Raw genomic sequence first — 72089 nt, 5'->3', positions numbered from 1 at the left:
TTTACCAAATTGTCGCATATAGTTAGCTTTTTTTACCAAATTGTCGCCGGAATAAGTTTTTTTTATCAATTTATCGTTAAGGGTCTTTTTTATTTACCAACCTGGTCAATTGGCCCATAAAGAACAATAAAAAGATGAGGAGATACATGATGCTAGTGATTTGAGTTTTCTAAGACTAGATAGAATGTTACAATTAAATTCTAACTATTATTTGTAACACAAACTTTACAAAAAGTCCGGTTTACAGTAAATTATTGAATGGCTAGAGACTTACTACTTGTTGTTCTTTTTCCTTCCTCTTTGAAGATCCATCTTCCTCTTCAAGTATATAGCAGCCAACAGAAAAACTGATACTTGACGACATCGACCATCTTCTTCTACTAAAAAAAATCACTCCTTTGCACTACTCTGAAATCTTCTCTTTCTCAAATTTTAATGAAAATTTCATAATTCTTTCCACTTTCTCTCTCATCCCAATCGATTCCCAATATACATCAATCTATATAACTCAAAATCAATTTAATTGTTTTTCCCTTTAATTCTATATCAATTGTGAGAAATGATAGATACTACAATAACTAGGTTTTGTTTTTTCACTACTTTTCTGGGTTGATTTGGAGTTACGACCTACGAGATGAATTGATAAAGTTCATTATATCAATGACCATGTCAGAACTCTTGATTAATTTTATTTATTACTATTTTATTTTTTTTGTTGTTATGTGATGTCGATCTTTATTAGTTTGATTTGTTTGAGTGATTGCACTTTTTTTCATGACTATTGTTAATTTTGTGTTTATTTTTGTTGATTTTGATACTTTGTTTTAAAAAATGTAGCTTAATTACTTTTGTGAAAAAGGGTCACTTTTGTGAAGAAAAAAAAAAGTTCACTTTTGTGAAAAAAAGGGGCACTTTTGTGAAAAAAAAAGGCACTCTTGTGAAAATAAAGGATCACTTTTGTGAAAAAAAAAAGGTCACTTTTGTACAAAAAAAGGGTCACTTTTGTAAAAAAAAAAAAAAAAAAAGGTAACTTTTGTAAGAAAAAAGGGTCACTTTTCGTAAAAATGTTCGATGTACAATAAAATTATTATAAACCGGGGGCATGCAAAAGTTTTTGTATTTGTTAATCATTAAGTTCAGCAACTAAGTTTATCAAATTACTTTAAGACCTACATCTATATGATAACATCTATATCTATATATATACTACGGAGTACTATAATAGAGTATACCCGTGAAAATAATACACAAAGGTGGAAAGTATTATCAAAAAGTTTTAGTGAGAGAAAGTTTTAGCTCCTCTGTTTCGTAGTTCAGATCCATTTCTCTTCCCCTCCAATGGAGGGGAATCATCCATTGCCAAATGTTTCTGTTCCACATAATAATCCTCAGGTTAACAATATTGATAGTAATAGTTCTAGTCCGGTTTTAAGTTTTAGAGAGGTAGTTGCTAATTCCTCTGAATGGTTTGAGCAAGCTCGCAAAATTGTTTTCACAGCAAAGGAATGGGATGATTCTGAGGATATAGCTCCTGATGGAAATCTTTCAGTGCAATTTAGCAAGGAAACTCTGGCTAAATTGCGACTACCGTGGTCCATGACTCTTATGGGTAAGGTGGTTGGAATTCAAGTTAGGCAAGAATTTATGGCAAAAAGGGCTCAAATCATGTGGAAAATCAAGGGGAATTTAGAAACAATTGATTTGGGTAAAGGCATCTTCTTGTTTAGATTTTCCATTCAAGATGATTACGAGCGTGCTCTTTTTGGTGGCCCATGGTTTATTTTTTATCATTACTTGATGATTACCCAATGGCGACCAAACTTTCGTCCCAATCAATCTCAATTTGAAACAATGGCTGTTTGGATCCGTTTCCCTGAGCTGCCGGTGGAATATTATGAGAAATCGGCGTTGTTTGAGATATCCCATGTGGTGGGGAAACCTATCAGAGTTGATTATTCTACAGATCGTCTTATAAGAGGGAGATATGCTCGTGTTTGCGTTGAGATTGATCTTAATTTACCTCTAATCACCAAGGTTTGGGTTGGTAGCGCGTGGCAGCAGGTAATCTATGAAAACTTATCTTCCTTGTGTTTTTCTTGTGGCAGGGTCGGTCATGGAGCGGCAGAATGTAATTCAGGAGGTGGCAACAAAGGAAAGCAACATAAATCATCTTCTCACATGGTGGAATTAACACCTAATCCAGTTTTAAAGGTACATGATTATAATGGGAGGTTTGGTCCATTATCAGATGTTTCAGAATTGGGTCAGAGTTCTAAAGGTTCAGAAATTGATGATTCCACTTTTGGGCCGGCCCAAGGTACTAACTTTGATATGGATTCTAATTCAGAGGATATTTATGGGTCGTGGACTATTGTGTCGAATAAAAGAAAACCAAGAAAAAACATGGCTCCTTCCAATGCCACTTCATCTAAGGTTATTCCCCCTAAAACGACTCGTATGGAACAAAAAGGCAACCAATCAAATTCTAAGTGGCAAAAAAAAACCTTATGGAGGTTTTGTACAAAATAAACTTTTGATTTCCCCCTCGATTTCCATGCAAAAAGAAAAGGATTCCTCTGTTAATTTGATTTTGCAAGACAAAAATCCTTTAACTTCTCAAATCCTCAATTGTCAACATGCAAAAGAGAGTGATCACCATGTGTCATCTATGGTTTGTGATGACTCCTCTACTTCTTCTATGCTTTTGCATGATTCTCATTTACCTCTTATACATATACCTTCTAATTGTTCAGAAGAAGTTCAAGTCATTGTCACAAAATTCCCTCTTCTCCTTTGCATGCTACAGAGGATCAGCATGGATCAAAACAACAACAAAGCCAACCCCCCAAAGAGCCACAAACACCACTCACCTCCTTCCCCACCTCCGACTCTCAAGCCGTGGGAAGTGAGGAATGTTTTACCTCTCAGAAATTATCAGAAATGGAAATCACCACCACCGATCTCAACTCCAATGAGGACAGTGACCTTAGGTCTTCCCAATTTCGGTGCCATAGAGCCGGAATTAATGAATTACGCGAGACAACACTCTCAGGGTCCCAAACACCTCTTGAATCTTTTTTCGGAGACAAGGGTGATGGAATCTCTTCCCCCTCCACCATCTGTCCGCCGCTACCCATCTCCCCCGACGAAGATGGAAGGAGCATTGAGGCTAATGGATTCTCTTCGGAGGAGGGAGGAAAGGATGCTCAGAACTCCACCTCGCTTTCTAATGCACGGGGGATTGCCATTACCAAAAAGAATGGAGGTCGTGCCCTTGGTGTTCGTCACTTGAGGGCACAACATCGAGGTTCCAAGTCGCTGTATAGCCATGTTCGTAACCAAGGAGGAGGTAGTCGGGGTGCAAATCCAAGTGAGCTATTTCCCTCGTCCAAACGGTTGCCCGGAAATTCCCCTGCTAATGACTCCGATCAAATTGGAGGATGTGGGCCCCATGCAAGCATTAGAGAACTGGCAGGATTGGGAGAGCTACTTTCATCCACTCCCAGTTCGAGCTCACCCGGGTGACTCGTCTTACACCACCCTGCAATGTTCTGTTCCAGCGTTAAACATGAAAATCATAGTTTGGAATGTTCGGGGTGCAAACAACGAGGAGTTTGTTCCTCATGCAAAGGATATAGTTGACTCGCATCACCCTAATGTTTTCGTCTTTTTGGAAACAAAAGCTAAGTCTCAGCGCGCAAGGCAAGTTATCGTACTATTGGGTTTTAATGATTTTAAAGTTATATAACCTAATGGTAGAAGGGAAGGGGTTTAGATTTTTTGGAAAAATGGAGTGGATTTGCTGAAATTCTCTGATCAAGGAAACCTCTTACATGGTTTGTTCCATTTTAGTAACAACGCCCCTGAAATTATGCTCATTGGAATGCGTGCTTCGAGTGTGCCTAAAGAGAGACACTTGGATTGGCAGCGTCTCAAGAACTCTATTCCTCCTAATGAGATGCCTTGGTTGATTCTTGGGGATCTTAATGAAGTTACAAAGCAATCGGAGAAATCGAGAGGTCGACCTTTTAAGGATAGTCAATGTAAGGATTTCAAGGAGTTCACTGATAAAGCAGGGGTTGTTGATTTGGGGTTTCATGGAGCTCCTTTCACATGGAATAACACAAGAAAGGATGGTGCTCTAATTCGACAGCGATTGGATAGGGCTCTTTCCAACATTTCGTGGCTTGATTGGTTCCCTCACACCAAGGTTTTGCATCTTACTCATACTAATTATTCAGACCACTGTCCTTCATTAATTTATATGACTAATCCTACAGTTAAAGGTCCCTTTCCCTTAGATGCAAAGAAGTTTGGATTGAGCATCCGGATTTTGCTAATTTTTTTGTTAATAATTGGGCTAATTCGAATGATGATTTCTTAGTAGGTTTAGATAATTTTAATAAGAATATAAAATTCTGGGATTCGAATATCTTTGGTAATTTAAAAAAAACAATAAAAGAAAATTTTGGCAAGATTAGATGGTATTCAATTATATTTATCTTATAATAACTCGAATTTTCTAACTAATCTTGAACAAAATCTGTTAAGGGAGCTTGAAGATATTCACAAAAGGGAAAGAATTATATGGGCTCAGAAGGCAGGAATCAATCGGCGCAAGTATAGTGATCATAATACAAAATACTTCCATATTTTAGCTAAGGTTAAAAAAAGTCAAGGAAAGATTTTAGCTCTTAAAGATAATGATGATATTTGGGTTAAAGATTGTGATAAATTAAAATTTCTAGAAACTGAGTATTTCATAAATATCTTTAAATCCAAGTTGAATTCGAATTTATCTTCATATAATATTTGTGCTCCAAATTTTATCTTGACTAATCAAAATAGGAGTGCTATGTCTCGTATTCCTTGTCTTGATGAGGTTAAAGAGTGCCTTTTCAAAATGAATCCAATGAAGTGTCCTGGCCCTGATGGAATTCAGCCCCGTTTTTTGCAACACTTCTGGTCTGATCTTGGTCCATCTATTTATAATTTTGTGCATAATTGCTTCCATTCTTGTGAGGTTCCTACTAGTGTTAATAATTCCTACATTGCCCTAGTTCCGAAGGTTGAAAATCCTTCCAAGATCTCGGAATTTAGACCCATAGGATTATGTAACACTACTTATAAATTGATCGCCAAGTTGATTTCTAATAGAATAAAGCCTTTTCTCACTAAAATCATTAATCCGCTTCAATCAAGTTTTATTCCTGGTAGAGGCATTGAGGATAACATTATAGTTGTTAAGGAAATTTCTCATGTTTTCAAGAAGGCAAAAAAAGGAAAAAATATCTGCGTTTAAAGCTTGACCTTACCAAAGCTTATGGTAGCTTGGAGTGGTCTTTTATAGAGGATACTCTGACCTTTTTTGGCTTCCTTGTTAACTTAAGCAAACTGATTCTAAATTGCATTTGTTCTCCTAGTATCTCAGTGTTGTGGAATGGGGAAATTTGTGATTCTTTCTCTCCTTCTCGTGGCATAAGACAGGGCGATCCTCTTTCTTCTTATATTTTCGTTTTGTGCTTAGAGAGATTATCTATAATGATTGAGCAGCATGTTAGCAAGGGTTTGTGGAAACCTATTAGACTCACTTCTTCCATTCACATGTATCATATCTTTTATGCGGATGATGTGTTCCTTTTTGGAAATTCATCTAGTGTCAATATTAGTGAGATGTTGCATGTTTTGAATTTGTTTGGTGATATGTCTGGTCTAAGATTGAATCAATCTAAATCCTCCATGATCTTTCCCCCAAAAATGAACCACTTAATCAGGACTAATACTGCTAATTTGTTTGGTTTTAAGTGTGCAATTTCTTTTGGAAAGTATTTAGGGATTGAGATTAGTCATAATAGGCTAAAACCTTCTCATTACTTTGGCCTTCTCGATAAGACAATGGATAGAATCAGGGGATGGCAGGCAAAACTTTTGAACCTTGCTGGAAGGTGCACATTGATCAAGTCAGTCTTGAATTCTTATCCAGTTTATCATATGCAAACCAATTTAATCCCTTTCATAGTGCTTGATAAATTAGAGCAAAGGTGTAGGAAATTTTTGTGGAATAAGGTAGATAAAGTCCATTACAGCCCTAGGATTGCTTGGAAATATGTTACTATGCCTTTAGCTGCTGGTGGATTAGGTATTAGGAGATTAAGAGAATGGAATGTGTGTTTTATGGCCAAATTAGGCTGGACTCTCTTAAATAATCCTTCGAAACTTTGGGTGAGAATTTTCAATGAGAAATATTTAAAAAATTCAGCTCTCTTTGATTGTGTTCCAAAGCCCTCTCACTCACCAATTTGGAGAGATCTTCTTAAAGGTAGGCATTTACTAGCTTCGGGTTTGAAGGTGGGTATAGGAAATGGTACCACCGCTTCTCTTTGGTATCACCATTGGGTGGGCAAGGCTCCTATTTATCTCCTTATTCCTCATGGCATCCCTCCTCTTATGGCTCATTGGTTTGTAAGTGATATCATTAAGGATGGGGTTTGGAACTTAAATGATATTAAGCATTTGTTACCTGTTGACAGGGTAAAGTCGTATCCCCTAATCAAAAGTAAATACCTAAGTCCTCTAACTAAAGTAAATAGGGAAGTAGGGCCGAACTCTGCAGGGAAACAAGTCTTTTTACTCCTAATTAATTATTATGATCTAAATTATCTAAGTAACCAATATTTTTGGGAATAAATTCTATACTACGAAGAATAAGTTTAGGGAGAAAAGAAACAATAATAAGAAAGCCTAGGGTCACAGGTTCACCAATAATTAATATTCCGGGAAAACATAATAACTAATAATTAACATTGCACAAATAACATGATCAACAGGTTCTCGCAATTTATTAATCAACATAGATCTAACAGGCTCTCGCAATTTACTAGATCTAAGTTCCTATTAAAAATAGCCTTTAATATTAAATTAACATCTGCTCGATTCATCAATTCAATATTGCTAAACATTCACAATCAAATTACATCTGCTCGATTCATAATCTAATTGCAAAGAATTAAAACAATTCAATGAGAAATTATCATGCAATACCAATAATCAATAATAACAAATTATCCCTTCATATTAATTATGGATCCCCATAAACCCTAGAATGAAACTACTCAGACATAATTATAACTAAACTAATTAAATAAATAAAACAAAACATAATCAAATAAGTAAATGAAATAGCTAGAATTAAAGGAGAAGAAATTGTTACCAAAGGAAATATGAATTAATGGAAGTAATTAAGAACAAGAGTTGAGAGAGAATTTAAGAGAGAGAAATATCCTAAGTAGAGAGAGAAAATCTAAAAAAGAAGGTCATCCAAAATTACGTACATAATTCGTACTTAAACATTCCACAAAACAAAAAAAAAAATTAAAACAAATCTAATCATGTCTGAGAAAAACACGCGCCCTATCGGGCTAGAGGCCGCTCGATCGGGCGCGCCTTTTTCCTTGCGCCTGTTCTCAACAGCGACGCCCGATCGAGCTAGATGCTCGCACGATCGGGCGTGCCTTAGGCCACGCACCAGCACCAAATGCATGCCGCGCCCGATCGTACTAGAGGCCGCCCGATCGGGCCCTTGCTTCTCTTCGAGGCTTGGACTTCGATTGGGCTTGATTCCTCGGCCCAATCCGGATTTCCTCTTCGGGTCTTGAATACTCGGTCCAAATACCTCGGTATCCCGATTACCGAGCCCTTAATCACCGGCTCGATGACTCTAACCGACCTTGGGCTTCAAAGATGGTCGTGCTCTTCTAATTTCCGTAGTCGCTCCATGAAAAACACGAGAAAACGCTCCAAAGGTGCAATTTCCTGCAAAACTCAACAAAGACTATGAAAACACTAGAAAACACCAATTAACAATAAAAGTGGCTCGAAAGAGCCAAAAACACTACTAATTATGACCAAGGGACGGGCGTAAATTACTATATAAAATGGACATATCACCTGTCCATTTGATTTATGAGATTTTAGCTACTCCTATTTCTATAGTTTCTAATTTTGATGACTTCATTCATTGGTCATTATCCAAAACAGGTGAGTTTACTATCAAATCGGCATACCAGGCTCTAATATCTCCTTCTTATCATCCTTTTATGTACTTCTCCTCCTAGAAGTCTCTTTGGAAAATAATTGTGCCTTCAAAATATAAAATGCTCTTATGGAATGTGGTTCACTCTATTCTTCCAGTGGCTGAAAAATCGTCAACTTTTATGCCCTTTATTTCCCCTGCTTGTGCTAGATGCAGCATGTCTAATGAATCACATCTACATCTTTTTCGAGATTGTATTTCATCTACTATATTATGGCAGGATATTTTTGCAAAAATACATCTGCCTTCTAATTTCAGCTTCCATGATTTCTTTGCTTTGGATTGGTATGAATGGATTAATTTTAATCTAGCTTTTGATAGTCACTGGAAAATGACTTTCACAATTGCTATTTGGCATATTTGGAAGCATCGAAATATTGCTATCTTTGATTTTAAAATGTTCAATTCTCGAATTGTTTTTAGTAGATTCATTTTAGATTATCAGTGTACTAAACATATCATGCAGGGCAAGGCACAGGTTACTGCTAGTTCCAGTAGTTCTCTCATCCAGAATTCGTGGAGCCCTCCTCCCAAGGGTTGGGTTAAACTTAATACAGATGGAGCGTGGACTACTATCAATGTGGCTGCTGGAGGAGGTGTCATGAGAAGGGATGATGGTGCTTTGTTGAAGCATAAAGGTTTTGATGATGGGGAACTTAAACTAAAAGCAAACTCATCTAATAAAGATTCTCTAGTGTGTGATTAGTCAAGGTGCAGAATAATCTTGGTGATTAAAGAACCATCTGAATCTAAGAAGACATGAAGAAGATCTTTATTGAAGAAGTTAAACAAATCAGAGGAAGAGTTCTCTAACAAGAACTAAGTTCCCTAACAGGAACTTGAAGACTAGCAGTTAAGTTCTTTAGTGGAACTTGATATGCTTGGAGCCCAAGTAATTCATCTGGTCAGAGTGCGGCGCAGCAGTAATTGTTAAAGTTTATTCTTAGAAATTATTGTTAATATGGTAAGTAGGTCAGTGCACGAGATTTATTAGAAACGTGATAAGTTTGCTTGGTAAATAAAATAAATATGGAAAATAATAAAAGATAGATTTTAGGAAAAGATTTTCTAACAAAAAGATTATTTTTCTCTAAAGTCGGTTTATTAAGAAAGATAAGTTTTCTTAATAAATATCTTTTATACTTATTTTCGGAAAAGATTTTATTCCACTTGATTTACTAAAATCGTGTTTAATAAAGACAAGCCAAGTTAACATATTTATTTTTTTAGAAAACCTACTTTCTATACAAGTGTTACTTGTATAAATAGTAGAGATAAAAAATGATTTAGGTTTTTGTGAGTTTATGCGTGGAGAAATCACAGTGCTTTAAACGAGTAAGTTTACCAAGCTTTTAACTTATCATATTAGTTTCGGATTTCGTGCATTGCTTACCTATCATAATAGGCGTCTTGTATTTGTATTGGTTGGGTTATTTGGGTGATTTATAGCTTGAGTTATATACAGTTTTTTGTAAGCTTCTTGGTGAGGCTGAGAATTTTTGTACTGGGGTGGTACGAGTGTTTTGTACTTTGGTAGTACTTGTAGTACTTTGGTGGTATGAGTGAATCTAAGTGTGGTGCTTAGATTGGGTAGGATAGGGTCCTATCAAGTCACAAGTCCAGTGAGGAACTTGTGAAATAAAGGTCTGTGTCTAATAGGTTGTAACTTGGTGTTTGCCCTATTATAGTGAAGTGTTTTGTATTTGAAATCCCTAAGGTAGGGTCGAGGTTTTACTTCCAGTTGGGCCCTGGAAGGTTTCCTCGTAAAATCTGTGTGTTTGCTTAAGTTCCTATACGCATTGTTTATTTATCTGCAAAAAGTAGTCATTAGGAACTCTATACAATTCACCCTCTCTCTTGTATTCATCGTCTCAACTAATAATTGGTATCAGAGCAAGGTACTCTCGTATAAGCGAATAACTTTGTTGAGTAAGTTCCTAGAGTGATGAATTACAAAGAGAAACTTGAAGAAGGGTACTCTACCCAACGTCCACCCATATTCAATGGTAAGTTCTACACCTACTGGAAGAACAGGATGGAGATATTTATTAAGGCAGAAAATTACCAGGTTTGGCGTGTTATTGAAGCTGGTGATTTTGAAATAACCATAACCAATAAGAAGAAAGAGGTAGTTCCTAAACCTATTTCTGATTATGATAAAGAAGACTATCAGAAACTTGAATTGAATGCTTTAGCCATAAAGTATTTGCATTGTGGACTTGGACCTCATGAACATAATCGTATCATGGGATGCAAGTCTGCTAAACAGATTTGGGATTTACTAGAAGTAACTCATGAAGGTACTAATGAGGTAAAACGTTCTAAAATTTATTTGTTGATGTCTAGATATGAAAGGTTTGAAATGAAATAAAAGGAAACCATAGAGGAAATGTTTACTAGGTTCAATGATATTATTAATGAATTGAATTCCCTTGGCAGACACATTCCGATTGATGAACATGCTAGGAAGATCTTGAGGAGTCTACCACAAGATGAACGATGGAGGTCAAAGGTCACTGCTATGCAGGAAGCTAAGGACTTCACAAAGTTCAACATGGAACAACTAGCTGGATCATTGATGACTCATGAACTACATCTGAGTTCCAACTCTGAAAGTTCCAAAAACAAGAGTCTGGCTCTTAAGGCTCAAGACTCAGAGGAATTAGAAGCCGATGAAGAAGAGATGGAAATGCTAGTAAGAAAGTTCAAAAGGATGATGAACTACAAGAAGTTCGATAGGAACAAGAAATATGGAAGTTCCAGAAACACAACATGTTTCAAGTGCGGCTCAAAAGATCATTTCATTAAAGATTGTCCATTACCAGACGGTGAGAAAGGAAAGACTAAGGGCAAGGAGCAATCCAAAGAGTCAAGGGTATACAAACCTTATTTCACCAAGGACAATGTAAAGAAAGCCATGTTAGCTGCTTGGGGAAATTCAGATTCTGAGGAAGAGGAAGAACAACAACCAGAGGAAACGGCCTATCTATGTTTGATGGCCAAAATAGATGAAAAGGCAAAGCTGAAGGAACTAGAGTCTGAGGTATGGTTTTCTCGAAAAGAACTTAGACATTTCTCTAAAGAAAACTTAATATCAGCTGTCTTGGAGATTCAAGAAGATCTTATAGATTTGCATAAAGCTAAACATAAAAGTGATGAAGCTTTGGTTACTTTTAAAGAAAACAGTCAGTGGGTTGATAATCTGAAATTTGATATTCAATATAGATTCTTTAGTCTGTTTGATGATAATAATTATTTAAAAGACACTATAGATAGGTTAAAACATGAAAACATAATGTTGAATGTGGAACTATCCTTGATGAAACTCTGTCTTAATGCTCCTGATTCTGAAGTTCCTCCACTTGCTCAGTATCCGAATTTTGAAAAACTAAAATCTGATTTGGAAATTATAAAAGCGGATAAAGCAAGACTTGAGGGGGAACTTGAGAAATCCAGGAAAGGCAAACAACCTGTAGAATACAGAGTTCCTGACTGGATCACCAAAGCTCAAACCAAAAGAACAGAAGGTTTGGGTTTCAAAAAGAAGTTCCAAAAGGAAAAGAAGTATGTTGACCTGCCTAGTAGTATAGTATGCTATTTCTGTGGGAATACTGGACACAAACAAGTTAAGTGTCTTAAGAAAGAAAAGAGTTCACAGAAAAATAAAAAGCATGTAGAACAGATGTGGATCAAAAAGAATAAACCTACTGTTGTTACACAGGAACCCAAGGAAACCTGGGTTCCTGAACCTAATGTTTGATTTCTCATACAGGTTCCAGTGAGAGGGAACAACACTTGGTACCTCGACAGTGGTTGTTCTAAGCACATGACTGAAGATAAATCTAGATTTCTCTCACTGGATGCCTACTACGGGAGAACTGTGACCTTTGGTGATAACATAACTGGAGATATAGTTGTCATTGGCAAAGTAAGAAGGTCAAGTTCCCATGCAATTGATAATGTACTTTTGGTCGAGGGGCTCAAACACAACTTGTTAAGTATTTCACAATTTTGTGACAAAGGTAACTCTGTAAGCTTTACTTCTAATAAGTGCAGAATCATTCATAATGACACTGGGAACATCATCTTAGAAGGAATTCGTAAAGGAAACACATATGTTGTTGATCTTAACGAAGTTCCTAATAGTAGTTTAACATGTCTTAGTGTCATTGAGAATGATCCTTTATTATGGCACAAAAGATTTGGACATGCAAGCTTTACTCTACTTGATAAATTGAGATCTAAGGAACTAGTGGAAGGTCTTCCATGTATTAAGTTCCTGTATGACAAAGTGTGTGATGCTTGTGTTAGAGGAAAACAGACTCGAGTTTCTTTCAAGTCCAAGAAAATGGTAAGTACCAAAAGACCTTTGGAACTTGTTCATATGGATCTATATGGTCCTATGAGAATCTAAAGTAGAAGTGGTAAGAGATATGTTATGGTTATTGTTGATGACTTTTCAAGGTTTACTTGGGTTTTCTTTCTTATGAGTAAAGATGAAACTTTTGATGAATTTGTAGCTTTTATAAAGAAAGAACAGAGAAGAACAGGTAATCCATTAATTCACCTCAGATCAGATCATGGCACAGAATTCGAAAACTCAAAATTTGATGAATTATGTACTGAACATGGAATGGATCACAACTTCTTTGCCCCTAGGACCCCTCAACAAAATGGGGTGGTGGAACGCAAGAACGGAAGCCTTGAAGACATGTCCAGGACAATGCTGATCTCAAGTGGTCTGCCTAGGAACTTCTGGGCTAAAGCAGTGAATACAACATGCTATATTCTTAATAGAGTATCAGTTAGAGCCATTACAAACAAAACTCCTTATGAGCTGATCAAAGGGAGAAAACCTAATATTTCTTACTTTAGATCTTTTGGTTGTAAATGTTTTGTTCATAACAATGGTAAAAGGAACTTGGGAAAGTTTGATGAATGTAGTGATGAGGCTGTGTTCTTAGGATATGCCTCTAATAGTAAAGCATATAGAGTTTATAATAAAAGGACAATGTGTGTTGAGGAATCTGTACATATTATATTTGATGAAATTGAACAGTCTTTAAATGATGTACAGGAATGTGATAATGATTTTGAAATTGGACTTGTCCGCAATATAGATCCAGATGAAAAATCAACATCATTGCAGAAGCAGCAAGTGGAAATTGGTGAGCAAACAAATCTAGAAGCTAATGAAGTACCAGAAATGGAGAATGCTCCAAGAACTCCTGTTCAAGAACAAGATCGGAATCAGAATGAGGATAATCCTGTCGAAGTTCCAACTGAGGCTCAAGAACAAGTTCCTACAGAAGAACCAGTCAACAATGATCCGGAAAGATTGTATCTAGTGAAGGACTTTACTCCTAAACGTTGGAAACATCAGAAATCACATCCTGTTGATGCAATCATGAGTGATATTACAAAAGGAACTCAGACTAGATCCCAGCTTAGGAACTTCTGTGCATTTTATGCATTCCTATCTTCTATGGAACCTAAGAATTATGTTGAAGCCTTAACTGACGCAGATTGGATTAATGCTATGCAAGCTGAACTAAATGAATTTGAAAGAAATAAAGTATGGCATCTGGAACCTAGACCCAAAGATAAGAAGACAATAGGTCTAAAGTGGGTGTTTAGGAATAAGCTAGATGAGCATGGTATTATTGTCAGAAACAAAGCAAGACTGGTTGTACAAGGTTTCAATCAACAAGAAGGAATAGACTATGAAGAAACATTTTCTCCAGTAGCCAGGTTAGAGGCTATTCGTTTACTTATTGCTTTTGCTGCTTATATGGGATTCACGTTGTTCCAGATGGATGTAAAATGTGCTTTTCTAAATGAATTTTTAAATGAAGAAGTCTATGTGGAACAACCTCTGGGATTTGAAAATCCAGAGTTCCCAAACCATGTCTACAAGCTTGACAAAGCCCTCTATGGGCTGAAGCAAGCTCCTAGAGCATGGTATGAAAGATTGTCAAAGTTCCTATTACAAAATGGTTTTAAACGTGGCAAAATAGATAAAACTCTGTTTTTAAAATCAAATGGAACTGACATATTAGTTTTACAAATTTATGTTGATGATATTCTGTTTGGTGCAACTAATGAATCTTTGTGCAAGTATTTTGCTGACTTGATGAGTGGAGAATTTGAAATGAGCATGATGGGAGAATTAAATTTCTTTCTTGGACTGCAAATAAAGCAATCTGAGAAAGGAATCATGATCCATCAACAAAAGTATATCAAGGAACTGATCAAGAAAAACAAACTTGAAAATGCTAAGACAAATGATACTCCAATGGGTATTGCAACCAGATTGGATGATGATCCATCTGGAACTTGTGTTGATCAACCAATGTACAGAGGTATGATAGGATCTTTACTTTAATAAACAGCTAGTAGACCTGACAAATCTTTCAGTGTAGGTTTATGTGCCGGGTTCCAAGCAAACCCAAATGAGTCACACCTGAAAGCAGTAAAGAGAATCCTTAGATACTTGAAAGGAACTGATGACTTGTGTCTCTTCTATCCTAGAAGTGACTCATTTGATTTGCATGGCTTTACTGATGCTGACTATGCAGGTGATTTGGTGAATAGAAAAAGCACTTCAGGTATGGTACAATTCTTAGGACCTTGTTTAGTTTCTTGGGGTTCCAAGAAGCAAAACACAGTTGCTTTATCTACAGCTGAAGTTGAATACGTGTCAGCAGTAGCATGTTAATTGCTCACAAGTACTCTGGATAAAACAACAGGTTAGAGATTTTGGTCTTATTTTTGAATGTGTACCTATCTACTGTGATAACACAAGTGCTATTTGTATTTCTAAAGATCCAGTTCAACACTCTAAAGTAAAACACATCCACATAAGGCATCACTTTCTAAAAGATAATGTGGAGCAAAGGAACATTAAATTGGAATTTTGTAGTACGGAATATCAACTTGCAGATATTTTGACCAAACCCTTGAACAGAGAAAGATTTGAGAAATTGAGACTGGAACTTGGAATGATCAAGCTGAATTGATTGCTTCTGAAGTTCCTAGATATGGCAAAGTAAAAATAATGGAAATAGAGCGAAAAGAGCTTCTACCATAATTTTGGTGTGATAAACATAGCTGAAGTGTCACCGTTGTTAACTACCAAAGGTAAGTTCATTAAATTGCTTAACTCTATAAGTTATTAAATATGTACATTGCACATATGTAAAAAGCGTGTTCCAATTGTGTTTTATAGAAACTTCTTCTAAGTCAATTAAATTTGGAAAGTTAAGTTTTTGAAAGATTCATCTAGTAATTTAAAATTTGAAAAATTAATTGAATTTGTTCAATTAATGACTGAACAGTGAAACTTCCTAAATTCCCTCACACCGCTTCATTAATTATAAAAGCTGATTTCACCCACTTCTTTCACCTCACTGTCAAATCAATTAAACCCTTCTTAGTAAAAACTTTTTCAACCTTTAAAACCTTTCCTAAAGCATCAATGGTGATCATTGCTGAATTCGTCTCCTCAGAAGAATCACAACACTCCGAAAATACAATTCAAGAAGAAACATCTCCCTTAGCCATGGTAAACTACAAATCATCCTCTGCCTCAAACAAAACTCCCGAAAACCCTAGAAAATCTCCTCTGAAACCAAAATAAGTCAAAATTAAGAGCGATCAAGAGGAATCCTCTGTCTCAAGCATTCTTCAACGACTAAAAGAGTGGAAAGAGAAGAAACAAAGTGAAAAGTCTCTTAAAGAGCAAATCGAGGAAGTTGACGATTTTGCTCAAGGGAAAAACTCAGAAGAGACAAAAGAGGAGAACAAAGAAGAAGAAGAGATGAGTGAGGGAGAAGAAGAAGATAAAGAAGAGGAGAACAATTCAGAAAAAGAAGAATCTGAAAAAGAAGATGAAGAAGAGGAAGTGACTGATCAAGCGGAACTTGAGTCACAGGCAGGAAGGTATGTAGTAGGACATCGCATTGATGTAGTTTGGTGTAGGAAAGCAAGATTTTTAGAATTTCTTGATTTAATTAAGTTTCAAGGTTGGGAATTTCTGTTGTCAAGAGTTTCAGCAAACTATCTGTACCCTGTAGCTATGACTGAATTTTGTCAAAATTTTCAAGCAAAATTAGGGATAATTTTAAGTGTTGTTAATGGGGTAAAAATCGAATTGAACATTGAAACCCTAGGTAAAATTCTGAAAACACCTACTGAGGGGTATGATACTTATATTAAAGGAAAGGGAAGTGTCATTGTAGGTAACTATTTGACTGGTGATATTGTTGAGACCTTAGGTGGTCAAAGAGGGAAGAAGGTCATGAGTCATAATGATCTTAGTCCCTTAAACAAGTTGTTGTTTAAACTGGTAAAGAAGACTATTTTGCCGAGGACTGCTAAAAAGGGGGAAGCATGCTTGATGGATATGGCAGTAATTTTCTGCATTTCAAAGAAGATTAAGGTTAATTTTCCCTCTTTAATGTACCAGCACTTAGCACACTGTGTTCCCAGTAGTACAAAAGTGGGGTATGGAGCCATTTTTGTCCACTGTATTTGAGAATGCTGGAGTAGTTCTGAAGGGTAAATATGGGGCTTTGGATGAAAAGCCAGAAAATGTGATCAATGAGGAAACCCTAGCTGGGTTAAGTTTGGAGGTTGTGCAAGGAAAAATTCAAAAAATAGAGAAGGGAGAGAAAAAGAAAGAGAAAGTGACAGGCAAGAGGAAGGAAAAGGTTGTGTCTGAGCAGCCTGTGAGAAAGAGCAGGAGGATTTCTGCCAGTGCTGTTCCTCAAACCAGTATGGAACAACCACTGGAGTTGGATGTTGAGGAAAATATCCTCAATGGGTAAGTTGCTGAATTAGTGGATAGAATGGAAAGGGTTGAGAATCAAATGAAGGATTTTGCTGGAAAGCTTCAGGTGCTGACCCTGGAAAAGTTGGTGCAGGAGCAGGGGAAGGAGTTAAAGGAACTCAAGAAACTGGTGCTAAAACAAACCAAGGAACTTCAAGAGCAAAAGAAGTTTCAAGAGCAAGAACCAAACAAGGCTCTATAGGAACAGAAGGAGGAGTTCCTGGTGAAACTCAAGGGTCTAGAAGAAAATTTGGAGGCCTCTGCACAACAGACAAAGGGGGATTACAAGAAAATTTTGGAGTTCCTTGAAACCTAGCTGCCCTATTCCTTTTCAATATTTAGCCTAGCCCATTTTCTCTGTTTCAGTCATGAACAATTTTAATTTCTGTTTTTAGTATTTGAACAATTAACTTTGTTTGTAATTTTCTAAATTGTTCAACTGGATGATAAATCTTTTGGTTTTTAATGAATCGTTGGAACTCTGCTTATACTTGTGTGTTTATGTGTGTATTGAACACTTATGCAGAAAGATAGAACTTGCTTGAGGTTGTTTAGCAGCGTTGCCTTCAGTTTCCCACACTAGATGAATTGCTTGTGGGGCTGTGGCTAGATGCTTAATAACTTGAAAAATAAGACTTTTTTATAATTCCAAAAGGGGGAAAAGATTAAGCAAACTTGGAAGCTATAGTTGTTCTAAGTTTTAGTTGATAAAGTATCAGAACTCTCTCTCTGATATGATGCTTGAGTAGTTTAGTCAATTTAGTTAGTTTCTTTCAGTTTATTTCTGTTTTTGCTTATTTTGTTCTATTGTTTTTCATTCAGTGTATGTTTACTTTCTGTCAATAATTTTAAAAAAAAAAATACGACCTTCTATTTTGTTTAACTTATTCTAGAGTTTGCTTAAGTTTGTCATCATCAAAAAGGGGGAAATTGTTGAAGCATAAAGGTTTTGATGATGAGGAACTTAAACTAAAAGGAAACTCATCTAATAAAGATTCTCTAGTGTGTGATTAGTCAAGGTGCAGAATAATCTTGGTGATTGAAGAACCATCTGAATTTAAGAAGACATGAAGAAGATCTTTATTGAAGAAGTTAAACAAATCAGAGGAAGAGTTCTCTAACAAGAACTAAGTTCCCTAACAGGAACTTGAAGACTAGCAGTTAAGTTCTTTGGTGGAACTTGATATGCTTGGAGCCCAAGTAATTCATTTGGTCAGAGTGCGGCGCAGCAATAATTGTTAAAGTTTATTCTTAGAAATTATTGTTAATATGGTAAGTAGGTTAGTGCACGAGATTTATTAGAAACGTGATAAGTTTTCTTGGTAAATAAAATAAATATGGAAAATAATAAAAGATAGATTTTAGGAAAAGATTTTCTAACAAAAAGATTATTTTTCTCTAAATTCGGTTTATTAAGAAAGATAAGTTTTCTTAATAAATATCTTTTATACTTATTTTCGGAAAAGATTTTATTCCACTTGATTTACTAAAACCGTGTTTAATAAAGATAAGTCAAGTTAACATATTTATCTGTTTAGAAAACCTACTTTCTATACAAGTGTTACTTGTATAAATAGTAGAGATAAAAAATGATTTAGGTTTTTGTGAGTTTATGCGTGGAGAAATCACAGTGCTTTAAACGAGTAAGTTTACCAAGCTTTTAACTTATCATATTAGTTTCGGATTTCGTGCATTGCATACCTATCATAATAGGCGTCTTGTATTTGTATTGGTTGGGTTATTTGGGTGATTTTATAGCTTGAGTTATATACAGTTTTTTGTAAGCTTCTTGGTGAGGCTGAGAGTTTTTGTACTGGGGTGGTACGAGTGTTTTTTACTTTGGTAGTTGTAGGGAATAATTTCAAGCCTTTAAAATCCCACTAGCTCGAACCCCACTGTGATCATACACTAAAGTACGGTGGCGTCCAAAAGGGAAGAAGATAGAGCAAAAGAGTCGCCAACAAGTTTTTAAGGAACTTGTAAACCGTTCACGAGGTGAAGGTTACACCCCTTAACGATCCAAGAGATCGTCAACTCCATAAGGTCATGAACCAAATAAGGGTTCGGAGATGATGGTACAAATCCAACCTAAAAGAGATTGAATCTGCCGTAATAATAGGCCTCTACTTTATTCTGCTCGTATTCATGTGCGCTTTCTGATTAACATACAATCAATAGGATTAACCCCTAAACCTGTTTAATCTATGTTGGTCGAATATTAATGCACAAATAAATCTATTATGGGCGATCACTTGAATTATAATCACAATTAACCCTAAACAAGATTATTAAATATCTTATTAAGCGTGATGACAAGTACCAATTCCCTTTAACATGCATAAAGGTCTGATCAAGCAATAACAATAAATAGCATCAAGCAACATAATAATAAATAATCATTATAATAATAATAATAATAATAATAATAATAATAATATTCATAAATATCATGACAATAAAATTATAATCATAATAAATAATCATCATAAATAAAATAATCATCATCATAATCATGTTCATGTTAATATTAAAGCATAATAACAGCAAGATCCTAGGCATGATACTAACAAGATTAATAACAAACCCTAGCATGTCACTAAGCAATAAAAATCAAATCTTTAACCCTAACATGATACTAACAATCATAAATATTAGGAAGAGAATAAAAGGCATCATAGCAATCATATTTAATATTAAAATAACCTAGACGTGATACTAGGAATATCATAATAACAATCTAAACATGATTTCTACATAATAAATCAATTAAAACCATTAAAGTACTTACTTTGATGCCTCGTACCTCTTTCTAATATCAAAATACACACGTTAGTAACTTCAAGGAAAATAATAAACAAAACAATTAAATTAAATAATTGAAAGAGAGATTTGGGACCAAACCCTCAGAAATTAAACCTTTCACGTCTAGGGCGAAGGCAACTTCGAATATGGCTAGGTGTTTCTAGATCTTGTGAATGCGGAATTTTGTATGAAAACAAAGTAAGAAAGAGATGAAAGAATTAAAGAACGTAAATTAAAACTTGTGAATGAGGAGAATTGGTTGTAGGTGAATGTAGATGTAAATGATGAATTGGTGAAAATTGGTGAATGAAAATGGAATTTTTGATACGATATTTATAGAGAAAATCAACCAAAAAAGATAATTTAACAATACAGAGTCTAACGCACGCAAAACGAGGTTGGCGCCAACCTTGGCTAGCTGGCGCCAGGCACCAATGGCTAGCGCCAAGCGCCAATAGCTAGCGCCTGGGGTTAGACGCCAGTCTTGATTTTAACGCGTTTTCGAAAATCCGATAAGTTTACCGTACTGGAGGATAAAATAATATAATTTCTTCGAAAACGCTATTTGATTTTGATTAAAACTCTGAAAAGTCAACAAAGTCAACTTATCAATGCTAATTGAATTAGGAATGAAAAGAACCTTCTAGAAGATTCTAGAAGACTAAAACCATTCCTAATTGCATTAGGAATGATAAATCATGTTAGGCCCTCCCCTAGATCATTGGGCCGCACATAAAGCTCAAACCGGGCCCAGTTCAGTAAATTGGCCATAACTTCCTCAATATTAATCGGAATTGGGCTTATAATATATCGTTGGAAATGTCTTTGCAAGCCCCATCCAACTACACTACTATTGGACCCATATCATGGACCAACCAAACTGGATTGGCTGTTTTCTTTAAAATAAAGTTTTCAAAAACAGAGAGAAGAGAAAAGAAATAAAAACTTTCCGCAACACTAGACCTTTCCACACTTTCGTTTCATTCGATTATGATTCGACGTGAAAGGTACTCATCACTGGGTTTGGTTTTGGGGAGACACAAATTGGTGTCTACAGTAGTACTTGTAGTACTTTGGTGGTATGAGTGAATCTAAGTGTGGTGCTTAGATTGGGTAGGATAAGGTCCTATCAAGTAACAAGTTCAGTGAGGAACTTGTGAAATAAAGGTATGTGCCTAATAGGTTGTAACTTGGTGTTTTCCCTATTATAGTGAAGTGTTTTGTGTTTGAAATCCCTAAGGTAGGGTCGAGGTTTTACTTCCAGTTGGGCCCTGGAAGGTTTCCTCGTAAAATCTGTGTGTTTGCTTAAGTTCCTATACGCATTGTTTATTTATCCGTAAAAAGTAGTCATTAGGAACTCTATACAATTCACCCCCCTCTTGTATTCATCGTCTCAACTAACATGCTTGGTCAATGGGCTTTTCAAGCAAGTATAATGCAGTCTCAGCTTTTGCAACAGAATTGTTAGCTATTAGAGAAGGTGTTGCAATGGTCAAGAAACTCGGAGTGAAAGATGTGGAATTGGAAATTGATGCCTTATCTTTAAGGATCATGCTCGAATCAGCAGGAAATAATCTTCATCATGAGCTAGCAGCGGTTGTGTAGGATATTGAAGAGGATATCAAGTTCTTTGACACTTTTGAAATCCTCCATGTGAAAAGAAATAACAATGGTGTTGCCCATGAGTTGGCTCAGATTGGGATGAATACGAGTGTTGGGCACTGTCTTCACCTCACTTGCCCTGAGTCTATTCTGCCAATTTTCAATGCAGAGTTTGCTGTTGTGGATGCTCTGAATGATGTTGAAGACTCTGATGAGGAGTAGTTTACTGTTGGGTTATAATAGTGCTTACATAGTTGTTGTCTAAGCTATACATTTACTTGCTTTTCGTTGGGGCACCGCGTTTTGGGGAAGTAAGGCCACTAATTTTGTTGTAAGTAAGTGGTCTTCTGTTTTAAGCTATTTATCAACCTCACATTTTGCAAAGCCGAATGGGGTTGTGCTTATTATGTATGAAACTCTAATTTCTTAATAATATCTTCTATTTTGTGTTAAAAAAAAATACATAATATATTGTATTATAATATATTGAACCATATAAAACTTGTATAAATTTTATTTTTCTTGTGTGTTATAATGGTGGATAGTTAACGTTGCTATAAGAGTTTATTTATTTATTTATTTTATTAATTTTTTTATTTAATTTGGAAATCATTAGATTTATAGTAATTAGGTTTTCAATTTTTTAACGGAATTAAAGTAGTTTAACTTTTTTATTGGTTATTGGAGGGATTGCATAAAAGTACTTGATTAAAATATTGCGCAACCTAGTTAAAATTGACTTAACAAGTTACATGATATTTTGCTTGACATGCCGCGCACACGTCAGTCAATATTAACAAGTTTAGATATTAACTTTCTTTTTGTTTCCTCAAATTATTCTCTTAATCACCCTTTACCTAAAGCACTCTTTCTCCCACTCAACTCCACTCAAATTTAACATGTACAACCAATAAAATCACACAAATTCCTACCCAAATACAAGATTTTACTCAGAACTTTAACCAAATCATCAATACAAGAAATCATCGATACTAAGAACTTCCCATATGTAAATTGAAATGAAAAATCAGACTTGAAGAAACAATAACTTGGAATGATATAAACTTGGACACATCCTTTACGAGGACATTATTAGTATAATATTACTAATTTTAACTCGTAGTTACCTATTTCAAGGTAGTTCTAGAGATGACAAATGGATAGTGCTATGACATATACTCCTTCTCCCATACCCATCCAATATTTCTATATCCACTATTTACCAATATTACCTATGGCGAGCATATACTTTAATATCCTCACCTACACGTGGATATAAATCTATATCTATACTTTATTTTAGTATTTAAAAAGACAAACCACAATCACCTATATGACACATGTCATCATAATTCATCCATATTCCACGTAACACATCCATTAATATTTCCTCTTTATATTCCCTTTCAAAGTAAAAAGATAAAATAAAAACTTATTGAATGCTAAAGTCTTTATGCATTCCTAACTTGCAAATTTGAGTAAGAAAATGGAATGTTCCATTTTCACTATAAAAAAAAGTTGTATTCCTCTCTATACCTTTTTAATGTAAAAGTTAAAATAACAAATTATTTAATGTTAAAATCTTTATATATTCCTAACTTGTCAATTATAAGTAAGAAAATTAAGCAAATTATTACAAAAAAATCATCGACACATACAACACAAATAAACAACACATTTCAAGAAAAATAAAATAAGCTACAACCCGTTCGTTGAACGGGCCAAAAGGCTAGTTTAAATCTAAATCGGCTTCACCACCCAGGTGGATATCCACACATGTCTATGCCAACTTACCCATTTACACTCCGTTACCTATTTAATTTTAAAAATATTTAGACAGTTATGGATACAAAGTGAAGAATAGACACACAAGTCAATATGAAGAGTTGACAAGTGGATATCTAGTAGGTAAAGGCATAATTAAAACCATCATTCCCCCTACTCAAGGCGAGTATGACTTTTGATATCCATACATATTCACTATTCATCTAAATCATACATGGGGCCATATCCACTCCAATTGAACTAAGACATATATAATGCGAAATTCGCAAAATTATATCCACCTGTGATCTTTATCGCTTTACGTACTCCATTTTATTAAAAAAAAATAGAAATATACGTATTTCCATTATGCCACCGTGGCAAAAGGAGTAAAAAACGTGGCATTTACAATTAGACAATATAATTTTCTTTCCAAATTTATTTTTTCTAATTTTCTCTCTCCTCCACCTTTGAACTTTCCCTCAATTCTCCTCCATTTTTATTAATCAATCAACTCCCAAAAAATCATCCTTCTTCATCATCTTCCTCAACCTCTGCAACACCAGATCTACCAATTTCCTCTACTCAATTCCTCCATTAACGCGCAGAACAAGCTTCAATGTCGACCGACAGCGAAGATCTCGACGAAGATGAGCTCCTTCAGATGGCATTGAAGGAACAAGCTGAACGAGACACCAATTACCAGAAACCCCCATCAAAATCGTCCAAACCTGTTGCGAATTACGTCCAACCGCCGTCGAATAAAGGGTCGTCGTCGGCGAGTAAAAACCCTAACCCTAGACAAAGGAATTATACCAAGTCTATGGATGAAGATGATGATTCTGAGGTTGAGATGTTGAGTATTTCTTCGGGTGATGAGGAGTCGTCGAAGGCGTCTACTTATGGCGGCGGAGGTGGTGGTGGTGGTGGGAAGGGGAGGAGTAGAGCTAAAGCTTCGAAGGATGACGCCGATTCGCAGTGGGCTGGTGGTGAGCCTGATAGCTGGAAGCGTGTGGATGAGTCTGAGGTAGGTTTTTCAGCTTTGATTTGATGCTGCATTTGCTAATTTTGGGTTTAATTGTGTTTTTTAGCTGTTTTATGATTTGGGAATTTTCGGGTTCTTTTCGTTTTTTGATTTGTACTGAGTGTTAATGTGATTGCCACAATGTGTGATCTTGCTGTTATGCCAAGTTATGAAATTTGCTGATACTCTGATAGTGAAACTGAGTAGTGATTGGAATTCGGAATACCAGGAGAAGATATGAAAAAGAAGAAGCAAATGGGACATAATATCGAATGTGATCAACAACTCGGGTTATGCTTAATGAAGTGTGAATAATGGAACTTTTGTTGGTTGTAGCAATATTGAATTCCTTATACCACTCTTTGATTGGCAATTTTTCAAGGAAAGCAAATTGTTCTTTTGAAATAGTAATGTTGATAAGAAATTTTGTTTAGAACATGACAAGGAAGTTAGCGACACTTTTTTTGTCTTATTTAGGGATGTCAAAAACGAAGAACTGGATGACATTAGTAGAAATTCAGGGTTGCTAACTTAGGTTGCAAGTCAGAACACTCTAGCACCCTCCCTCCCAAAATGAAATTTTTAATGATTGGCAGCAAGCGGATTCTGTATGTCCACTTATCTCCTTTGAAAATCACGAACTTATGTTGCTTTATGAAGATTCTTATTACAATACTATATATTTGTCAGAGTTTATCCACTTATCTCCATAATTTTATCAGAGTTTATCACAATCCAATAAGGTCATGTTTCTTCCCTGGTGACAATATGCCCAAAAATTTAGATAAATAGCGGAAGGCACATTGAAATATGGCGTGAATTTACGAAGCTAAATTGCTCCCTCTAAAATTAAGGGGGTTATCTACAGAATTGCCAGAATTAGGAAAATTTGCTACTTCCTCTCTATGTTTCCAGTGAGATATCATTGACATACTAAGGTACCTTGCTGTATGCTCACTAAACCTCAAGGTATACCATTGAAACCTTCAAAGACGGAATGTGGTCTTATATGTTTGCCTTTATGAACATTTTTCTATTTTATTAGGGAATTTGTCTATTTCTCCACAACACTTGTATAGTTATATATGAAGTGCAGTTGAGTGGCGTGCAGCGTTGTTGGCTCTTAGCCTCAAATTGTGACATATTGTAATCATGGTGTTTGGCTATTAGCTTGTGGTGAGTTTGCTTAAAATCTGATTAATTGCATCATATATTAAACCGCTGAGGAATATGTATAATGGGGATTGATAATTTGATTTATATTACTGTTTTGGTCTCTTGTGCTTATTATGTGACCAATTTCCTCTATCAATGTTACTTGGACTCAGAAGATAGCTTTTCGTACTCGTGCTGACATGTCGCGACCCTGACTTTAGCACAAATCCAGGTTAGTTCTGTCAAAATGCAGTCAGACGTAAGTCAATAAGTCATTAATTGAGGAGAGAGAAATGCACTAGGACACAACTACTTGTGTAAGCCATACAGTGAGGCAAAGGAAATGCACTTGGACACCATTGCTTGTGTAAGCTAGAAACCGAGGATTTGGCATGATGCACTTGAATGCAAGCCAAGAATTGAGAGAGAAAAACTGTTGGATATGGCTGCTTGTGTAAGCCATATATAAGCCATAAATCGAGGAGAGAGAAATGCACTTGTTCACTATTGCATGTATAGGCCGTGAGAGAGAGAGAGAGCTCCCCCCACACCCCTTCTCAGCATATGAATATATGACTAATTGACTACTATAATAATATTGTTTTCTCATCACTACTTTTCTCTATCCTCTGTCCCGGGGTGACATTGTTTTCTTTCTTTCTTTGGTGTGTCTTTTCTAATCGGCTAGGGTTCATGTTAGTGCTGGGCTTTAGAACCTGACTTATTATATGGACTCGGATATGGCTATCGAGTATCATTGTCAACACTTGAACACAAGTGTAGTTAATATAAGCCTAAATTTCTCTCAACTGTCTCCACCAATTTTCTTTTCACGGGAATGCGTTCGCACACCCATATTATTCTTCTTTTGGCTTGAATTTGGCATGTGTCTAAGATTTGGACAGTTCCAAAATATTACTTGTCTAGTGTATACTTTGGGAGACCTGGTGGATCAATATATCATAAAAATTAACTTTTGAAGTGTTTCTTATTTAACCCAAGTTAGATTAAGATTCTTGTTTCCTATATCCTGTCTGTGGATTCGTAATTAACTGTTCTGCATTATTCCAATCTTCATTGTTGCACACAATTGTGGTTCTACTTGACATTATATTGGCCTCTATTATTAAGAGTTATTGTGCTCATCCTTAATTTTTGTGATTTCACATGTGCTCATAATCCTGGCAAGCATCTTCATTTGACACTTTCATTTTATCTTCTTAGCTCGTCATCTCTCTCACTTTTTTCTCTTGCCTCTTATGTGTATCCTTGTGTGAGTTGTGTATCACTTTCTTCAAACATTATTATTGTCATTGGATTCCAAACAAGATGTGGCTACGTGGACTGGGGAGTATGTGAATCTCTTCTTTAAACTGCATCCAAACTCTGATCAAATTCAATTCATGTTCTCTCTCTCTTTCTTTCTTTTTTTTTTCTTCTTCTGAAGAGGACTACAATATTAATTCTAAAAAAAAAAAAAGAAAAAGAAAGAAAGCGTAATGTTTATATTTCCTATCATATTAAAAAATACGAAGTATACATTATTGACAAAGAGAATTATGTTTTGGTGGTGATGTTCTATTTTTAAAATCTCTAGGCAAATGGTTAAAAGAGGTAATAGAATTAAGACAAGGCATGAAGTATATGTCCATTGGGGGTGGGGTGGGGTAGAGAAGCTATGTACCTTTGAAACCTAGGTCAAACCTTTTCTTATTCTAACAATGATACTTTGCCTCTGCAATGTGTTAATTTTCTGTTCTGTTATTCTGTCTTGGTGCATTTGGGTTGTGTGCTTGTGACTCAGATCTATTTTTTAGGTTGATGAAGCATGCTGTTTTTGTATATGATTGTTGTCTTGTTATGTTTCCTGACAACTATTCTAGCAGTTGGTAGTGTATTATGTTCTGTTAAAGATTTTGGACAGTCATCATGAAAATAATGATATTTGTTTGTCAGCTTGCTCGTAGAGTTCGAGAGATGCGTGAGGCTAGAGCAGTACCAGTACCAGTGGTTCCGAAAGTTGAGCATAAGCCTTCAGCATTGGGCAAAAAGGGCCTGGCAAATTTACAGTCGTTTCCACGAGGCATGGAGTGTATTGATCCTCTAGGATTAGGGTAATCTTTCTTGACTATCATGTTCAGAATCTTTTCACGTTTCCTTACACTTAGTAATTGCTTACGCTCTTTTGATGATGCTGATTGTTGTTGCTTATCTAAGACTCTCACCCCAGCTGCTTTGACTAGCATGCTATCCAGGGAACAATTTTGACCACTAATATCTTTAAATTTCTATAAATAAAAAAAAAAAAAAAAAAAAATAGAAAAAGTTGTTATTATAGAAGTGTTCAATTGAACTAATTCGATGACATACCTTTTTATGGATTTGCTTTCAATAAATTAGTATAAATAAATTGGTCAAAGTTAATAACTGAATAGTGCAAAACTAAAAGTGTTGGAATTACATATCACCTAGATAAGTGCATACCCACTCCCCCCAACCCCCAAATGGGAAGTTAGATAAAAAGATCGAGGTAAAAAAAAGAAAGAGTGTAAGCCACTTGTGGGTTTTTGCAAGTTCATTGTCATTTTGTTTGTCTTTTATAACCATTTATCACCAGCAACAATTCTTATGGAATTTGTTATCGGTTGTTTGAAATGTCAAGGTTCTGCTAACACATAACAGAAACTGTCTAGAACTGCATTTTATGAGACCCATGTTACATTCTCTTAGGCTATAATTTTCTATTCCTTCCCCCTTCCTCTTCTACAGCAGCCCCTCCACTCCACAATTCTTCCTCTGGTAACCTCCCTCACCACCCTCTATACTAACCCGAGTTTTTCCATTTTTGCAGGATAATAGACAACAGAACATTGAAGCTTATAACAGATACTTCGGACAGCTCTCCCTCGAGAGAAAGAGATAATATTAATAATGATCTTCGTGGTATCTATCTTATTTCGACTTTTTGTTTGAGGAGGCATTTATAGTTCATTGAATTAATTCAGCATACTTCCAAGTGACATTTGGATTCATGCGATATCCTTGATTGTTAATAATTTCCAAAATTCTTTAATAAGGTCTAGTTAACCAATGATTTCCTGCACTGAGTTATCTTCCTTTTGGTACTCCTAGGGGCTTTCTATATATGTGTGTGTGTGTGTTTTTTTATTTATTTATTTATTTATTTTTAAATGTTCTTTTATAGGCTGTTTACATGGGAATAACATTTAAGGTGTCCTCACGATTATTTGATTTTTTGCAGAAAAGCTGGCGTATTTTTCAGAGAAATTTGATGCGAAGTTATTCCTTTCTCGGATTCACCAAGATACAAGTGCAGCTGATCTAGAGGCTGGTGCCCATGCTATTAAAACAGACCTTAAAGGTCGCACTCAGCAGAGAAAAAATTTGGTGAAGGAAAATTTTGATTGTTTTGTCTCATGCAAGACAACCATTGATGGTATGTTAGTGCAGGATTCTGATTGTTTTATCTATTATTGCTGCCCAATTTGATTCATAAGTAGTATTAGCTTTGCAATTGCTTAATTATCAGCGGAAATTTTTGAGTAGATATTGAATCAAAGCTGAAACGAATTGAAGAAGACCCAGAGGGTGCTGGGACTATGCACCTATATAACATCATTCAAGGAGTGAGTTCACAAGCTACCCGTGCTTTTGAGCCCCTGTTTGAGAGACAGGTTAGTATGAGGAATGTTGTTAGTTTGATATGTTATCATTCACATCGTGAGCCATATTGATCTTTATGTGCATTTATGCATGTCAGGCTCAAGCTGAGAAGATCAGGTCTGTTCAAGGAATGCTCCAGAGGTTTCGCACACTTTTCAACTTGCCCAGTACAATTCGTGCTAGTATCAGCAATGGTGAACATGATTTGGCAGTTAGGGAGTATAAGAAGGCAAAGTCAATCGCGCTGCCATCTCATGTATGTTAACAGTTGCGTCTTTTCTACTTTGTGATTGAAATTGGATCCTATTGACCCTGCTGTCAAAAAAAATCTTGTGACATGGTTTTTGTTGATTACTATTTTATTTATTTATTTATTTATTTAAATTTGGTGCATATTGTCTAATTGTTGAAAAATGTACTGGAAATATTCTCTATGCATGGTTTCTCTTTAGTGGGAGTCTTGTATCTAGTTATGATGTGTGCCCCTTTCTGCTAGTTTCTTTTGATCTCAGAACAAAGTTAAAAAAAAAAAGATAGATAGTGTGTGAAATGTGAAAAGTGGTTTTATTATATGTTTTATCTGTATGCATGTGTGTGTAAATACTGCCAAATATATGGAATTTGACAATTTATTATTTGTTCAGGAATACACTGATGTTTATTTTTACAATCAAGCCACAAAAATTCATACGAAAACGGACCTTTTTATTTATGCTTACTTATTGCCAAATATATGGAATATTGTATATTAATTAAAGTTATGGACTCAGGGTCACTCAGCTATCTAGAAAATACAAATTAGGACGTCAAATAAAATCCCACTTAATAATAATAATATTATGTAAATTAGCGTACGAAAACTTTTCAGTCAAAACCTGGAGATAGATCAAACCAAACCAAACTAGACAAAGATATAGTAGACAAGAATAAACCTAATATAATTTAGGGAAATTATCATTGGTACACCCCAAGTTTTGACTTTTATCAATGATACACCTGCTTAAGTTTTAATTATCAGTGGTACACCTATACTTCAACTAAATAACTAGAGTAACCATTCCGTTAATCAAACGTTAGTAATAGGTTAATGACTTGCAATTTTGACCAATCCCCTTCTTAATTTCCCTCCTATAGTAACCCACCCATGAACCATGTCATTATGTATATATACAAAGCCACCCTCCTTTATTTCGTAGTTTGATGAGGAAGAGATATATTGATCGCTTGTATTGATATGCTGTGGGTAAAGCATAATAAAGTTAATTAAAAAAAAAAAGGCCAAATGAAGAAGTTGCATAAATCATTTATATTATGATGACAAATGTGGGTGGATTACTTTGAATAGAAGGGAAATTAAGGAGGGAAAAAAAAAGTAGAGAGTTAAAATTGGTTAAAATTGAAAGTAATTAACCTATTACTAACATTTAATTAACAGAATGCTTACTGTAATTAATTAGTTGAAAGTATAGGTGTACTGCTATTAATTAAAACTTAAGCAGGTGTATCATTGATAAAAGCCCAAACCTGGGTGTACCAATGATAATTTCCCTATAATTTGTAACTAAACATTACCTTATACTCTTCCTTTCAATTGTTATTATGGCTATAGACACCTTTGCTCTTTAAAATTTTGTTTCATTTGGAACAATTTGTCTCTTTGTAGATATATTATGCTTCCTCCGTTTTTTTATTATTGCACCATAGGGGTTGGGTGCAAATATTTTGGTAGTGGAAAAAAGTAAGAGAGAGAAAGGTAAAAATACAAAATTGCCCATGTGACATATTTATAAATTAAAAAGTAAGTGTGAAAAGCAAGGGTATGGGTATTTGTAGTGTGAACACAAATAATTTTTCTCCTAAAGAGGAAATGGTGCAATATTTGTGAAACTTCCTAAAAAGGCAAGTGGTGCAATAATAAAAGAACGGAGGAAGTATATGTATTAAATTATCAAGTATTTTTGTAAAATAAATTCCTTTCATTGGAGCTGGGAGAGGGGGTGGAAATCCTCTATGATAGACTTTGACATTCTTACATTTTTGGAAGCATCATCTTGTAGGTTTTATGATGCACTTTGCCAGCCAGCATGGCGTGAATTTTATTTATTTTCTAAAAAAAATTCTTTATTATTGCAGTTCAAAAAATTTTCAAGGTTTTTTCCCTATTAATCTCTTTGTTCTTTTATACTTGCACCATTTGGACTTTTAATCTTTTATACAATGCACAAACTTTCCTTTGACCACATATTGTGATTTAATCAAGGAATAATGTAGTCATGTGGGATCATGATAGATTCGTCTCATTATAATTTTTACGAAAAGATAATTAAAATTTTTATGGTGAATGATATGTGTTGGTAAGAGTCTTACCCCAAATGGTAAAAGAGAGTGTAGGAAGTATAACTTTAGAAACTTATTTTTTTTATTTTATATAAAAGGTAAGAGGTTCTAAATAACTGATAATGATGAAATTATGAGATTCTAAACTTATACGAGGTATGTGGACCAGTGTAAAAAAAGACTTAGCAAAGTGGCTGATATAGTAAAATTATAGCATCTCACAGATGCCGTGGATATATTTAAAAATTTACATTATTGTCGGCATTTTTTGGAATGTCAAGTTCAATATTCATCACAGAACTCCCTATACGTGTTGGACTGCTTTGTTGTGAGCTATAAGTTTGCCTATATTATATTTACTGTTCCTTTGAGTATGTACAATAGTTTGTGTTGCGGAGAACTTCCAGCAGATGACTGAGTTTAAAGCATGTCTTCTGCATGTTTTTTTTTTTTTTTTTTTTTTTTTTTTTTTTTTTTTTGTTCAACTTAATAAGCCATATGATTATGATTTATTTTCAGATTGGAATATTGAAACGTGTACTTGAGGAGGTCGAAAAAGTGATGCATGAGTTCAAGGGAACACTGTACAAAACTATGGAAGATCCACAGATAGATTTAACAGATGTAAGTTTACACTTTTATTCAATGTCATGACCCTCACTTATTTCTGCTAGTTTTTTTTTTTTTTTTTTTGGGAAAATTCCATAGTTCATTAGCTTCTGTTGACAAGTGTTGATCCTTTGGACTGGAAAGGTCATGATTTACACTTTCCAGTCACATGCATTTTCTGCAAGACCTGTCATTCTGGTGAGTGAGGTATATTTTAGATCTGTTAATGTAAGTTTCAAGCTAGGTTAATATTTGGCAGGTCTAGGCACCAATCTTAACCAACAGTTTGGAAGTAACCTTGTAAATTACAGTAATTTTCATTCATCTTTCGTAAATTTTTTAAAATTTGTTATTGATTATTGTTGCAGTAGTTTGACTTTCATTTTGTCAACACTTAAATTTGACATTTATATCTTTTTTAAATAATCTATCTGTAATGTATACATATTTTTTTAATAATAGTCGTGGAGACTAATGTAATTACAACATACATTATATAAAGTAATTTTAAATTTCTTAGAAAGATGTGATCAAAATTAGTACTCCTATGCAATTATAAATTTATAGTAGCAACTAGCAACATAAACTAGCAATTATAGGAGAACTTGGGAGAGGGACTACCCACCCATGTGGGTACTTTCATTTCTAGGAGTAGTGATGTAGACGAAAAGGGATTATTTGATGTAACGAGGTCTCACAAGGTGGTGTAGGAGATGATAAAATGATGAATGAAAAGGTTCCCATAAGAGGAATAAAGTAAAAGTGATTGAGAACACAAAAGAGGGAAAGTAAATAGAACGAGGAGGCTATGTTACTCGGACTCTTCATTTCACTTCACGTATCCATGTTGGACCCTCAAACTCGGACATGGGAATGACACTTGGACACTTCACTTTTAGTTCAAAATCATGGAATTTTTTCACAAAATAGCCAAGTCGGACGCTTTGACATGTATCCGTGTTGGACATGTATACCTAAGTCCAAGTAACATAGATAGGGGGTTTATGAACTGTGAATAGTGCCTAAAAAAAGCTTCTTGGTTATCATTTGATGTGTTTTGATGATGTCTGGAATAAGTAACTTTTTTTCTTGAATTTAAGTTTTATGGAAGAATTTAGTTGATTATTCTGAAATGAACTCATGTTGTCTGAGGGTCTTCCAACTCTTGAGTATCAAGGATTAGATATTTTGTTCTTTGGATGGATTATGCTCACTAGCAAGTGTGGTTGATTAATTCATGAGCAGGACTTGGAAGGAGTTGAAACACATTTCATATATGGTGTCTCTAGTGAGTATGGGAAGTTTGTAAATAAACCTGAAGGAATAAATCATATGAGGTTCTGTTCATAATTCTTTTGCCTTTTTGTGTACATTGTGGTAGACTGGAAGGTAGGTAATCCTTGCATATAAGACCCCATACACCTCTTCCATCTGAACCCATATAGCATCTTCAGGACTGAATATGGCATTTACCCATATTGGTGAAGCTGTATCTGTAGTTCTCTGCTCCTGATTAACTGAGCTGCTAGGTTCTTTGTATTTTTTACCAATACCTATTTATTGTGGTGTCAAGGCGACAACTTGACAAGGTAGTAATTTGTATATTGGAATGTGATTTTGTGGGTTTTTTTCAATTAATTATTTCTATATGTTACGTTAATTTTTCCAAATATCTGTACTCTGATACCCTTCACCTTAATGTTAGTCTGATAATGCTAAATGGTCAACTTTTATTGCTTCTTATAGCTTGAAAACACTGTGAGGCTGCTTTTGGAGCTAGAACCTGAATCAGATCCTGTGTGGCATTATCTGAACTTGCAGGTTAGATACACTACAATCTCATGATGTCTAATGTACCAATGCTATGCTATTTGCTTCCATAATTCATCCTATGCTTTATTGTTTATTCTAAAGTTTAAACGATGCTATAATCTACTGAATAACAATTTATTCATTTGTTGTGTTCAAAATTTGTTGCCATTTGCTTTCTTATCCAACTTTGGGCCTTTTAGAGTGTGTTTGGATTGAAGGAAATGGAGGGAAAGGAAGGGAAGAGAAGTGGAAGGAAAGGAAGGGAAGGAAAATGGAGGTATTAAATTGTAAGAAATTGATCTCTCCAACAATGGAGAGATTTGGAGAAAAAAATTCATTAATTTCCCCTCCCCTTCTATTCCTTCCCCCTTTTTGTTTTTTTTATCCAAATAAACTGTTAGTGTGCAGTTTACTAAATTATCTGGAAATTGTGTGATTAATGTTCTTTAAATCTTTCCTTCCTCTTTTCATGGTTCTTTTTCCGTGAATGCTTTCACTGTGAGTCTTTTGGTAATAGCCTCTAAACTAGTCATAATTGGTAAGATGTAAGTCTTTGAGCATGTTGATCTTTTCCCAAGGTTGGGATTGTATAGTTTGCTTATTTAACTTTTAGGTTGAAATCTAGTTTAACTTATAATGTTAAGGCCAAAATTGCAGAACCAAAGAATCAGAGGTTTGCTTGAAAAGTGCACCTATGACTATGAAGCAAGGCTTGATGCATTGCAAAATGATATTCGTGAACGTGCTGCCTCTGATGCCAAGTGGAAACAGATACTGCAGGGGCCTAGTCAATCTGTGAGTTGAATCTTGATTCTGTCAACTGCATCTTTGCAAAGAACAAAAAATGCACTTGATGTGCTATAATGTATAACCATTTAACCTTTTTCACATCAGCCAGACACAAATGGTAACACCGACCTTGCTGGAGACGCTCCTTCAGTGGAATTGACTGGGGAAGAGGTTGATGCTTTGAAAAAAAAGTACATCCAGAAGCTAACATCTGTTCTTATTCATTACTTACCAGCCTTCTGGAAAATAGCACTTTCAGTTTTCAGTGGAAAATTTGCAAAGGTACACCAAGTTTCCTTCTCTCTAATGGGAATTACTTTTGGTGTGTGTGTGTGTGTGTGTGTGTGTGCTGGGAAGGGAGGGTTATATATACATGTTAATAACTTAGCCATTCTCTTCCATGCTAATTATGTTTGGGTCTATTGTAGATTCGTGTAATTTTCATTTTGGCTACCTTTTCAAGTCAATGAGGTACTTCTGAATGGAGCTATATAGCTAGTTGTTTCCTTATATGCCTTTCATATAGTGTAGGAGTCCAAGATCAAGATAGTATATTTATTTTTAATGAGCATGTGTTTGTTCCTTGTTTTTTTTATTTTTGTAGGTGGGATCACAATCGAGCATTATGTCTTTCTGCTTGTTTGTGTATATGTTATATTGTATATAAATTGGATCAAGCCATATATAGGCCTTTTTGGGAAAAGAAAATTTGTTCTTGTAAGGATACCTATAAGACTTCTGGCTGTCCCGCATGCCAAAGGACTAGTTATAAAATCGTATTTGCACATGCAAGAAATTGAAGGCTGTTTCATAGCAGGACATCGATTTTTTTTTTTTTTTTAATGTACTGGTTAAAATCAGTTTTAAGTGTGGCCAATTACCACCTTGGATTGAATTAATGTTTATGATTTTATTCCAGTCTTCTCATGTTGCTACCGAATCCAATGCCCCTACCTCAAATAAGATTGACGAAAAAATTGGTGATGCGAAATACTCAAGTCATTCTCTTGATGAAGTTTCCGGAATGATGCGTAGTACAATATCTCTTTACGAGGATAAGGTATGCCTTCTCTAACCCGTCTGACCTCAACATTTTCAGCTAATCAGTAGTTCCCAACCTTGGGGCGAATGAAATCCGATACATAAATCGGTTACTAAAAGAATGGAAAAAGCTTTTATTGTGTCGCTTAAGTTATATAGGAATTCCTGAACCCAAGAATTAAGAAGAATAAGTTCTTTATTTCCCTGAATGGAATAACCACCTAGAATAAGGAAACAGATAAAATTTGTGGAGAAGTGCAAAATCATCTTATTAGACACTACCGCTAATTGCCATTACCGCTGCGCCTTTGTCGGTTAATGGTTCAAGGCTCTGGCTACTGCTGACTTGTCAAAGTTGTCAAATTTTAAAAAAATAAAAAAAAATACATGCCTTTTAGAAAACCCCAGCGGTCATATTAATTATACAAGAAGAGAGAGAAAACACTTAATCCCTTATTCAGTTGTAAATTATAAACCCTAGCATTGAAGAGGAGTGGGAAGACTGGGAACTGTTAACAGTTGTCACCACGAAATCACCTGTCTTCTTTCTTCTCTTTTTTCCCTTTTTTTGTTTGTTCTTCCTCATTCTTCTCTGCGACTCGCCAGCTCCTTTACCATTTCTTTTCTTTTTCCCTTTTTCTGCTTTATTTTTTGCTTCTCTACTTTCTCGGATCTTTATGTTTTATTTTATTCAATTTTTTCTTTTCTTTTTTTTTTTTTTTTTTTTTTTTAATCTGCTTTCTATATTCTGTCTTTTTTTTTTTTTCTTTATAACATAAATGCTATGTAGCTTCAGGTACAATTTTTGGTCTTGAAATGAATTTGGAGGTTTTAGGCACTTTAAGTGCGCCAAAGCTCTGAGGACTCTTTGAATCTCGCGCCTTTTGAAACTAAGGCTGGAATGATGGTTGAATTAGACTGTTTTCCCTGGATTTTCTAGTAAGAATTAAACATTTAAGTTGAGAAGAAAGAACAGGAAATTTCATGGCAAAATAGAGGGATGTTTTTTTAAAATTAAAAAAAATAAAATAATACGCTTGACATCAGACATTATAAAAATTTGGAAAAGAATCATGAGTTCATGACTGCATAAAAGCTTTGATCACATGGTCTTGTAAATTGTAATATCTCATTAACCTTGACACAAAAGATAAATCATGATGGACTTACCAAAAGCACCCAAACCAATGAACCATAGACATAAATTCACGCCTAAGCTCCTTAAGATTGTTTTTCCTCCGCAAACCAAACCAGCTCGCCAGCGTATTACCCAATAATGAAACAAGATTCCAGAGCTTTCCTCTAAGACAAAAAGTCAGTACCATATAAGTATATAACAGCTACCACAGTGAAGGAATAGGAAAGCTCTGTATCCAGTTAATTGGGCACTTTCGCTGAAAGATTGCATTTATCTTATCTGTGGTGGTGTATGAGCTTTCTTATGGTTAGACGTTCAATTAAAAACTTATTCTGTGCTCTTGTGAATTGTTAACTGATGACTGAAAGCTCTAGCCACCAACAAATTTTTTCTGAAATCTAAACGTGATTAGCTGGGAATCAGTTTTCCGGTTTACGTACCTTGAGTTGCTTCCTTTGTATATAGTTATCCTTAAAGAACCTTCTCATTGGAATTTTACAACCTTGTATCTGAAAAAGCTTATAACTTTAACTTCTTTATACTTCTTGGTTCCTTTTTTTTTTTAAAAAAAACTTATATCTGAAAATCCCGATCAGTCTCTCTCTCTTCTTTATACTTCCTGGTTGCTTTTAATTTTCATTCTTGATGGAGGAGAAACCTTCTTGAGTTTTGTGTTCATTATTTCTGCTCGATAATTTCTTCTATTCTCTTATATTTATTGTTCCTTCAAATTCACCTTTACTCTTCTCTCTTCTATTTAATTCTTTCTCCCTTTGGCTTGATATATCACAGAGAAGGCTGAAGATTGTTAACCTATACTTTAAAATGCTGACTGGTCTAAATGTAGAACATGAGGTTTTATTTATGGGCTCTACTTGTTATGGTGGGTAATTGGCCTAAAGAAAAGGTTAATTTTAAAGGCATTAGAAAGAATGGGTGTGGACGTTGTTACTTATTGCCATACAATCACTTCATTTCATTTTGTGATTTTTTCTTTTGATTTTTTTAATCACCCCATTCACCCATTTTTTTTTGGTAGCCCTATAGATATACTTATACTTCCTCCACTCCATTTTAGTTGCAACATTAGGATTTTGGCACTATTATACTCTCTCTCCTATTACGTCATATTGTGATTTAAATGGAAGAAAAACATAGTTATGTGGGATGTTGTTGGATTCGTCTCAATTTTCACCAAAACAGTCCACCAAAGGTGATACTGGTTTAGGTTGTGCATTGGCAGCTGTGAAACTCTTAGTCAAGTAAAATGGAGTGGAGTACGTATAATTATGTATCGGATGGTTTCACTCTATGATTGTGGAAGATATTGAAGCTATCTCATATGAAAATAATAATAGGAAGTGCAGAAGTTTACACATTCCTTAAAGTATATTTTATTAGAATCTTATGAAACCTTAGTTGTCCTTTATGCATGACTCCACCTTCCCGTTCTAACCACATATTAGCTTCTTTGATGGTAGGAACAGGGCTGATCTAAATAATTTACCCTTGCAATTGATTTTCTGGACTTTGAAATGAATAACATAGTCATAGATTGATCTGTCATTGCTCTTTAAAGCCAACGGTTAGTGTAATGGTGATCTTTTGTGTAAGTCCTTATCGTTTTTACCATAATGCAGGTGCTCGACACATTTCGTGAATTTGAAGAATCGAATATTCTTCAGCCATATATGTGTGACTCCATAAAAGAAGTATCTAAAGCTTGCCAGGTTTTAGAAGTTAAAGAATCAGCCCCTGCTATCATTGGTATCTTACGCACTTTCTTTTTGTAATCCACCTGCTGCATCTGTTAATCAAGCAATTCTCAGTGTTTGCTCTTTATTTTCACAGTTATGGCGCTCAGAGCTGTTCATGCAGAAGTTTCAAAGACTTATATTATGAGGCTTTGTTCATGGATGAGGACTACTATTGAAGACTTGTCAAGAGATGAAACATGGGTCGCAGTCTCAATAATTGAAAGAAATAAATCTCCATACAGGATCTCTTACTTGCCTCTAGCATTCCGGTCGATTATGATATCAGCATTAAATCAAGTCAGCCAGTAAGTACAAGTGTATACCTTTTCATTCTTATGAACTCTGAACCTGAAATGCAAGCAATTGCAACTACAACCAGGAAATGAAATAATTATTTATAAATGATAAGTTTTAAGTACATGTTCTGTAATCTGTTTGGATGTACTTGGGATTTGGGACCTATCAATTCTTTAAAGTGTAGCATTTTTCCCCACTTCCATGACATTGTATATCTGTTAATGGAATCAGACTCTGGGGAGTTTGCATGTAGCTTTGTCTCTATAGCCTCTTTTGTCTTAAAGTGACCAAAGTTAAGCTTGTGTACAGTTGGACCTCCTGGACCTTTGGAAACCCACCTAATGACAAATACATTAATACACAATGAGATCATTGCATCTTGTAGATAACATTCAATCAATACAGATAAGTTTTGTTATGTGACTTATGTCCTTATGTTACTCTCGCTGTTCTTGTTATACTTTGTACAACATAAGCTGATAAGGGCAGGCAGATGAGCACTATTTGTCCATTCCAAAGTATAGAAAATATGTGAGGCACTTTGTGGTAGAAAATGCTGTGGATATAATTTTAAGGTGTATAATTGGTGAACTTATTTGAGTCTATCTCCTTTTGGAATATTTACATGTGTATTCCATGAATATTGCAAAAGCATTAAGGAATGACATAGGATGCCACTTTTGAAGCAAGTGCATAGAGAGCATTTTGTTTACCTACTGGCACTTTTTTTGCATTGGCTAACCCTTTATATCCACCATTAACTAAGAAAGGAAATTTTGTTTTTTGGATGCCCAATTTTTTTTTTTTTCTAGGATTTGTTTCTGGAGCATTCACCCTTTTATCAGAATATTGGTTATTTCATTTCTTTTTTCTTTTTGATTAACTTGCATTTTGAGTTATATCTATTTTTTTAGGAACAGTAATCTAGGGACTCTTTTTTGTTCATAACACTGAACTTGTGCTATAATTTCAGGATGCTTCAGACATTAAAGAGCGAGGCAGCAAAGACAGAGGATGTCTTTATTCCTTTTCATGAAATTCAAGAATCTGTTAGGTTATCTGCTTTGAATTGCTTCCTGGATTTTGCTGGTAATGTGAAACAAAGGAGATCTCACTGCTCTCCCACCCCCCCCCCCCCCCCCTTTCTCAAAAGAAAAAAAAAAAGATCCTATTGTAGGAAGAAAAATAGTAGGATGACTAGTTTTATTATTGACCCCTTGATTTATGCCCGTCAATAATGTTTTTAAAAAATGTGCTTAAGTTTAGATGATGAAAATTTGCATGTTATTGGATCTTGTAGGGCATCTTGAACGTATTGGAACTGAGTTGACGCAAAGTAGATCTAACAGAGAAAGTTTGTATTTACCCAACGGACATTCTTTTGAAAACTCAGAAAAGTCATTAGATCTTATGCCTGGAAGTGTTGTTGATCCGCACCAGCAGTTGCTGATGGTCTTGAGCAATGTCGGATATTGCAAAGATGAACTTTGTTATGAACTTTATAATAAGTACAAACATATATGGTCACATTCTCGGTTAGTGATTTTTACTTGTATCTTGTTGTGCTTGCTTTCAAAGTAGTTCTCTCACTCTATTCCATAATATTTACTTAACAAATGTATTATGTTCCTTATTATATAATTTTACTTATTGCAATATTGCTTTAAATGCAACAAACAACCCTTCCATGCCTTTTCATAACTTTTTAACGGTCCAATAAAATCCCACTCTTCCGATTAGTGTGAGTATGTAAAGTGCCCTGCAGTTTTTCTAGGTCATATCGTGGCTTCTTTTTTTTTTTTTTTTTTTTTTTGCTCTTTCAATTTTTCATTGGATGTCAATATTTGCAAACAGCTAGATCATTTATCCTCGACTTCACTATTGCAGGGAGAAAGATGAAGAGGACTCTGATAAAGTTGATTTGGTAATGGCCTTTTCTGCTCTTGAAGATAAAGTCCTGGAACAGTATACTTTTGCCAAGGTAACCTCTCTTCATGGTAAAATCTTCTGATCAATCCCCTAATTCATCTGCTGGCATTTTTTTAACATATATGTTAATTTTATCAGGCAAACATGATAAGGACTGCTGCAATGAGCTACTTATTAGATGCTGGAGTTCAATGGGGTTCAGCTCCTTCAGTCAAAGTTAGATGCTAAACAACTCATTAGCTATCTAATATTCTCCTCAAATGGGTTTTAACATATCTAATGACATACATGTATGCAGGGTGTACGTGATGCTGCTGTAGAGCTGTTGCACACCCTGGTAGCTGTGCATGCAGAGGTAAATTAATAGCTTCAGCTATTCCATCAGATACCATTTTGTGGAGCTCTGAGTCTTTGTGCTTAGTTGTCTATATGAGGGACTATGGTATTTTATATTTTTTTTAACCATCTAATGTAATTTCTCTGAATATGCTTAATAGACAACATATTAACACGTTGTCAACCTGTTCACCTCTAATAATTGTCAAATTATTTCCTTGATCCACTTGTCATCTTTTACATGTATACTTCGTTTAATTTTGAATTGGTTCCTTTGGTGCAGGTCTTTGCTGGAGCTAAGCCCCTTCTAGATAAGACACTTGGTGTTCTTGTTGAAGGTTTGATTGATACTCTTTTGAGTATCTTCCATGAATATGAAAGCAAAGAATTTAAGTCAGTGGATTCAAATGGTTTCTGTCAGCTTATGCTTGAGGTATGTGGCTCTGTAGCTCCTAAGTCTGCGTTTTTAGCAGTGCTGCAGTGTACCATTTATGTACTCCTGTAAGTGAACAGTATAATCTTGTATGAGAAAGAAGTTTCAAAATGTGTCAAAGAGATTTGCAAGATTAAACAACTAAGCCTAAAATATATTAGGAAGCTTGATAATCGCCAAGAAAACTACATTTATCCCAAGTAAGCCTGAAAATAAAATGTATGTTCGGAAGCTTGATAATCGCCAAGAAAACTGCATTTATCCCAAGTAAGCTCAGAACATATTCCTTTGCCAGGCTTGGGAATGCTTTTCTATCTGTTACTTTGTTCATAATTTCTCTTAACAAGGAGCACTATATTAATCAATAAAAAAATATGGGCATTCTTCCATACTACTTTTTACAAAACTGAAATTTCTTGATGAAAATAAAATGTATCTTGGTGGCTTGGCAAATCTTTAATCTATCTTGGTGGCTTGGCAAATGTTAATCAAGGATTAAGCATTTCTTCTGTACTTTCTGTGTGATGCTGGTCTTCTGAAACAATCAGGGGCTCAAGAACATGTAATTTGTCTCTGTGAAAATATCTTAAAGTGGATAATATATATCTCAGTGTCTCACTGACTTGGTAAACGTTCCCCCCCCCCCCCCCCCCCCCCCCCACACACACACACACACACACACACACATCCCAGATTAGATTTTACACTTATCATGACACATAGTTTTGGTTGATAAGTTGTTTGGTCATTAATCACTATTCTATTGTCAAGTAAAATGTGAATGGAGATAGTGGAATATAATTTTATTGAATAGGTAGATGTGATAGAAGGTAGAAGAATAAATTTTTTTGAATGTTTGAGAGTAGAGCCTATTGTTATGGTAGTGGAAAGAGATAATATAAAACTACAGTCTAAAAAGAAAGTGTAAAAATTAATTAGGGACAAATGAAAAAGAAATGGAATAAACTAATATGGGACATAGGGAGTATTAAGGATTACAAGCATTCTTACTTTACTTTCTGTGTGATGATGGTCTTGCTTGTCTTTTTTCTTCTTCCTAATATCACATCATGTATGGGTATTGGTATTTTCCCTAATTTTTAAATTAAATTGTAACACAACACACAAGTGATTCACACCATCCTATATCAATATATAATTTACCCTAATGACTAAGTAGGCCCCTGCCTGTTGTGTTGGAGTTGGGTGCCATTGTCTACAAAGAGGCTCTTTGTGCTGTATTGCTGAAATTATTTCATTGGAGATGACATTATATCATGTAGTAGATCAGTATAACTAGATGCAGTATAACATTACTACATGTAAGTAGAGTTTTCTTACCAGATAGAGGTAGTGGAGCTTAAGTGAGTTGACTTTCCTTATATCACAGCAGATGACGCTCTCATTATCATCGGAAATTACTCATTGATAATTCTGTAAAACTGAGGTTATTTATGTGACTAAGTCGTATGGTAGCTGAAGGTGATGATAAAAATAAATGAAAGCTGCATAATGTCTGTTTAATCACTTTTAATTGGTTCTGTGTTAGTTCACACTTGTATTTCTTAATTCCTTATTTTCTTTATAGCTTGAATTACATGGTCATAAGTTGACGTAGGCAATGTACTTTTGGTTCTATGCAGCTTGAATATTTCGAGACAGTACTAAATCCCTACTTTACAAATGATGCGAGAGAATCTCTAAAATCACTTCAAGGGATGCTGCTGGAAAAAGCTACTGAAAGTGTGACAGAGGTGATTGAGAATCCTGGGCATCATCGCAGATCAACAAAAGGGGGAGAAGATGCTCTTACAGATGAGAGACAGCAGGGAGTTAGTGTGTCACCAGATGATCTGATTGTGAGTTTTATTTTCTCATTTTTAATACTGTTTTTTTTTTTTTTTTTAAAAAATTTTGATGTGGTGACAAGCAACTTTGATTGCTGAGTTTTGATGGGATGATCAACACACACACACACACACGCACACACACATCCACGGAAAGTGATGTAAATTTAAGTTTAGTTTATAATTATAACAGAGAAGAGCCACTCTAAAATTTACTGACATTTGACAAAATACATTAGATGGGGAAGTTGGTCTAACTGAAGTAGATTTTTATTTTCTGTTCTCTGTATTTGAAGTATGCCACTAATGCAGCCTATTGTATATATTTATTTCGTCTCTTTAGGGTGGTGGATTAGGATCTTATCAATAAAATGTACGAGTTGTAATTCTGATTGTGTTTTTATCCTGAAATTGCAAGTCATCTAAGCATATATTTTTCCCTACCGCAGGCACTTGCACAACAATGCAGCTCAGAGCTTCTTGAAGCGGAACTTGAGAGAACACGTATAAACACGGCATGCTTTGCTGAATCTCTTCCACTGGACTCTGTACCAGAGTCTGCAAAATCTGCTTATGCTTCCTTCAGGGGGTCACTGGATTCTCCAAGCAAAAATTACAAAGGGGCACAAGTAATTAGCTCCCCTAGTATCTCTAAACATCGACGTAGATGAGATAGCTTTTTATTTTAGCTTGTGTCTATTCTGTTTCTCAATCCATCTCCATTTTTTGCTCAGTTTTGCTCTCATTTCTTTGTGTAATTGCTGTATTTAAGTTAGTGTAGCTGAAAGAATGCGATTTAATTGTTACAATATAGTGTGCTAATAAAATTCCCTATTATCATTCTTCTCAACTCTTCTCTTTTTGATGTACCTTAAGAATTTATTATAATCCTATGCATATGTTACGATTTGATAATGATGTCTTTGTATGCTTGGGTGTTTCCAATAATTACTATGAATCAGCTCCAAACTATCCTTTCACCTTCTCAGGGCAAGAGAATTTTATGTCTGGCGGTTTTGCTCTTATTCTCCCAAAATAATTTTTTCTTTCCTTATTTTTTTGGCTGTAGTCCTTTCAGCTATATGGCTAAGCCCTTTGTCTACTCTACCTTGAAAGGTTTCCCAGCCTCCCAGATATATAGGGGTTTACACAATTACATAGTACACTAGTTGCTGCCTTACTGGTTCGCCTCGCCTAACTATTACTTCTTATTTGAGGAATCAACGTATTACTTCTCTATGGATTGTTTTTCCCTAAACTCATTGATGAAAACCATGTCCTTGTTGCACTGTTAATGGTGCAATGTGTAAAACAAGTTGTCATTCCTTTGGAACAATTCACAAGTCTGATATGCTTTTCAAGACGCTCCCTTCCCGGCTTCCCACGTCTTTTTTTTTTTATTTAAAATTGAGTATACAATTGACTCTAGTGATGGATTGAGGCAAATCCAAAGTGATTTCAATATAAAGAGTTAGGCCCCGTTCTTTAGAGCTGCTTTGCTCTGCTCTGCTTTGCTGAAATCTGCTCTGCTCTCCTTCAATCTGCTCTGCCCTGCCCTGCTTTGCTTAAAAATAGTACTTAAAAATAGCTGCTTCAATCTGCTCTGCTTTGCTCTGCCCTGCCCTGCTTCAATCTGCTCTGCTCTGCTGAAATCTGCTCTGCTCTGCCCAGAAGCTCAAAAGAACAGGGCCCTAGTTTGATCATCTCAGATTCTTAGTCATGTGAACTAAAGCTTACAACGTATATTGGGTATGAAATACCAGTTTTTAATTCTGTGATACAAATGTAATATGATGTAATTGATCATATGATCGGTTGTAGGCTAAATATATTTAATACATCTAACAAATTAATTAATAAGTATACTATTTCTTTACATTTTAGAACTTATCATTTAAAATCAACCAGATCCTTTGGGAGGAAAAAAAATCAACTAGATATGGTAATATTTGATACTTATTATGATTATATCCTAATAAATATGATATATTTTATCTATTTGATACTTCTTACGATTATACCCTAATAAATATGATATATTTTTATTAAAGACGGATGAAATACTACAAATTTCTATTAATATAAACCTACCATATATATATTTTCTTTATTCAAACCTTGAAAAAAACATAAATTTCTCTTAATATAGTCAATTATTTTGGGGTTGCAAATATATTAACAAAAATTCGCTCTAATTCCCTTCAATAGGAAGAACAAAGAAGAACGCCGGCTTCCTTAGAGCCTTAATTAACGAAACCATCTATGGCAACCTCACCAACAACAATAGTTAAACACCATCAAACCAACACCTACACATCCTACGACGTCACGTGTTTCAACCATCGGGTTCGAACCATCGTGACATCTTGCCCCAACGTAGTAACATCCTGGATCACCCACATCCGATCCAACCATCATTCAACTATAATCGGCCTAGACACCGAGTGGCTAAACCCTATAGCAACCCTACAGCTATGTGTAGGCCCCAACTGCCTCATTTACCAACTCCTCCACTCCCCTTATATTCCCTCGGCCCTCGAGGACTTTCTAGGGGACCCACAATGCAAGTTCTCCGGTGTCGGAATCAAAAGTGACTCTCAAAGGCTTAAAAAGGATTATGATCTACGGTTGTCAAGTATGGTGGATGTCAGCAAGGTTGCAGCCGAGGTGGGGAAGGTGAGAGTAAATGCGGGCTTAAAAGAAGTTGCGATCGCGGTGTTGGGGTGGGAGATAGTGAAGGCTAAGGAGATCACAATGAGTATGTGGGATAAAGAAGTGCTTGATGAATGTCAAGTTATGTATGCTTGTATAGATGCTTTTGTGAGTTATCATATTGGTAAAGAGCTTATTGATAAAAGTATCTAGAAAATTATAAGAATATTATGTATCCATGAATTTCAAGTCGAATTAGTGCTGCGACTTAATTAGTTATAAGGTGATGCAAAAACCTAAGGGATGTTTTTGTAATAAAACTTTGAAGAGATTAGTTTTGTTAATTTTTAATGTATCAATGACAATGTCAAAGAGATTTTTTAGACTAATTAGGGTTAATTTTTCAAAAAAAAAAAAAGCATGAAATTAGATTAGATTATTTAATTTTTCTGCTGCCCATGCATTCTATAAGCCAATGGCAGGGTGGCTGCTACAGAGTTTATATGGCTGAACATATCGATCACTGTACCACACTATTCTATATAAATGCATATCTCAAGATACTTCTATCAATAAGCTCTTTACCAATATGATAACTCACAAAAGCAGATGAATAGGAGGAGCATTCTTTACCTCGAAAGCAGTCGGCAAATAAAAGGGCTTCAATTTCCATGTTTAGCCCACATTAATATGTCAAATTGCCAATATAAGTACAAATTCACTCAGATCAAACCGAAGATGAAAAAAGCGTGACAAAAATCAGTTAAAATTCAAAACAGGCCTGTTAGTAACTTTCTGCAACCAATAAATTCTACGTACGAACCATAAATATTCAATTAAAAAAAGAAAATCTCAATGCCTGCTAATATTGATCCACAAATAAACATAGATCATAAAATGCCAATATATGGGAAGCGCACAAAAAAAGGCTTACATTCATCCACGGAGTTATGACATCCTGTTTTGTCCAAACTAGACTACATTTGTAAAACAGTTTCTTGAGCTTTGCATAAGATCACAACAGATGCAACTATAAAATGCTTGATCCCTTGGTCAAAATCCAATATTGTGATGTCCTAAGTCAAGCTGTCCTAAGAGGCGGTGACACCAATATGACACCATCTCCTCTAACAAAGAGAAATGGAACAGTGCGCCTTGTAGTCTGGGGACAAAAATCAAAAATTGCAAGATGTAAGAGTGTGCAGTGAGTTAGTACATCTTGTAGAATCCAAATTCAGTTTATAGCAGTGGCCCAAAAACAGATGCATCTCTTGCATGTAATTTGATTAAAATGCCTTTATAACAAGACTGCTTTACCAACATAAATATTCCTGAAGCACCCAGAAAAAACACCCAGGGCAAGCTATTTCAGATAAGCAACTCTAGATTCAAGATATGATATAAGCTCTATAGTCTCTACAATAAACCACAAACACTGCAGGTTCCTCAGGGAACAACGGAGCTCAGCAGTTTTACATCAAAACACAGCAGGGACCCTATATAAGAAGAATAATTTAAAGACTTTGATAATCAAAGGCTCCCTTGGAGATAACAGAATGTAACAAAGGAATTGAGAATAAGTAAAAGAGCGGTTTCCTTTCCAAGAATCGTATGGCATTATCACACTCTTAATGAAGTTCTGCAAACATTATATAGCATGCAAGTATGGAACAGCAGTTTTTAGCCTTCAATATTCAATGTTTCTAGCCTTTCTACCAGTTCAAAACAAAGCACAAAGTAAAAATTAAAATGAATGCATTTGCATATATATGAAAGTAGTGCCTACTGGGATTCAATTGTCACTGATGGAAATAATGTTTTTAAAGTCTATAAAATTTCATTTACAGACACACAGAGCAGCCTAAGTTATCCAACCAATCAACCATTATTTGGCTGCTCTTAACTAAATTTTGACTTGTTATGAGCCGGAGAAATAGGAAATAGGGCAGTTGGCTTGTTCTGGGTTACACTGGCCATTTCTAACAGGTCTTTACACATCTTTGACAGATACTAATCCCTCTTTTCCATATTAACAGACCGCTTATTGAAATGCACTATTGCTTATACTTTCAGATGTACCAACGCAATGTTATTGGTCATCTTTGGATAGCAATACAATGACAACTCTTTACTTGTACATAAACTCAACAGCCCAAGCCAACGTCTGATGATGGAGCTCCATCTACAAATATATGGATTTAATTTGAATTTAAATTACCGCTCAATACCACCCTCAAAGTGGCAATGGATGGAAATGGATATTTATGAAGAAAATCACAAGTTTAGCATAGCCAAACATTATCATGTACATTGGTATGAGATTTTATAAACAAAAATCAGGTAAACCGCTACTAAACAAACCATAGACACTAATAAAAGCGTGGAGGGTGTATAAATTGACTTACCCGAACAATTTCCTCATAAGTCTCATCATCAATTTCCACAGATGTCACAACTTCCTCAACCTCTCCAAGAATCATATTCAAATGCTGATCATAAGCCTGCAAATCAACACAGGTAAAGCTCAACAAATTGTACTGCTTCTAAGCAAGATAAACAATATTGGGGAAAATAAAAAAATACACTTTCTATTTCTGAATATATTTAAAATTTTGGCGCACACACCATAATTTCACAAATAATTTAAGACAAAACAAGCTGCAGTTATTTAATATATCCATGAAAATAGAAGATTGGGAGCCTTAAGAAGGTCAAAAGCAAGAAAATTCCTCTGCCTGTAACCTATAAATTACTCCCTTTTGTTTTTATATAAATGAATCAGTTTGACCAGCATATTTTCCGAGCCACAACTTTGACCATTAATATCTTTAATTGTCTGTTAGTAAAAATTGTAACAAAATTATATTATGAAAATAGACATTATGACTAATCTAATGATATACTGAGTATAATATAATAACATTTATTTATTTTATAGAGGTGAAAAAATAAAGTAAAAATCAAGTCAACCATGGTATGTGAATAGTGCAATTGTCAAAGTGATGCATTTAAAAAAAACGGATGGAGTATTAGTCAAAGAAACAGGGCAAATAAAGCTGTAATGACCCTAACACACTCGGGTAGGCTCATCTGAAAAAGGGTGAAACCTTAATTTGAAAAACCAACATCTGAATTATACTACAGTTGGGAAGAAAATAATTATCTTCCATGACAATCAAAAAACTCATTTTAATCAAGTGAAATGAAAAGGGAAGAAAGCACACCAAATGATCTTTCTAATATCTCATAGCTTCAAAATACAAAGGTATCAATGTACAGTGTACTATGACAAGATGGAAGATAGAGATACATTTAAAAAAAAAAAAAAAAAAAAAAAAAAAAAAAAAAAAAGACAGAAGACCAGAAACAGCAATTCACACAACTCCAAAGAAACTGCCACAATATTTGTACCAAACAACATCCTCCCTTCCCTTCAGAAAATCAGACTGTGCATGCATGCACCGTTAAGGCCCCCAACACAGTATTCTCAGAGATTATCCACCATATAATCATAGAGAAATGGCAAGGAAGCAGAAGAGAGTCTCGCAGCTCCACTCAAACCATTGGTTGCATCATGTAATAGGCATTGCAAAAATCTAGACTAAGCTTAGTCCCAAAGTGAAGGAAAATAAATATGAAATGACTTTAAAGCTTCGACCCAAAACGTCATACACCTGGTTTTTGGACATTTCTAAAGAGAATTTTTTTTTACTCTTGTCACATCAACTTTTAAATTTCAGGTGGCAAAAATATTCACTACCAGAAAAAATTTCCCCCTATTCTTCATAACGATTCGAGAAGCTATTGAACGTGCCTAAGACTATAATATAGTCAATTTAAGCTGATACAACATATGTATTAGAACAAGATGGATGCGTCGGTTCAAATCCTACCTATTTGAAAGCCCAATTCAAAATTTTACACCATAAAAAGCAAATGCACCACTAAAACAACATAACCAGTTTCAAATTCAAAGCAAGCGAACGCATTTAATCAACAAATGATAAAACAAAAATAATACATTTATATTCTTATGATTTCAAAACTCTCTCTAGAAGTTTTGCCACTGGAGAGTATCCTTAACACTTTGGTGCTAGGGACTCCGGGAGCTCCTTCTACCAGGGAGTAAGTTTCGTTCTTTCTATGCATTCTTGCATTAGACCAGAGTTTCTGTCTAGTTTTTGTTTCCTAGTTTAGTTCCGTTCGTCCGTCCTTTTAGTACTATGAGTCCTGACTCTGATATGGTTGATGCATCCACTCAGGAAGTAGATTTGGTTCACAGGTCAGTTGTCAGATTAGATATAGATAATGTAGAAGAGAAGTCGCCTACAGTTCCAATTGAGGAGGTGATGGAGGATATGGAAAACAGCCAACATCGGGCATCAGTTGAAGTTGAAAAGGATGACCGTGTAGTGCAGAAAAAGACTCCTATTTCATTTAGAGAAGCAGTGTCTAACTCCTCGCAGTGGTTCAATGAGGCTAGGAAAATTATGATAACCTCACAAGAATGGGAGGAAGAGGAGGAGGACCTCACAAACTTCACTCATGCAGTGAGTTTCAAGAAAGAAAAAATAAGAGAGCTTCGGAAGCCATGGAGTTTGACCCTAATAGGTAAGTGCCTGGGCTTGAATATTCGGGTAGAATTTATGAATCAGAGAGCACAACGAATGTGGAGCCCTAAAGGAGGGCTGGAGGTAATTGAAATGGAGAAAGGGGTCTTCTTGTTTAGGTTTACATTGCAAGATGATCTAGAAAAGGCGCTTCTGGGAGGACCTTGGTTTATTTTTGATCATTACTTAATGCTTGCTAAATGGAGGCCTAACTTTAGACCATCTGTAGAGAGTTTCAAGAGCATATCAGTTTGGATTAGATTTCCCGAACTTCCGGTTGAATACTACGACAAAGAGGCTTTGTACTGTATCGCGGAGGTCGTAGGCAATCCAATTCGGGTCGATTATTCAACGGATAGAATTGGTAAGTGTCGATACGCTAGAGTATGTGTTGAAATCAATCTTGATCAACCGTTAATTACCAAAGTTTGGGTAGGTAAGGCATGGCAAAGGATTGAATACGAAAAAATACATACTCTTTGTTTCGAATGTGGTAGGATTGGCCACTCAAAGAACCAATGCCAATGGCAAAAAGGGAAGAGTATACAAGCTCAGGGGAGGGAGCAGGTAAAGGAACAGAGCACGATGGTCTTACAGCAACACGCAAAAAATATTACTACTCCCAAGGAAAGTAATATGCAACCACAAAACATAGCTACTACTAGCAACCTGGAAGGGGAGGATGGAGAAAGGATCGAGTTACAGCAGGAGGAAAAGGATAGCTATGGCCCCTGGGTGTTGGCAGTTTCAAAGAAAAAAGTGTATAAAAAAGAAGATAAATTTAGAAAGGAGGGAAAGTTGATTGAAGAAAGGAAAAATCCAAATGAAAAGAATAAAGGTAGGATTAATAGGGAGAGTAATAGCCACCAGCCTAAAAATAATAAAAAAACACAATGGGAGGTGCTATCTTTGGAAGGAGAGGAAGTAGGTGAATTAAATATTGCTAATCCTAGCAATAGAGGAAAAATAAATGAAAAGAAAACTTTTCAAAAAAGATCCTTCCCAGAGAAAACATTAGCTTCGGGAATAGCTAGAATTAAAATTCCTTCAGTCCCAAAAACCAACAATGGAAAAAACACCAATGGGGATTCAATTCCCTTGTCGAAACCTTTCGCTTCTCACAGTAATACCTTGCTCTCTGAAATTTCCTGTCTCATATCAATTCCCCTGATATTCCTTCCTCGTCGTTTTCCCTTGTTCCATCTGACAAGGTTCCTAATGGAAAATCAGAGTAATGTTAAATCAACAGAAGGAGCAATTAGCCCCTCATTCAATACCCCCTCACATACCTCTACCCCCAAACACACGCCTATTTCACATTTCTCCTTCCCACCCATTCAAACGACTTCGAGTAGTATCTTGGCTTTGACGACTTTAGATCCAAGGCTGCTGAAGGCTTAAAAACCCGCGGTATTACTGGAATTTGTCTCTGACTCTCACCATGTTGTGCACTCTCTTTTCAAGTTTTCTCCTTCGGAGCCTGAGGTTTTAATTACCGGCATTCATGCCCCTTCAACTATAAGGGCAAAGGATGATTTGTGGAAAATGTTGGGTGATAATCCACCTCCAGCCACTACTCCTTGGTTAGTAATGGGTGACATGAATGAGGTCACGTCTCAAGCCGAAAAAATGGGAGGGCGACCTATCACCAACTCTCAGGGATGTTCTTTCTCTTTCTCGGACTGGATCAATGCTGTTGGAGTGATTGATCTTAGTTTTAATGGACCTTCTTTTACTTGGGACAACAGACGAGATGGTACGAAACTAATTAGGGAAAGACTTGATAGAGCTTTAGCAAATGCGGAATGGATGAAAGTTCACCCTCAAACTGAGGTATATCATCTAGCTAAAACTTATTCTGACCATTGTCCAGTTATGGTAGATATGGGGTCTATTATTTCTAATGGTAACTTTCCCTTCAGATGCAAGGAAGCTTGGTTAGAAAACCCTAATTTTGCTAATTCGTGGAATAAGGGTGGTAATTTTAATGAGTCTCAATGTCATTTTACCTCTGATGTTCGACTTTGGAATAAATTTGTTTTTAATGAAACCATGCAGCATAAAAACCGGTTAATTGCTAGGATTCATGGAATTCAAAAGGCTCTAAGTATTAAATTTTCTTCCTTCCTTATTAATCTTGAAAAGGAATTATTAAATCAGCTTAATGTTGTCCTTAAATTAGAAAGAATTACGTGGGCTCAAAGGGCAAGTGTCGATTGGAGAAAATATGGGGATTGGAATACTAAATATTTTCATATTTTGGCCAAAATTAAAAACAGTAGGGGTAAGATTCTTAGTCTAAAGGATGAGTCTGGAAATTGGATTACTAATCAGAGTGAGTTAAAAAATATGTGCGTAAATCATTTCAAGGGTGTCTTCGAGTCCAAGCAACTTAGCCAACCTAGAACTGTGACCTTCACCCCGAATGCAGTGGTTAATTCTGATGACTATGCTACTTTAATCAGTAATATTAGTACTTTAGAGATAAAAAATGCTCTTATGATGATGGCTCCGATGAAATGCGGGTATCCAACCAAAATTTTATCAAAAATTTTGGGATGTGGTGGGTGAATCTATTACTAGTCTTATTGTGAAATGTTTTAAGGAGGGCAATATTCCGACCTACATCAATGAGTCCTTTATTTGTCTAATTCCTAAAACGGAACAACCGGAGACTATTAATGAATTTAGGCCTATTGGGTTGTGTAATTCTATTTATAAGCTTATCACTAAGATTATTGCTAATAGAATTAAACCCCTATTAGGAGATTTAATTAACCCGGTCCAATCTAGCTTCATTGAAGGTAGATCCATTGATGAGAATATTCTGGTCATTAAAGAGATTGCGCATCTTTTCAAAAAAACTAGTAAAAAACATTTAATGGCTTTTAAAATTGACATCTCTAAAGCTTATGACAGCTTAGAATGGGGATTCATTAGGGAGACGCTAATTGGTCTTAATTTTCCTGATTCCCTTGTCAAATTAATCTTGAGTTGTATTACTTCTCCCTCCATCTCTATTTTATGGAATGGAGAATCTACAGAAAGTTTTACTCCGTCTAGAGGAATTAGACAAGGTGACCCTCTATCATCTTACATCTTTGTCCTTTGCCTTGAAAGATTATCTCTTATGATTGAGCAACAAGTTGGTCAAGGCCATTGGAATCCAATCAAAATTGATAATGAGGTTAGTATTTCTCACCTTTTCTACGCCGATGATGTTTTCCTTTTTGCTAAGGCTTTGGTTGAAATTGTGGAAATTATTAAGGATACTCTCCTTGAGTTTGGTACTAAGTCGGGTTTATTCATAAGCCCTACTAAATCCAAGGTCATTTTCCCTCCCAAAATGTGTCTTTCCCTTAAGAGGGCAATTCTTAATGCTTCTAATATTAATGGTGCCCCTTCCTTCGGTAAGTACTTGGGGGTTAACATTAGTCCTAATAGATTAAAAAAAGCCGACTACATTGATCTCCTTGATAAAACTAAGAATAGGATAAGAGGATGGCAAGCTAAACTCTTAAATATGGCGGGGAGAAGCACTCTAATCAAGTCCGTTCTCAACTCTTATCCTCTCTATGCTATGCAAACTACTCTTCTTCCTATTGCTATTCTTCAAGAGTTGGAAAAATGTAGTAGGCATTTCCTTTGGAATAAGGTAGATAGATCTCATTACCTTCCTAGGACTAGTTGGGAGAAAGTTTGTCTTCCCTCCGGTTTGGGAGGCCTTGGGTTTAGAACCTTAAGAAATTGGAATCTTGCCTTCATGGCTAAATTGGGGTGGCGTATTATTAAGGAGCCGGATAAATTGTGGGTTAGAATCCTTAGAGCTAGGTACTTCAAAAATTCTGATTTTCTCCATAGCATTCCTTCTTCCCGTGACTCCCCTCTTTGGAGGGATATTTTGAAAGGTAAAGAGCTTTTGATGAAGGGCATTTCATATAGGGTTGGAAATGGTAAGGACATTTGCTTGTGGTATCACCTTTGGGTGGGAGACAAACCTATTTACCTTACCATAGATAATCCTATTCTGGACTCTATAGCTCATTGGAGAGTTAGTGACATTATTGATAATGGCGGCTGGAACACTAGGAAAATCAGTCATATTGTACCTCAATATTTGTGTAGACTTATAGAGTGCATCCCTCTCCCTAAGGTAGCGTTAGTTGATGATACTCTTTGTTGGGGGATTGAGTCTGATGGTCAGTTTAACATTCGCAATGCTTATCATCTTTGTTCAAATTTCTCGATTCAGCACTCTTTCCCTTCTATTAATTGGAAAAAAATTTGGCATCTTCCTATCCCCTATAAATACAAAATGCTAATTTGGAACATAAGTCCCCTGCTACTGTGTTGACCGAGAGAATTAGCAATTTTGATGCTATTTGTACTAGGTGTAAGCTTGAAAATGAGAGTCATATGCATTTATTCAGGGACTGTATCAACACTAAAACCCTGTGGTATAGAATTTTTGGGCTAAGCAATATGGACAAAGAGTTTAATTATAATACTTTTTTCAATATTAATTGGGAAGGTTGGATTAACTATAACATGAATCTTAGCATTAACTGGAGGATCAAGTTTTCGGTGGCAATATGGCACATTTGGAAGGCAAGAAACTACACGGTTTTCCAAAAGGCTATTTATCACCCCTTATCCCTTTTTAACAAATATATGCTCGACTTGGGTACTACTTTATTTGTTTTCCAGGGTAAAGGAAGGATCCCTACTGTTCTAATTCGAGAAACCAGATGGCAAAGACCTGCAAATGGAGTCATTAAGATAAACACTGATGCTGCTTGGAGGAAAAATGGGAAGGCAGCGGCTGAGCTGTTGCTAGGATGGATGATGGAACTTGGGTATTCGGGAAAGCTTGGTGCTTCTCTCCAAGGTCTGCTGCGGAAGCTGAACTGTTAGCCCTTCAAGGAGGAATGCAGATTGCTATTGATGCTAAGTTGGAGAAAGTAATAATGGAAACGGATGCGATGTCACTCAAGAAAACCATGGAGGAGGTTGAGAAGTACAGCACTCACGAGTTCGCTGTCATTTTGAAAGATATGGAAGCCATGCTTAGTAAAAGATGTACCTTCTCTTTTAATTATGTGCCTAGAGAGGCAAATAGGGTCGCCCACTATATAGCTCAAAAAGGCTTGGATCTTGAAGTGGGTGGAAAAGTATATGATCATGCTCCAGACAATGCTAAGGATGCATATGAAGACGATATTACAGGAAGCATATAGATGCAGGAAGAGGTTCTGTAATTTGTATTGCCTTGGTCTAGTTGTTGTTCCTGTTGGTTGCCTTTTTTCTTGTTCTTTTTCTAGCTATCTTTCCTTGCTGCATGAACTCATTTTGGTTGATAATGGGAAGCTTCATTATGGAAGCCTCCTGAACTATGTATTGGGATGGTCTTATGATCATTATTAATTAAATGTTTGCCTGTGGTTTTAAAAAAAAAAAGATGAAACAAAATTGACAAATACACCCAATTTAAGCAAAAATATCTTTTTTTTTTTTTTTTTTTTTTTTTTTGAATTATGCAAATTCCTAGTATTAGCAAGCTTGGCACAGAAAAATTAAATTCAAACTAGCTACGCAATATTGACAATTAGAACAAGCATTCGAAAACAAAAACCCAGAATATTGAAATAAAAAAACTAACAATATACACTCATAAATGTGTAATTACGAAAACAGGAACCCTAATTCCAGAATTTGACAACAACAACAACAAAAAGAGGAAAAAAATCGAAAAACCCTAATTGAAATATAGTAGTAGATTAATAAACCAGAATTGATAGGAATTTAGAGAAAGAAATTGCAAGAAAAGGAGAAAGGCAAAGAGAAGTAGACATACATGGAGTTTGCCACGGAGTTCGCGGTCAGAACGAAGCTTGACGTAAATACGTTCATCGAGACTGAGACGAATGAGATCGAGAGGCTCCTTAACTGCGCTTTCTTCTTCTGTCGACGCCATTTTTGTTGCTTCAAAGAAGTAATGAAGGAGAGACAAAGAGAGGACGAAGAGTAGGATGGACTCGGAATATGCAGAAAAGGGGTTTATATTCTGGTTTGCGGATGGGTCGGATAATACTCCATCTGTTTCATAATATTAGTTTGAAATCAATCACATAAAATAAGAATATTTGAAATCTAACATTAAAATACAAAATAATTACTCCCTAACTTTTGAAGAAAAATCACGGGAATTAAGGAGAATTAAATAAAGTACATTGAAAAAGTAAATTTACATTGGGTATACAAAAAAAGTAGAGAGATAAAGTAACTAAAATACATGGAAAAATTAAATTTGCACAAATATTTTTATAAATGTTAGAGAATTTTGGTAAAAAAATAATATTAATAGTATTTGATAAAAGCAAATGTGACTAACATTTTGAGACACCAAAAATGACAAAAGTAACCATCAATGTGGGACGGAGGGAGTAATAATTAGTTACCTAATGTAAGTTTTTTTATATTTTTTTTTTTGGAAAATCATAAGTAATAATTGCATAATTCAAGGTAGAAATTTCCTTACTTAAATCATGTCATCGATCAACAATCAATTAATTCCAAAAAAAATTAAGGGTTTGTTCACATTTACTGAATTGAGTTGAGCTGAACTGAACTGGACTGATTGGAGCTGAACTGAACCGAACTAAGCTGAAATAAATGTTTTATGAGATAGGGAAATTAAGAGCTGAACTGAACTGAACTGATTGGAGCTGAACTGAACTGATTGGAGCTGAACTGAACTGATTGGAGCTGGACTGAACTGAACTGAACTGAACTGAACTGAAATTAAGTAAACACGAATAGGCCCTAAGTTAAAAACGAAAAACTCCGTATATTCAATGTGGATAGATCTTTTTGAAATGCCCAAAATAGTATATGGTACTAACATTATGAAACGGATAGAGTATATTTTACTTGGCTTATATGTTTCATTGTTACCTGATATGTAATGCGAAGTATATTCCTTTTATTTGCTGATACTACCTCCGGTCCAAATTACTCACTACTTTGGGTATTATTTGTGAGATATAAATATTCCAAAGTTGCGAGTAATTTGGACGGATGTAGTACATTTTATTTTATAGGTTTGTGTTGTTGGCTGATATTACACATTACTAGATGAAGTCCGTGCGATGCACGTACGATTTGTTTGAATTTTTTTAAAATATATGTGTGTGTGCGCGCGAGCGCGCTAAAATTTGTTATATATTTAGATAAAATTCCTGATATCAAAAGGTAATATTTTATATTTAAATAATTTAAAATGGGAAATCTCATTCGCCAATTTTGCTTACGTGTCATTTTAATTATTTAATTCTATAAGAAATTAATTATCTCGTATTTATTTGGTTACCACTAAAATTCATTATCTTACATGGCGCACTGAAAAAATTAAATCCTATGTGGCTCTCTACAAAATCGGGAAAAAACTCCCCTTTATAAATATATACTAGATGAAGCTCGTGCGGTGCACGATTTGTTAGTATTTTTTTAAAAAATATTTTTCATATTAATGTGATTAAAATTGTTATTATATTAGTTTAAAATATTAGATATAATTCCTAATCTCAAAATTAATATTTTGTATTTAATTAATTTAAACTTTAAAATTTCATTCGTCAATTTTGCTTATGTGGTGTTTGAATTATTTAATTGTAAAAGAAATCAATAATCTCTTATTTAATTGGCTACAACTTAAATTTATAATCCTACATGGCGTGCTAAGAAAATTGAAGTCTGTGCAATGCACGGTTTGTTTGAGTTTTTAAAAAATATATATTTTTTTAATTTGTATGCTAAAATTGGTTATATATTTAAATAAAATTCCTAATATCAAAAGATAATATTTTATATTTAATTAATTTAAATTAAAAAATCTCATTCGCCAATTTTGCTTACGTGTATATACTAGATGAAAGCCCGTGCGATGCACGGTTTTTCATATATTAATCTCAAGAAAAGATATTTTCGTATTTGATTTATTTTACTATTTAATATTTTCAGACAAAAAAAAAAACATAATAATTTAATTAAAGTGCTATTGCCTATTACAAAAGTATTTTTTTGATGTAATTTATAATGCGACTTTATTTATTGTTTTATGTATTTTATTTGTGGTTGTTAGTTATATGACAACAATTGAATTTAACAATATGAATAAATTGTAAATATGATATCTTTCAAAAAAACAAAATTGTAAATATGATAATTTATCGGTTACATAAGAATAAAATCTTTAAAGTGAAAAGATATTTTTTTTTATATTTTTTACATATTTAAATTCTACAGAAATATTAAAAATTAATATTTTTTTTAAAAAAACATGTATACTATTTATCCTCTATTTCTTCATCTAATACAATTGGATAAATAAAACATGTTAGAAAAAATAAAATTTATATAAAATTAATCTTTATACTCTTATAAAATAAATCAATAAAACTTTTATGAAATTGATCTAAAAATTGTAATTGTACAAAATCAAATCTATGCATTATTTTTAATCGTCCCCAATCGCCGGTTCTTATTTGTAACGATTGAAAAGTAACTAATGAGTAAACTTTTGTTTCAATTAATTTTGGACGAAATTGTACAAAGTTGGATTTAATTGATGCATGAACATTAATTTGTTCAATTAAGTTAATTTGATGACTTGATTAAGCTACCTAAATCTTAAAAAAAAATTATTTTAATCATAAAATTAATTAATAAAAACTAAAAAGGTTTATAAAAAATTTAATAAATGTAAACGATTTATACAAATATAACTAGTGTTCGGCCCGGGCGTTGCTCCGGGTGTTACTTTGATTATTTTTATCATTATTATTATTAAAGAGCTTGAAAGAATTTTTTTATTGTCGAAAATTATAATATTAAAATAAAATTAATAAATAGTTTTGTATGATTTTTGCTTTTATTTCTAATATGTATTTATATATTTATGTGCATAGATAGAACAACATTAGCTTATAGCTTGGATGGTAATAAGTTGGTCTTCATTCAATGAGATCTTGTGTTCATACCTTATTGTATGCATTTTTTGTTAACCATGACATGAAACAAAAATATGCTAGAAGTACACGTGGCATATTGAATGATGATGCGACATTATGCTGGTGTAAGAATGAGATACAAGTGGCACATTGACATTTTAAGAAAAGCATTTTAATATAGAAGTATAGATAGATATAGATAGATATCTCATCGTACTTTGATTTTCCAATCATTTTTGCTCGAATTTATAAATTCTTTGATTAAATTAGATCTGCACATAAAAACAAAACTCAGTAAACAAAACATACACATATAATCATTAAGCATTCCAAAAAACACAATGTAAGTAATAATCACAAATATACATTTAAACATGGACTTTAAAAAGTAAACTAAGAATTGCGCAACCACTGATGACCTAAAACTGACACAAATTTTATTGGTGTTGTAGGATGTGTCAATTTATAGTGGTAGACATCAAAAATTTTAATTTAATTATTATCAAGAAATAGTTTTTATTTCTTATCATAAACATTATCAATTATCTTAGATATATAAATCTTATATCTAAAGATGATTGTTTTTTTAAAAGATAATTTTTAGTTTTCTAAATAAGTTAAATCCTTATAAATCACTATTCGCAATTTTTACCTACGTGGAAAAATTATTAAATCTCATTCGTCACTTTTGTTTAGATGACAAGTGAAATTTTTAATTCTAAAATACAATAGAAATCTAATTTTTAATTGGTAAAAAATTATACCTTTGCTTGTGGCGCGCCGAATGCTCTCCAAAAATGTCTACTTTATTTATATATATTAGATTATATTAGATTTGGCTTATATATTTCTTTAGTTGGCTGATATATTTATTTTGTTGACTAATATGTATGTTTAACTGTTGGCTTATATGTTTTATTTTGTTGGTTGATATGTTTATTTTGTTGGCATACATGTTTTTCTTTGCTGATTTTTGTTAATTGATACACTCCATTTGTTGGCCGATATGTTCTTTCGGTTGGCTGATAAGTAACGTTTGTTGGCTAATATATTCCTCTTGTTGGCTGATATTGTAACACCCCAATAATTCTCACTTTAAACCTGTGAATACCCTGAAAAAAAAATCCAAGAGAATTACCGACATGTTACCGCCACGTGTTCAAGCGTTAAGGCTATTTTAGAATTTAGCAGCGGAAAACTAGTTCAGTTAAATTAAAGTTTCAAACCAATAATTAAAAAACCAAACTAAATCTTACAAGTTGGAACCATTAAGTCCCTTATTCAAAACCCAATTAACAAAGTAGCATTTAAAGCAAAGCAGAGTTTAAGAAAGTTTAATGTTTGGGAGAAATAAATCATAAGTAGAACCAACTCTCCACTCAATTACCCATCACTTGATGCAAGTCCCACTTTATGCAAGTCCCACTTTATGCAAGTCCCACTTTATGCAAATACTTGTGATTAATCTGTTCCCCAATATTACAAGTGTAAAAATTGGATCATAACAGGGTCATTGAAAGGCGAAGGCCATGACTAAAGAAAATCACACAAAAGCACACAATCAGTCAATCCGAGTACATACAAGCTGTGAAATATAATAAGAAATCTCTAGCATTCTACTAATAATCAATCATGACATACAATTTAATTATCGACTCAAACACTACTATAGACACCCAAATGTGTCTCCCCAAAACCAAATCCAGTGATGAATACCTTTCATGTCATTTGATTATCGAACAAAGCAAAAGTGTGAAAAGTCTAGTGATGATGATGTTTTTATTAAAATATCTCTTTTTTCTATTTTTGAAAATATTTGTTTTCTTACCTTATTTATGAAAAAAAAGTACATTCTAGTTTATTTTGGTCCATGATATAGGTCCAATAATGATGTAGTTGGATGGGGCTTGAAAAGACCCTTCCAACGATATATTATAAGCCCAATTCCGATGAATAATGAAGAAGTTATGGCCAAAATACTAAACTGGGCTCGAACCGGATCTTACCTGCGGCCCAATGATCACGTGGAGGGTCCAAAGGTCTAATCCTATTCCTAAACTAATTAGGATTAATTAGAAGCTTCTATTAGTTTTTAAAAGATCTTAATTATCCTTTTTGAAAAGATAAGATTAAAGAATTTGAGTTAAATAAAAACTTTCCTTTTTTAAAACTTTCCTTTTTCTTAAATCCTAATTCTATTCGAATTTAAAGATGTTCAAAGACAGTCAGATATTAATTTTGTGCCTCATAATATTTAGGAAATTTTGTGTAGAACTACCCTAAAGATAAGGTCATTTGTGAACAACTACCCATTTTTTTTATTTGTTTAAAACTACCCATTAACATTTTTCGTCCAGTTAAGACGTTATTGGAGCTCACTTTTTTCACTTTTGCCACCCAATTAACTCTCCCAATTTGTATAAAGGTTTTAATTTACCTTAATTAACCTAATTAAGGTTTTAATCATAATTTATTTCAGGGTTCATGAGTGTAGTATTATTCGGGGATTTTAATTTCTAAGGTTTGGGAGTTTAATTAAATTGGGGTTTTGCTTATTTTGGCATTAATTGACCATTGTGATTGAAAAAGTAAAAAATTAGGCCAAAATAACGTTTTAATGGGACGAAAAACGTTAGTGGGTAGTGCTACCCAAACTTTTCCAAACTTGCGGGTAGTTCTACACAAATAAAAAAAAAATGGGTAGTTGTTCACAAATGACCCTATCTTTAGGGTAGTTCTACACAAAATTTCCTAATATTTATCCAAAGTTTTATATGGTTGGATAGATCTTGAAATTATCTTTCCAATGCTATATTATAATATTAATTCCGAGCTATAACGAAAAAGATATGAATGAGATACAAAACTCTATCCAAAACTGACACCCTTCCACTATTTCGGCCATATCTTTTTATCTACAAAAGATTTTAATCTGATTCTAATTGGGTTGGAAAGTAGACTTCAAGAACTTTTCAATACATATTATATGAATTATTTGGACATCCGGATCAAAAGATATGATAAAAACAAAAATGCGTGAAACTGGTTATTAGCGCTTGACGACAAGCCTGGCGCTAATCGTGTTTTATTCTCGTCGAAACTCTGATTCGTTTTTCTATCCGTTTGACTGATTTTCTCTATAAATAGCCTCCTAAAATTCTATTTTTAATCATCAATTCTTATCAACTCTCTAATTCTCTCTATCATCAACTCTCATCAAGAATTTCTTGATTCTCTCTCTCTCTTTCTAAGCCTAGCTTTTTACAAACACAATTCCTCATATATTAGCACTAGACACACCTAGCCAAGTTCAAAATTGCCTTCGCCCTAGACGTGAAAGGTTTGATTTCTGGGGGTTTAGTCTCAAATCTCTCTTTCAATTATTTAATTTAATTGTTTGATTTTATTATTTTCCTTGAAGTTACTAACGTGTGTATTTTGTTATTAGAAAGAGATACGAGGCATCCAAGTAAGTGCTTTAATTGATTTATTGATATTATGATTTAGAAACCATGTCTAGGTTATTATGATTCCTAGCATCATGTTAGGGCGTTTTGATCTTCCTAGTATCATGTTTAGGGTGACAACTGTAATTCTAATATCAAATATGACAATTGTGATTCTTATGATGCTTCCTATTTTTCTTTCTAATATTCATATTAGTATCATGTTAGGGCTATATATTTGATCTTTGATGTTTAGTGACATGCTAAGGTTTGTTATTAATCTTGTTAGTATCATGCCTAGGATCTTGCTATTATTATGCTTTAACATGATTATGATTATTTTAATTATTATTATCATGATTATGATAATTATTATTATTATGATCATAATAATTATTGTTTATTTATTATTATGTTGCTTGATTATATTTATTGTTATTGCTTGATCACGCCTTTTATGCATGTTCAAAGGGAATTGGTATTTGTAATCACGCTTAATAAGATAATTAATAATCTTGTTTAGGGTTAATTTGATTATAATTCAAGTGATCGCCAATAATAGTTTTCTTTGTGCATTAATATTCAACCAACATAGATAAACAGGTTTAGGGTTAAACCTATTGATTACATGTTAGTCAGAAAGCGCACATGAATACGATCAGAATAAAGTAGAGGCCTATTATTAGGGCAGGTTCAATCTCTTTTAGGCTGGATTTGTGTCTTCATCCCCGAACTACCAGTCATGGTTCCAGACCTATTGGAGTTGACGATCTCCTGGATCGTTAAGGGGTGTAACTTTCACTATGTGAACGGTTTACAAGTTCCTAAAACTTAGCTTGTTGGCGACTCTTTTGCTCTATCTTCTTTCCCTTTGGACGCCACCGTACTTTAGTGTATGATCACAGTGGGGTTTGAGCTAGGGATAATGCTTGAAATATTCCCAACAACTACGTACTAATACTCCTTTATTTAGTAACAATTTATTAATTTCATTATAATCATTGGATTTGTCCATCCCATGCTCCATTTGAAACATCAATTAAAGAAAAACCCCATGCCTCCTTTTGGAAACATCAATAAAACATCTAACGACCACGGGCGAGACTCCGTGACCGTAGCTAGTATGAGATCTCATCTAACTCCTAGTTTTTGAAAAGTATTTGAAATAAGAGTCTAATACCCCTACTATTTTAGTACTCTATCTATATATTTTTAAAAAAAGTTTAGTTAAGTTTTCATTTTCTCTCAAATTTACAAGTAAGTTATCTTTGTACCTTAAGTTTTGGGACGAAACTTGTTCTAAGGAGAGTAGATTGTAATACTCTAAAATTTTCTATTTAAAGTTTCGGGGACGAAACTTGTTTTAAGGTGGGTAGATTATAATACCCTAAATTTTTTTATTTGTAGTTTTGGAACGAAACTTGTTTTAAGGAGGGTAGATTGTAATACTCTAAATTTTTCTATTTTAAGTTTCGGGGACGAAACTTGTTTTAAGAAGGGTAGATTATAATACCCTAAATTTTTCTATTATAAGTTTCGCGGACGAAACTTGTTTAAAGGAGGGTAGAATATAATACCCGAATATTTTAAGATTTATCAGATATATTTTATCGCTAAACTAAGATATTTTAAATTATTTTATGAATTTTATTTTATTCTCTATTTTTTCTGTTATCCTATATAAATTATTTTGAACCATATATATATATATATATATATATATATATATATATATATATATATATATATATATATATATATATATATATATATATATATTTTATTTTATTTTTTCTATTTTATTTTTATCTTTGCTGATTAATTTGGAGCACTATGCGTGAAGTCTTGGGTTGCTATACACGATTCAAAAGTTCGGCAACCCTTTGTTTTATTTTTTTTAGCCGACGGTAATCACACTTTATCAATTTGGAGATGTTTGATTGTATTATTTATTATGTGTAATTACACGGATTTTACTTTGGAATTGTTTGTATAATTATTGCTTTACATTATTATTGTATGATTTGATATTTATATGTTTGAGTTTATATATGTGATTGATGTATATATTTTTATGATATGATCTGATTTAATTGTCTTGTTACTATTGTTGTATTGATGATTTTGTTATTTTTTTTCTAGGGTTTTTAATGTTGTTTCTACAGGGAGTAATGTTTTATCGAGGTTTTAGGGTTGTTAATGCAGAGTGTTATTTTTGGGTTGAGAATTGATTATGTTTGGGTATTAGTTTTATTGCTTGTAAGAGTTGAGACATACATTTTATAAATTGAGTATGTTGTGTTACATTATTTGGGAACATGTGCCATTGTTGAGTTTGTTTATGAATGATTATTTGATTGAGTATGAGATCAAAGGATTGAGAATGATTATTTTGTTCTTGGTTCGAGGCTCGGCATTATAAACCTTAGTCCTTGGCATGTTGGTAAGGAGATGATAATCATGAGTTAAGAATGAGGTACAATCTTAATTATTTTAAATTATTTTAAGATCCCTGTAAAATTGGCTTTAGTGGTATCTGGGAGCTTAGGTTAGATTTAATTACCACTAAAGCCAATTAACTTCGTGTGTCTTAGGCGCCTAATTAATGGTTGAGGATTTTGAATTCAAAGGCTACAAAATACTATGATTTAAACGTTTTATTTAAAATAATTTCGAGTTTGGTTGTCTACTTGGTGAGATTTGGGTAGAGTTAAGAAGGGGATTCATGCACATTTCATACATTATGTTCCATTTAACGGTCATATGAGGTGTTTATTTTGTTATTTTACTTGTTGCAAATGGTGATCTAATTGATTTATTCTATGATGTGCTTGTGTCATTGTAGACACCCAAATGTGTCTCCCCAAAACCAAACCCAATGATGAATACCTTTCACGTCATTTGAATCGAATAAAAGCGAAAGTGTGAAAAGCCTAGTGATGAGGATGTTTTTATTAAAATATATCTTCTTTCTGTTTTTGAAAATATTTCTTTTCTTACCTTATTTATGAAAAACGTGCATTCCAGCATGGCAAGGGTCCAATAATGGTGTATTTGGGTCGGGTTTGAAAAGAGCTTTCCAACGATATATTATAAGCCCAATCCCGATGAATAATGAGGAAGTTATGGCCAAATTACTAATCTGGGCTCGGTTTGATCTTTATATGCGGCCCAATGATCTAGAGGAGGGCCTATTATTGATTTATCATTTCTAATGTGATTAGGATTGATTATAGTCTTCTATAATCTTCTAGAAGGTTCTTTTAAATCCTAATTTGATTAGCATTGATAAATTGACTTTTGAGAGTTTTAATTAGAATAAAAGAAGTGTTTTTAAGGAAATTACAGTTTTATCCTTTTGTACGCTTAAATTTTATCAAAATAAGAAAACGCGTGGAAAACTGATTGTTTTTATTAATAATCATGTTATCCTTTAATTAACAAATAACATGAAATAATTTGTAAGTTAACAAATTATGTAAAACAATTGGGAAATTCTCTTTGGTAAACCTCTATTTTTTATTATTCTCTTTGGTGAATTGTAAAAAAAGTAATTATCTTTGGTAAACCATATTTTAAAAAATTAAGCCATTGGTAAGATTGATGATTGAATTTGGGATTTTAAGCCTAACCGTGGTTAACCTATGACTTAATTACAAATTTGACCCTAATTAACTAATCTGAATTTCCCTCCAAATTGATTTCCTCATCTTATATATCCCTAAACCATTTCCCTCTTTTTATTCAAACCCTAATTTCACGATTTTCCCCTTTTTATTCATAGCCTAATTTCACGATTTTCCTCATGAAGAACAGTCGGTCATCTTCCTCATCTAAGCAAATCACCATGGACGATCGGATTGCTTGGGTCAAGCATGTGCGCTGCGATTGTGTACCCCCCCAAGTTGCTGCAGTGATGGTTTCAGAGACCACGAAGAACCCTAGAAGACTTTTTTACAAGTGCAGGGCATGCGATTTTTTCTATTGGTTGAAGGAGCAGGATATAATCAGGGTTGGTGACGAATTGGAGGTTAGAGAATGTGCTCTTGTTGCTGTTAATTTAAGGCTGGATGAATTGGTGAACTTCATCAAATTGGTTGTGAAGATGGCTTTGATTATGTATTTTGTAATGTTATTTGTTGTTGCGAAATGATGAATTACATTATGATTAGTATGGTGAAGTAGAATGTTGATGTCGAAGGTTATGTATTAGGGCTATGAATTAAAACTAATGTACTCTATTATGGTTGAATGAAATTGGTACTACTATTGTTATGCACAATGTTTGAGTTATTTGCAATCTGTTTACTTAATAATAATGCCCACATTTCATTGAGAATTTTCAAAAGCAAAACATTACATTAATTCATAAGTTATCCAAAAAAAAAAACACACCATATTAATGTGTGACACATACAGTTAACTTATAAGCAACATAACTGTTTTAAAATTCTCAAAATACATGTTGTGGCTTGAACAAATTTCCCTTAAACAACTAAGATGCTGGCTGTGATGCTGAGACACCTCCCTTTGCTTTCCTTGTCCTTGGTGAGACCCTTAAAGGCTGTGATGATGTGGGCACTTTTTCTGGTTGTGGTTGACTCATTGATACACCCTTCTTCTGCTTTTTTGGTTGCTTTTCTTTTGGTTGAGCAGTTGAGCTTTCACCTAAGGCAGCCTTGTCTTTTCCTGTCAAGCCCCCTTGGCATGTCTGTGAGTTATGCCCAAATTGCTGGCATTTTCCACACCTGACAGTCCTAGACCTCTTCCCCTTTGCTTTCTCACCCTCTTCACTCCTTATGTTCTTAGCAGGCCTGCCTATACCTCTTTTCATTGCTGGTGGGGCAATGTCTGGATAATTGCTGTCAGGCCATTGCTCCACATCTGGTATGGCCTTGATAGAGTTAGCATAAGCCAATTTGTATCTGGTGGCAGAGTACCACTCACTAATGTAGGCCCTAGGGTCTTGATTATCATGCAATATTTCCCTCATAGCATGTTTGCATGGCAGCCCAGTCAATTGCCAAATATTACACACACATGTCTTTTCCCTTAAGTTGACAGGGAGCACTGACTTCCCATCAAGCACTTCAAATTCTCCATCTCCAGATTTCAAACACTTTCATGTCTTTGATTCATGGCTAATCACTTGAAGCCTTTTCATTATGTTAGGGCAAACATCATCTCTCCAGTTCTCACATGCTTCCTTTCTAGTTGCCATTCTAACCATAGTTAGTCTTCTAATACCTATATCAAAGTAGGGTTAGTCTTCTAATAGTTGCCATAACACTATATCAAAGTAAGTAGGGTTAGTTAATTACCTTCAAGCAGAGTTAGCACTGGTCTGCATCTATCAATGCCCATGGTGGAATTGAAGCTTTCAACAAAGTTAGATTTGTTGCTGTCACACTTCACAGTTGGATTGAAGGCATGCTTTGACCATCTTGACTGTGGTCCAAGCTTCGAGAGCCAAACTAGAGCTAAGGGATTGACTTTTTGCAATGCCTCCATTGCTTTCTTGAATGTGAATGGATTGTAAGCTCCAGTAGCCTTCCAAAACAGTTGAAACATCAACAACCCAGGAAATTCCTTCTTAAAATTCTTGACCAAATGCTTGCAGCAGTACCTTCTGCCCACTTTTGGCCAAATATCAGATATTGCAGGATCAATACCCTGCACAAATAATTGTATATGTTTGGTAAACACACTATATTGTATCATAGGTCAAAGTATAGAATTTAAGGGAAAATAATATACCTTCTGTCTATCACTGATGATGCACCAATCATCACCCCTCCCACTTGGTTGTAGAGCATTTTTCAAGTGATATAAAAAGAACTTCCAACTGTCTGCATCTTCTGCACCAACTATTTCCCATGCTACAGGAAAAATTTCATTATTTCCATCAAGAGCAACTGCAGACAGTAAAACCCCACCATAGTTACCCTTTAGATGAGCTCCATCTACCCCAATCAGACTTCTGCACCTAGCACTCAGCCCATCAAGTGCAGCTTTAAATGCAATGAATATTGAACTAAACACCATTGGTCTGTCAGGACCCATATTGTTCCATGCACAGAAAGCTAATGAGTTGGGGTTTAGCTCCTTGATAACATCACAGTACCTTGGCAATTCTTTGTAGGAAACATCATGACCACCATGAATTTCCACTAAAGCCTTTGTCCTAACCCTGTACAAGGTACTTTGTGCCATGGTCACTCCATATCTTTTCCATAACAGTTGATTAAGAGCCTTTGCAGGGACATCATTGTTTGCCCTGATGTCTTTAAGTAAAACCCTCATTGCTCACTTGACATTCACCATGCTGTTTCTTGTTTCAAGTCCTGCACAAGTATGCTCTGGGCTTTGTATGCTTTTGATTGCCCAAGTTGTACCATCTGGAAGCACAGAAGCATGCAATCTCCACCCACAATTCATATCTGAGCACCTAGCACAGTACCTCTTGTTGCTGGCAAAGTCAATTACTACTGAAAAACCACACTGAATGCAATAATCCCTCACAACATCCCTGAGGTGTTGTTTATCCATGAATAACTGCCAAGGCTTCAAAACTATCTTCCCAAATCCCTCATCAATATACACTTCTCCATTGTTGTACAACTTAGTTAGATAATTGTCTTGCTCATTCTCACACTCAAAATGTTCATCTTGAAAAGGGTCAAAGCTGTCTTCAATCATAGGCCTATAATCATCATTAGGTAAGTCTTCTTCATCATCTAAACTCACAGTATCTGACTCATCACTCAACTCTTCATCTGACATTCCAGTAGGTATGTAGCCATCATCTTCACTATCATCTTCACCATCAAATGGCACCAGAGTAGTGTCCACATCATCTTCACTTAAACTAACAGCCATACCCCTTCTCCTATTCTGTTCCACAGGTTGTTGTTCATGCCCTCCCCCACTTTGACTATTGCTAATCACAATCCCCTTTCTCTTAGCAGTTATCCTAGGTAATCTCTTTTGGAAAAAGGCTGACACTCTAGAAGATTTAGAAGAATCACCCTCACCTGAAGTAGCCCTAGTCCCAAACTCACCTATGTTTTGCAAGGGAGGTATCAAAGATTGGGTTTGTGTTTGGGCTTGACTTTGTTGTGTGATGATGTCATGGGGAGGATGGTATTCATTTTGGTTTAGATCATCACTTTGGGGTTGGTCATCTGTTTGGTTAGGCTGGTCAGTCTGCCATGGAGTAGGGGAAATGTTGAACCATGTTCCTAAGGCATTCCCTCTTCCCTTCCCTCTTTGATTCCCTTTCCCTCTCTCTCTCCCTCTCCCTCTTTCAGTCCCTACCCCTCTCCCTTTCACAGAAGCTCTCCCTCTCCCTCTTTCATTCCCTCTCCCTTTCCTTTCATTCCCTCTCCCTCTCCCTCTACCCTTAGTTTGTGGGTTTGCAGCCAACTCTGCTTCTAACTCAGCCCAAGTTTGATCTGGATCATAATTTAGAACCTCAGGTTGACTCACATTCTTTGACTGCCCTACTGTGTTAACATGTCTATCAAATTCTTCCTTGCTAACTACTTCAGCTTCCACCAATTGTTTTTCTTTTTGCTTCCTAGGTGTGGCTTTTTTCTTATTTGTAAGTGTGTTCAGTTCAACTACTGGCTTAGCTACATGATTAGCTACTGGTTCCTTTCCAGCCACTAATGATCTTGCAGCTGCAACAACCTTACTATCTTTTAACCCATCTCCAACCCATATGTATATCTCACTTTTTTCAGGCAAATTTGAAAACATCTTCATCAAATCAGCATCACTTAGCAGTTGAACATGCTTCATTTTATAGACATACTGAAAAGTGGGGTTTTTTGGTGTTTCAATATTACTATCCCTAGCTTTTTCCCAGTACTCTACAATAAGGTCTATCAAGTTGACCTTATCAACATCATCAACCACAACTGACACATCAACACCCCTATACTGAAATTGTAGCACAATTTTATCAACCATTCTGCATCAATCAAACCAAACAACATCCAACAAATAATTGTATAAGAACCTGCCCTAAAATAGCTAACCAATCCAACAATAAACAAGATACACAGAATCTGCCCTAAAAACTTCAACTTTACCAATTAACATTATCAATCAGACAAAATACCAAACAAATTCATCAGCATTTCATTTTCAAACCCACGAAACGAAAAAACAGAGCATATAAAAAATGTTAAGCAAAAATAAACACTAACCTCACTATAATTTCGACTCAATGGTGATATATTTGCAAAGGTCCAAACTTTGATGTCGATCGTCACTCAAATGCCACCCAAACACGACGTTTGTCAACCAGAATTGTCGATCAAACCTTCAAGAATTATCACTCAAATCGTCTTCAAGTAATAATCAACCTACTTCAAAGAGTACCTAAAATTATAGATGTCACAAACCCTAAATTTTTCACGAATAATTTCACAGATTAAAGGTATGAAAATGAAGATTTTCGATTGTGAAGGTTTTGAAATCAACTTGGAAGCCTGAGCGATTAATGTCTGATTAGACATAAGTGGTTGGGCAAAAGTAAATGAGGGTGAGGGTATTTTAGGCATCACAATATTTTTTAATTATAAATTGTTAACCATGGTTATAGAATCTCTAATTACACTTATCAATCTTACCAATGGCTTAATTTTTTAAAATATGGTTTACCAAAGATAATTACTTTTTTTACAATTCACCAAATAGAATAATAAAAAATAAAGGTTTACCAAAGAGAATTTCCCAAAACAATTTATAAATTAACAAATTACGTGAAATAATTCACTAATTAACAAATTACGTGAAACAATTTGCTAATTAACAAATTACGTTAAATTATATAATTCAACACAACAATAACCATCATCATAATATTATAACAATTATAAAAATAATCATGTTAAAGCATAATAATAGCAAGATCTTAGACATGATACTCTGAACCAAAACCGGGGAGACCAAGTCGACCCCCAAGCAGAGATGTTTAAGAAGCTGACCCAAGTTAGGCCATCAGTTTTTAAGGGAGGTGCTGACCCTACCTTCCTAGAAAGCTGGATTCGAGAGTATAACGTGCTTATGACCTCAACTGTCTTGAG

General features: G+C 34.7%; 4 protein-coding genes across 4 annotated transcripts; 2 read left to right on the top strand and 2 right to left on the bottom strand.

Annotated features, from left to right (window-relative positions):
• The first annotated feature begins 23536 nt into the window (after positions 1-23536).
• Positions 23537-44128, top strand: LOC145639144 (exocyst complex component SEC5A-like). Its single transcript, XM_081690308.1, has 21 exons — positions 23537-24117; positions 27226-27383; positions 28121-28212; positions 28532-28726; positions 28837-28964; positions 29051-29209; positions 31810-31914; positions 33646-33720; positions 34369-34506; positions 34606-34782; positions 35420-35560; positions 38320-38446; positions 38531-38741; positions 39707-39822; positions 40034-40268; positions 40621-40714; positions 40801-40878; positions 40961-41017; positions 41282-41431; positions 43075-43290; positions 43728-44128. Exons 1-21 carry the CDS (start codon positions 23710-23712, stop codon positions 43947-43949), a joined length of 3282 nt encoding a protein of 1093 aa, XP_081546434.1. The 5' UTR covers positions 23537-23709; the 3' UTR covers positions 43950-44128.
• A 1412-nt stretch (positions 44129-45540) lies between these two features.
• LOC145640437 (3'-5' exonuclease-like) lies at positions 45541-46143 on the top strand. Its single transcript, XM_081691720.1, has one exon. The coding sequence runs from the start codon at positions 45541-45543 to the stop codon at positions 46141-46143; it is 603 nt and encodes a 200-aa protein (XP_081547846.1).
• Positions 46144-46580: 437 nt separating this feature from the next.
• On the bottom strand, positions 46581-56585 carry LOC145638047 (sm-like protein LSM3A). Its single transcript, XM_081689019.1, has 3 exons — positions 56395-56585; positions 48336-48431; positions 46581-47092 (listed from the first exon to the last, which is right to left on the bottom strand). Exons 1-3 carry the CDS (start codon positions 56512-56514, stop codon positions 47012-47014), a joined length of 297 nt encoding a protein of 98 aa, XP_081545145.1. The 5' UTR covers positions 56515-56585; the 3' UTR covers positions 46581-47011.
• A 10904-nt stretch (positions 56586-67489) lies between these two features.
• LOC145640436 (uncharacterized) lies at positions 67490-69297 on the bottom strand. Its single transcript, XM_081691719.1, has 3 exons — positions 68752-69297; positions 68316-68667; positions 67490-68082 (listed from the first exon to the last, which is right to left on the bottom strand). The coding sequence occupies exons 1-3, from the start codon at positions 69295-69297 to the stop codon at positions 67490-67492; spliced, it is 1491 nt and encodes a 496-aa protein (XP_081547845.1).
• Positions 69298-72089: the final 2792 nt, after the last annotated feature.

The sequence above is a fragment of the Chenopodium album genome, chromosome 7, assembly GCF_948465745.1.
Source record: "Chenopodium album chromosome 7, dcCheAlbu1.1, whole genome shotgun sequence".
In the NCBI taxonomy this organism is placed as follows: domain Eukaryota; kingdom Viridiplantae; phylum Streptophyta; class Magnoliopsida; order Caryophyllales; family Amaranthaceae; genus Chenopodium; species Chenopodium album.
Note: the sequence above shows the minus strand (reverse complement) of the source record. Positions and strands in the feature narration are given on the sequence as shown.

What these genes read in the sequence shown, in the direction of transcription:
- LOC145640436 (XM_081691719.1), bottom strand. Translation starts at nt 69,297, where the DNA reads ATGAGGGTTTTACTTAAAGACATCAGGGCAAACAATGATGTCCCTGCA. An exon ending in TCATCAGTGATAGACAGAAG is followed by an intron (nt 68,668 to 68,751) that starts GTATATTATTTT and finishes TTATTTGTGCAG; the next exon opens with GGTATTGATCCTGCAATATC. An exon ending in AGTGCTAACTCTGCTTGAAG is followed by an intron (nt 68,083 to 68,315) that starts GTAATTAACTAA and finishes GAGAATTTGAAG; the next exon opens with TGCTTGATGGGAAGTCAGTG.
- LOC145639144 (XM_081690308.1), top strand. Translation starts at nt 23,710, where the DNA reads ATGTCGACCGACAGCGAAGATCTCGACGAAGATGAGCTCCTTCAGATG. An exon ending in ATCAGCCCCTGCTATCATTG is followed by an intron (nt 38,447 to 38,530) that starts GTATCTTACGCA and finishes TTATTTTCACAG; the next exon opens with TTATGGCGCTCAGAGCTGTT. An exon ending in AACAGTATACTTTTGCCAAG is followed by an intron (nt 40,715 to 40,800) that starts GTAACCTCTCTT and finishes TAATTTTATCAG; the next exon opens with GCAAACATGATAAGGACTGC.
- LOC145638047 (XM_081689019.1), bottom strand. Translation starts at nt 56,514, where the DNA reads ATGGCGTCGACAGAAGAAGAAAGCGCAGTTAAGGAGCCTCTCGATCTC. An exon ending in AACTCCGTGGCAAACTCCAT is followed by an intron (nt 48,432 to 56,394) that starts GTATGTCTACTT and finishes GTTGATTTGCAG; the next exon opens with GCTTATGATCAGCATTTGAA. An exon ending in CTTATGAGGAAATTGTTCGG is followed by an intron (nt 47,093 to 48,335) that starts GTAAGTCAATTT and finishes TTTTGTCCCCAG; the next exon opens with ACTACAAGGCGCACTGTTCC.
- LOC145640437 (XM_081691720.1), top strand. Translation starts at nt 45,541, where the DNA reads ATGGCAACCTCACCAACAACAATAGTTAAACACCATCAAACCAACACC.